The sequence below is a fragment of the Lissotriton helveticus genome, chromosome 8 (assembly GCF_964261635.1).
Source record: "Lissotriton helveticus chromosome 8, aLisHel1.1, whole genome shotgun sequence".
Taxonomy (NCBI): domain Eukaryota; kingdom Metazoa; phylum Chordata; class Amphibia; order Caudata; family Salamandridae; genus Lissotriton; species Lissotriton helveticus.
In genome coordinates, this window is record NC_136069.1 from 632,861,779 (window position 1) to 632,933,867 (window position 72,089).

The window sequence follows — 72,089 nt, forward strand, 5'->3', positions numbered from 1 at the left end:
CACTATAGCCTCCAAGCCGGCTCGGGTAGAGTCCTCTGCGTCGCCCCAAGCCGCGCCGCTAGCGCGATCCGCCGTGGAAAGGACTTCCGGTCGCGGCTAGGCCTCAATCCCCGGCCTCGTGTAGCTCACCGGCCGGGCCGGGAGGCTCCGCCACTCCGGCCTCGGGGTCCCGCCTCTGCGCAATCGGCAGTGGAGCTCACAGGTCCGGGTGCAGGCGGCGAGGCATCCCAATGTCCGGCAGCCTGGACGGCTTCCCGCAGGGCTCGCCGGGGATCACAGCTCCCACCACTCAGCAAGGGTGCCCCAAGGACGTCCAGCAGCGTCTGCCGGTCGTGGCGCTCCGCTGTCTCCGCGCCGGCTGCGATCGTCGCCAGCAGTCTGGTTCCGCTCCAAACACCGGGCACCACCCCCAGGGAGTCCGGGGCCGGTCAGAAGCCTTTCCAGAGTCCGGGAACCGGTGCTAGACAACGCTATGAAAGGCCCGGCGCCGGAGAGACAGCAAGGCACGTCCCATTGACACATTTTTTTAACATTTTATTATTTATATCACATGCATGTAAAATTATAAAGTACCAAACTAATAATTTCTTGCACAATACACAGTCTTTATTGTGTTAGTTCTGTTTGTAGATGGAAACATTTATACATTTAAAAAAAAATAACATTTGTATTCAGTGATGTACAATATTGCAGTATTTGTCATATATACATTGTACATTTTTAAATATGTTTTATTAATTAGCATATTAAATTGTATTTTATTTTAATAAAATTTAATATGTTAATTAATTTACAAATATTTTGCATTTACAAAAGTATATACATTAAATTGTTAACATTTGTGTATTATAAGTAAATAAAGAGTTAATTTTATAAACATATTTCTAATATACATTATTATTTTTATTATATATATTTTAACATAAAACAAGTATGTATATTTTACATTATTCATATGTTTATTTAAAACATTTTAAATATAACAATTTTTAAACAAAAATGTGAATAATTTTTGATTTGTTTTTATTCATTTTTATGGGGATTAAGTCCTATTTTTGTTTTAATTATGCTGCCATTTTGTTTGCTTTAGTTCACTTTTTAGACTATCTACATCATTGTTTGGGTCATTTGTAAAGACCGAACCTCGCAGTTGGGAGCTGCTTCGTGTTTGTTAAAGTAAGTTTCATTTTAATTTCTTTTAAGGCATTTTTTTAGTTAGTAGAAGTGTATATGTGTTGCTATGTATGGTATTTAACTGTTTATGTTAAATGTACGTGTTGTTTAAGCACGTTAGTGATAGCGTACTTTCTTTACTATCTAATATGAATGTAATCTAATGTTTTGCTTTTAAGTATTACTTAATGTATTTTAATACGTTTTATATGTTGTTTATTCGCTTTGTGGGTTTATTAATTGTTTTGGGTGGGTTCTGTATGTACTTTATTTACAGGTGCCGGTTTTGGTGAACTGATGGAATTGCTGTCGTTTTTTTTTTATAAAATAAAGGAAATTGTTGATACTAGTGTTTTTTACTAGTTTCTATACATTTCCTTTTTTTTCAGGATTTTGGTGCGTTTTTTATCGTGAATTATTTTCGGGTTTTTATGGTTCCGTTATCGAGAGGATTGTTACGTTGGAATCTTTTTATACAGCTGTATTTTTTCATTTTTTGGGGTTTGTTTTCACTATGCGGATTGTTTTTTGCTTGGATTTGTTTTTAAAGCATCTATTTCGGAAAGATTCTACAGGTACAGAACCTTAAGTAATTATTTATTAATTTTTTGGGGTGGGTTATGTTTGTTGCTGAGTTTTTATTTTAATTAGTTATATTATATTATGTCTTGTGATATTAATTTCTATTTTACATTACATGACAATTTAACTAATATTTTTTAAAAAATGGTCTGTGTTATATATGTTTTTATGGTTTGCTATTTGTATTTTATTATGGATAGATTTTGCTATTAGATCTATGTATTCTAGACCTTGGATACTTAGGTACATTCTTGTTTTTTGTTGGAGGTATTCGTACATGTTTGTTGTTTGTTTGCTTAGTTTTGGTCCTATTTTTGATAGAGATTGTTCAGTTCTTAGCTGTTGGTAGCTTTGTTCTTTTTTGATGCATTGGATTTGTTTGTGAAGTGTTGGTTGTGCGCTTCCTATTGTGGCTTGGAAGGCATTATGCCATCCTTCTACCGCGTTGTTTGTTTTGGCTTTTTGTGCTATAGTGCTAGCGTAGACATTCCACCATGGAATTTGGAATTTAGGTTGTCTGCGGTCACCTGAACGATGTAATCTTCCTACCCAGGTGTCTTCAAAATAGTCTAAGAAGGGAGTTAATTTTTTTTCATTACTGCGGTAGAAAGGACTGTCAATTAATAAATTGTAGTAATTTGCCACTTCTGTTGTTGGGACGTATGCTAGTGCTATTAATTTTTTGATCTGGTAAGCAAAGTTGCTGTTTGTAGAGTATTCTATACTTAAGGTAGATTTTTGGAAGCGTCTCCATATACTTTGATTGTAGTGATAATAACACCCTTGTACTGCAGTGTGTGGGTATATTTTTAGTATAGCTTGTATCATAGCTATTTCAAAGTCTATTATGATTCTTTGTGGATAGTAATTATCTGTTAAATCTTTTATTGTTGTTAAGATTTCTATGTAGTTAGCATTTGTTTTATTTGGCAGCAATGTATAAATTAAGGGGATGTTAGTTTCCTGGTATTCACCGTGGATGGTATAAAGTTGATAAAAAAAGGTTTTGGACACACTTTAAAAGTTCCGTCCATCATCCATGTTTCACAATTTTCTAGTTTTTGCAAGTTGTTATTTGCTGCAAAAAGTAGAATTCTTTAACATGGCTTTGGTTATCATACATCAATAATTTGTCTTCTTTATGAGTAATAGTATATTCTGGATATATTTTAATTTCTTGAAAAGTTTGAGGTGGAGGTGGAGTTGGATCAGATGCTCTTTTAGTTTTAACTATTAATCTTTTCAAGTTGGGGATATAGGGTAACTGTCCTGTTACGTGTTCTGGGACTTTGGTCAATACATTTTTTTTAATTGTAGTACTTGTTTGTTGGGAGCCTGTACTTGCTTCTCTAAGTGTTTCTAATGCTTCCCTTACTTCAACTTCGGTCACATTGGGTGGGTGGTTATGCTCTCGTACATTTACAACATTGTTATCTACAGTTGTAGCTCTACCATAGCATGCAGTTGAATAGTATTTGCTACATTTCCAATTTGTTTTGTTATCTTTGACTTTTTCTTGGGTGTAGGTATAACCCATGTAGCTGAGCATTATTTTTCCTTTTTGAGATGTTATAAAAGTAGCTCCTTCTGCCATTTCTAGGGTAGATCTGTGTGTCATATATTTGTGTTTTTTGTAAATATGTAATACATGTATTTTTAATGTCTAGGTTTAATTAGTAATTTTTAAATTATACTTACAATGTTGTTTTTTTCTGTGTTTCTGTTCTAATTCCTGTAGTTGTGGTAGAGAACAGTTGTAATTAATAATATTGTTTGATACTTAGTTGTTTCTCTTTAGTTAACATTTATTTAAACTGTGAGTATACTTACTTAATTTTGTAAAAGCTTTAGTTTGCGTAGATGTAGTTTGGTAGATGAAGTTTGTTGAATCTGAAAAAATAAGTATTTGTATTAGTTGTATATTATATTTGTATTTATTTATAGGTCAGACAATGTAATTTCATTTTAAACTTTAGTTTGCTATATCTTTATTTATTTGTTACATTTCTATGTAGGCATTGATAAGGCTGGTAGTTTTGTAGGACATTTATTCATTGTGGCTGTTGGTAGGAATTTTCTGTTTAAATAAAAAAGAGAGCATTTATTTAGTTTAGGGAGTTTAGTTAAGATTCTTGAGGCTTTTATAGTATATAAAATGGCATTTTACTTACTTGTGTTGTAGTATATTCTGTTGTGGTAGTATTTCTAGGTGAGTATTCTTCTCTCTTCAGCAAAGTAACCGTTTTTCTTCGAGTTTGTTCCAAAAATGGTAAATTTAGTTAATTATGTAATTGTTTTTATAGTAGTCAGTTAAGTATTTCTGCATTTTGATTGGTTTGACGAGATTTATTTTAAATTCATTGGTTGAGAAGTTTAGTTTGAATTTGGTATCTGTTATTTTTATTGAGGCTGTTTTATTTGTTTTTTAGTAGTAGTATATAATTAAATATGTTTTGTATGTGTTTTATATGTATGGTTTATTAATCTAAAAATGTTTATATATGTAATGTGTTTGAAAAGATATTATTAATTGAGTATATTTGAAATATAAAGTATGTTTATATTTATTAGTGTATTAATAAATAATTTATACATATTTCAAATATATATGTTTATTAAGTATTTATTTAAAAGGTAATAATAATAAAATTGTTATTTTGTTGAGAGGATTGTTTATTTAATGTTAAATAAAAAATTCAATATTTTTTGTATTCTTTAATAGGATGTATGTAAGTCGATAATAGTGGTGTCGATATTTTTGTTGTGTTTAATATAATTTTAAGAATTTTAGATAAATACGTAGTCGATATTTTTGTAGTCGATATAAGTTAAAACGATATTTATTTAGTCGATAATAAAATATCGATATTTGTGTAAATCCTTGTTTAAGTATATGGTGACAATATTTTTGTTAACGAAATTTTTGCGCCGATAATTAAGTAAGTCTGTGTTTTTGTTATCGATATTTTAACAGGGATCCCTCCCTTGAGTCATCAGGTGTTCTCCCCTGCCGCACACTCCGCCGTCTGTTATGGGGAATTGGTGGAGTGATGCTGCTCCTGCTCAACAGATCCTCACTCTCCCTTGAACTCAGGGGTCCTGTGCCACCTGTGGTGGCTGCCCGCAGCTTGTCCACGGCATGCATAACCTGCACCAGGCCCTTGGCCACATCATTGCAACAGTGAGCCATTTCCACCGGCATGCTTACACAGCGACGTGACAGCAGGGACATGGCAGTACACAGGGGGTTGACAGCCTTGCTGTACATGTCCAGCCGGCTGTGGAAACATTGTCTCTCCCTGCGCCTGGCTGCCCAGTCTCTCCTCATCTCGGCACACAGTCCTTGTAGTGCATCTGTCAAGTCCCTGAACCCATCCCTCATCTCGCTCATGTTATGGTTGTGTGAGGCAAACTGATGCTGTATTGACCGCAATGCTTTTGCTTGCAGACGCTGGACTTTCACCATGGTGCCGTCAAGCCTTTCCTTCAGGCGGTGTGAAAATTCCTTCATTTGCATAACCAGAGCTTGGAGCTGGTGAGAGGAGTTGATACTTGGGAGGTGTGAACTACCTCCCATCTGCCCAGTCTGAGCTGAGAGCTTGCGGCTAGTGAGAGGAGCGGACCCTAATAAGGTGTGCCATTGTTCCAAGGCACAACCTGAGCTGGGAACTGACATCTGGTGGAAGGAGCTGGCCCGATTATGGTGTTGCATTGCTCTCAGATGGATGCTGGGCGCTGGCAACTGGTGGGAGGAGTTGACACTAGGGAGGTGTGACACTCTGTTTGACCAGAGGCTAAATAGAAAAATAACTATACATTTAAAGCACACGTTCCACACTACAACTCAGGAATTGTGATAGAAAGAATCACAATGTAAAAAGCACAATATTGCTGAGGTAAAGTTGCCCACTGGTGCCAACTTTCATGCTTCTAGCCCATTCCATGAGTGATAGATACACAATATCGCTGAGAGTAGAGTGCCCACCTGGGCCAATTTTCATGCCTTTGGCTGATTTTTAAATGGGACAAATTAATACTTGAACTTTTAGTTTGTATGGCTTCACAGGACCAGTCCACCAATTTCCATACATTTGGCATATGGCTATGGTAGTCTGCTTTCATGCCTATGGAGAATGCACCTGTGGAGAGGTGTGGATCAATGGTTAGAGCGGCAGACCCTAATGCGGAGGTCTGGCCCGGGACCAGGGTTCAATACCCGCCTCGGCGGGTCTTGGGCTCAATTTCCTCGACCCTGATAATTCTCGCCTCGGTGCCTATTCTAATCATGGGTCCCACTCTGCAACTCTGGGCAATAGCTTGCTTAATCTCCACAACGGCCCGAACAGCGCTGGATGCCTGGCTTCACCTTGGGGGTGCCCAGGAATGGACATTTCACAGGGAAAAGCCAGGAAGGGTTCCGTAGCGGTATACGGACAGCGCCGGGACACTTCCGTTGGAGGTAGCTGTGCGCTTTACAAATGCTGGCATTTATGTCATATTTTCTGGATGTGATACAACTTTTAGCTGTTCAATGCAATATTTTTCTTTACATGTACAAGGAGTGTGTTTGCAGCTGGCTGCTTGACCTAAATGGGCCTACCTTTCCTTCCGCCCGTTGCGAACTGCCTGTCATGTTAAGTCCTGAACACCCTGGACTGAAGGATTAGGATAAGGTCTCACTTGATGCTTACATTAACATAGCCATCAGAGAGCCAGATCACATCCAATGTTCAACCTTCCTGTCAAGAATTAAATATTTTACAGACATATGGGTTTCAATATCCTTTTTATATCTCTTTCATTATTTCTGAGTTAATACATAGTGTTTCACTTTTAATAGCAATATATTGAATGTTTTGTCAAAAAAATTGCTATTCTAAATGTGCAACTTTCTTTTTTCTTCTTAGCAAAGTCAATCGCATTCCTCTCATTTGCATGAAATGTTTCAAAAACAGTGTACAGTTGCCACTTCACTTGTCAAGAGTCTCCATGAAGGGAAGGACTCCTGAACAGATTAGACCAACAGTTAAAGAAGCTAGATCATCCATGATTGACCACCTTGCAAAGGGAAGGATCTACAATTATGAGAATCTCAAGCTTCTTATTGTTATGTATTATTTAGGACCCTATTGTAAGTTTCCAGATTCATGCCCTAATATAGGTATAACTCACCATATCATTGTATAGGCATAGAAATCATAACCATATTTTGGCATAAGTAATGGAGCCCAAATATGGCAGGGCTACTTCCACTAGTTCCGAAAATCCACAACGATTTCTTGGAGAAACCCGCCTTCAGCAGTCAGTGACATCCCCTTGCTTGAGTACTGATTTATCCAAGAACTCATGGAGTTTTCAAAGAACTGAGACTCTTTGATGTTATTATGTTCAACCATACGTCAAACCCGGCACCTTCAAGGTATAAATATACTCACATTTGCCCAAGCAAACACACGGTGGTTTGGAGCAGTTCGACTATCTACTTGCCCGACGCATATCGCTACAGCAAGTGCGGAAGGAAGCCGACCCTCCAGCAGACCCACTGAGAGAGACGCTGTCTTTTCTCTTGCCGAGAAATCCAGCTCCAGTGTTTCCAGGCTACCCTTTGCTGGTTGCTGGGAAATCGAGTCCCGAGACCAGCCTTCTTCATTCTAAACTAAGGTACGGAGCTGATTAGACCCATAGAGAAATCTTGAGCAGATTCTTGGAAAAAAGAATACTACATTTATGCTACACCTCACTTCTTCCCTCATGCTAAGCTTAGGTGAGGTACATTGGGGTAGGCGTATTTTAGATGCACCAGTTGAGTACTTGTAGCCTCTGTTATTTATGTATGTATTTATCTATGGTTTAGGAACCATACATTTGTACTGTACCAATTATATCTTACAACCAGTTTTATGATTGTAGCAGTTCATTTCTTATGCTTGAGAAAGAAGATAAGGTGAAACGAAGCATGCACGATTGACTGAGTGAAATAATTATCTTTTGTTTCCACGACTCTGAAGATCAGTTTTATCTTGGGGAAACAAAGTTGTCATGTGTATGCGGTTGTCATAGACTAATCCCCTCTTGTGAATTCGAATTTCTAGTGACCTCTGAGCTAGCTGGCACACACAATTAAGTTTAGTATATTCAGTAGAGACCTAGTCGACCTTGTTATATTTTCTCTATTTCACTAACAGATGATTTTAATTCTTAGGAGGGTCTCTATTCTATTCATGCATATTGTTGCAACCTTGTAAGGAAACCTATGTTTTATTACCTCCTGTATTTGTTCACTCCATTTTTAAAGCTCAAATATATCGCTTCCTTTTCAGACTTCCTGTGACATCAGAACAAGAAATGGATACTGAACTTCAGAGAGAAGAGGAAGAAGAAGGAGATGATAAAGAATCTAAATTATATCAACCGTAAGTTTAAATAACCACAATCTGTATGCATCACATGGTTAACTATTTATTTTGAAACAGTTTATTTTCTAAAACAATTCACCATTCAATTCAACAGTCCAAGAGGAAAATCATGGCAGACATCCATACGAAGAAGGTTAATGACATTGGACTTTACAGGAAGCATCCTTTGGATTGTAAACTTAGTTGGTTTCCGCAACTATTTGAAAGAGGATGTCTGCAACTTCAAGCAAGAGGTAATGCAAAAAGGCTCTTACTACTATAGCTGATCTTACTGTTACTAATGGTAATCGTAATTTTCAGCAAAATATATAATAACTTATCTGTATTTGTTTTAATTGAAGCTGGAAAATGTAGCAAGATTCTTATTTTTCTACAATCCTGCAGCACCAACTATAAATTTCATTAAGGACATCACTCGGACACGCAAGTTTTTTAATCTACTAAAGTCAACAGGCTTGGCAAAGCAGACAGTTGTAAACTATAAGAAAAATCTAAAGCGTTTCATCCATTATCTTATTGTTGCTATAGATTTGAGAGAGCGTGACAATAACCTACATACAGCCACTCAACATTTTCTCTGCGTAATGAAGGATATGCCGAAAAAAAAGTAAAGGCATTTCTAAAGTAGTGACAAACAGAAGGTAACAGTTTATGATTTGTGAAGTACAATAGCCATCAGATAAAAATAGACAACAACATTTCCTTTAATTGCAGATCCGCAATTCCTCTCTGACACTTGCCATGTCTTTTCAAATATTTCTTAGTTACAAGGAGTTGACTGCAGAAAAAACTACCCCTGGAAACTGCTTACATATCTTGGTTAAAGCAAAGGAATACTTCCTTCAAGTCATAGAAAAACTATCCAACAAGCAGGAATTTTCTTTACCAGATACACTGCTGGTATTATACTATTTATTTTCAATGTGAATTCATATTAGTTTCCCTCTTAACCTTCAGTGGTTTGAGAAACATGTCACCATGATCAGGCTGACATGTTAAGAAAAAGGAAGACTGCTACAACAAACAATCCATTTTTTTTATCATCCACTGGGGGAGCAATATAAAATCCGTCGAATGATCTCCACTGATTTCATGAAAGGTATTATTGCAGTGATGGCTGCACACTTTTGAGTTCACATATTGATAATGGCTGTTTGTCTACAAGTTTTATATGGATAGGGGGTTTATTTGGCATCCTAATAGAGGACTTTAGTATTACTTCTGTTGAGAATGTTATCAGCTCATGAGCCATATCAAACCTGTAAATAAATATTGATAGTATGTCGAACAGGTGTCGCATGTAAATAATTCTTACAGATACAATGTCCCTGCGATCACAAGGAAGACGTGTATATGAGACAGCAACATAAAAGACTGCTCTGAAGTGGAAAATATCCTTGTTGCTGATTATATGGCACATTCCACACCAACTGCTGAAAAGCATTACCGAATGAAGAGAATGGACAATATCTGGGCTGCAGCAAAACTGCTGAATAAGCTTACACAGGAAATACCATGATGAGAAAACAATCACTTTTTTTCTCTCTCTGACTGTTAGAAAACCTAGTAGCAATACCCATAATCATTATACTTTAATGACAAATAATTGTTACATTCGTGCTTTATTTCAAACAATCACTAGCCATTAATATTGTTTGTTTTCATTTACGGAGACTTGAAACAAATGTCTACTGTTCGATTTGCAGACCTGCCTAACGAGCAACATCAAAAGGTATGCAATGTAATATGTTCTCTTGTTTTTCATATATGCTTCTCTGTCAAAAATGTATGACAACTTTGTAGATTATGTTTTACTTTTTTCTATTCTTTAATCTACACATACATTCTGGAAGATGGTGGCTCAGAATTCAGCTACTAAAATTTAAAGAGTTTCCTGCATTTTACAAATCTAAAATAACCAAACCTGTGAATGATCTCTATCAAATGGATTCCCTTTTTATCACACAGCACTACTGTGTTCTGTTAGTGCCATCATTTCAATATTTTGTTTTATATTTAAATGGCACATCAGAGCGAGAAGTCTATATCCAAAGGTTCTGCAGAAAATGGGAATTATATTCTTTCGAATGAATGGGAATCCATCAAAACAAAAAAGACCGAACTGCACTCACTGGAATTCATAAACGGCAAGTGTATGAGAAGTGGCGTATTAGAGAGCAACTTATGAGAAAGGAGGACACCAGGAGTAAGTGAACATTCAGATTCACTGAAATGTATTGACAAATATACATTTTAGATAGCATTATTCAATTTGTTTTGTTTGTTAAATCACAGAACATTTTCCACAAAGGCGACATACAGAAAAGCTGGTGCTGAAGTTTTTCTAAAAAATGACATGGATGAAGAATGCCCCAGATGTACAAGATGTCATTCACAGCTAGAAGCCACATCACCAATAGTTGATAAACACATTCAGTCGTGTGTGCATCGCCAACAATGGAGTGGAGTCTCTGTCATTGATGAAGAATGACCAATGACGGTCATAACGAATTGCATTTTTCATAAAGGATAGGTGGTGTGTGATTTTCATGGCCATATATTTTCTGTGGATGAGGGACTAAACGAGATAAAAGAACTCCATAAGAATGAGATGAACCACTTATTATTTTTTACAAATAATAAGGATCCATACTGTATGGATGCCACCATTTGTCCATGTTTATGCCACCCTACAATCAAAACTCCGGGTATATTGCTACACACTTCAAAAAAGAAATGCAATGTTAAGCCAGTGCTAGAGACAATTCTCGCAGGTGACACATGTAGATATGCGAATTGTTTGTGGCATTGGAAACTATTAGGAACAAATACGAACTTAAGTATGACTACTCTGTCAACCAGAGCCAACAGAGGACAGGTGCCACCCTGAACTGCTTAAACAAATTTTCACACAAGATTTGGGCCTTTCTCAGAGTTTGGAGGCATGCTCACTTCATCACAAATGTGACGGATGTTCTATCCCATTTATAACACAGTCCTTATGACCTGGGGGACTTTGGATACAAATGATGGTTAGGCAACAGTGTTTTGATGTAGTGTTTTTTCCGCCAAATTCTAAATAGGACCTTTATCCATGGAACTCTCTGCACCTTGGTTATTGGACAGCAGTTCCCATTGTGAAAATGTACAAAACATGCTTTGTAAAAAATTAATTTGCTTTTTCCATATTAATATTAATTAGGGCTCCCGGGTTTATGGCATTTCTTTTTTTGACATTTCAGTCTGTATTTAGCCATATTTTTTTTTTTTAATAAGAAGCTTTGTGAATGTAGCTGAAACTGGTATATTTCCACATTTAGTTAACCAATAAATAAGCAGTCATGCTTGAATGCCTGCCAGGTTTCAATGATATGAACACCCACAGAAGATAAATCAATACACCAATATAAAAATATGCACATTTCAGTATCAGCCTTGTGCATATCTAATGCTGTTTCAGCCTCTTTACACAAATTTAGTTATAACCCCCTTACCCATCAGTCCACACAGTAATTGGATAGGCAGTCATGGCAAAGTGTATTTAGAATCACTCAAAAAGCGCCACATTCCGTTTTTATCCACATTTTTAAAAAATTGCTTTTAGTAAGTACCAATATTAACACAGTACATCTTTAGCATTACCTTTACATTGGGACAGTTATTAAGCACATTCGAACAGTCAAGAAATATTGTGGTTCCTAGTTTTGGATTGCTAACTTACTGAAAGATCTATACCTGTGTCTCATTTCCTTGCACGTTAGAGCACCCCGCTCACATAGGGCCTGTGAGAGTCCTCTCTTTTGCAACAACAGGATAACCCAATGTATACACTACAGAGGCCGCCGCAGACCAAGCAGGAAGTCAAGTTAGTGGTCTAGTGGCCCAAACTGACTTCACAGGTGGCACACCAATCACGGGCTGGCAGGAGGAAGACGAGGAGGATAAGGAGGCGGGACCGGTAAAGCTGCGGCGTCCGGAAGACGAGGAGGCGAGCAAGGAGACGGAGGCGACAATAAAGGAAGAAAAGAAGAGCACAGCGGGGGAGACGGTGTTCAGCGGCACGCAGCAATCCAAAGAAGAGGATCAGTGTTGAAGCAGCCGCTCTTGGAGCACCACGTTTGAGTCCAGCACTCCACCGGTTGGAGGTGAGACAGACTCCTACTCCCACTCCCACTCCCCCGGAGGGCCGTGGGCTAAGCAAGTGTCCAGGGCTGGGTTAGTTGCGCTAAGGGGTTGGTGGGCAGGAACCACAAGTCACCACCCCTTTACTCATTAAATTGTCCCCGAGCACAGTAGGCACTGCACACGAGCAATAGCGGTGACGGGAGCACTTATACCCTTATATTCCCCGGAAAGCAAGAGCAAAGTTCTGATTGGTTTTCTTTTCTTTTTTTAATGTTCTATTGCTGTGGGATCCATCGCTCATCTCTGCCACCGAAAATTGCCCAGAGGGAGGCCACTGAAAGACTGTTGAACAAGGAGTTATCCCATGAACTCAGACTGACTGTCTTTGTTTTTCCTGGACTTTTGTTTTCTTCCCTTACTGGATCCCATTCCCTAGACATGAGGAAGTGTCCAACCAGACTCTTACTCCTATTACTGTCATTATATTTTGTTATCTTTACCTTCAATAAAACCCTTTTGACTTGCATCTAAAAGACCCTCTTTGCCCTTCTCTTACGCCAACAACGCCTTACTAGCTATCCTGATTCCCAAAGGTCACACATTTTTTTGTCAGAAGTGGGATACTGGTGTCTGGGGAAATGACACCACCCCTCACGATGGAAGAAATGATGACCTAATTAGCTGAGGGTCAACGCCATTTGCAGTTAGTAGTTGAGGAACAGGCAAAGATGGCCCGTCAGGAGCGTGAGGCTTTCCAGACCGCCTTAAAGGACCAAGCAGCTAACCAGCAAGTCCAAGACACAGCCATTTTGCACCTAACTGACGCCATCACGAGCGCCCGAGTACACCCCAATGTTCCCAGTACGGTTTTACAAAAATACAAGGAAGGGGATAACCCTGATTTCTTTTTTGTGAATTTCGAAAGGGTGGCATCCACAGCTGGCTGGCCCCCAGGGAGGTGGAGGCAATACATCGCTACCCTATTATCCGGCGAACTACAAGTCGCCTTTCAAGCTGCTAACCCCGCAGGAACAAATCCCTATACCGAGGTCGAGCAGGCCATTTTAGAAAGGTTAGGGTACGATCAGGAGTATTACCGAGTCTGGTTCCGAAAAGAAAAATGGACAACCGGAGACAACCCGAGGGCCCTATATTACAGAATAAGAGACCTAGGGAATCGTTGGCTCCAACCCTCCACTGCTTCCATGGATGATGTATTAGAGAAAATCTATCTGGAGAAGTATCTAGAGGCTCTCCCTCCACAAACTAGGTCATGGGTCAAACATCCACATCTTACAGTAACTGTTGCTGTCGACTTAGCCTGCGCTTACCACAGATCCCCTGACTTTAAAGCCCAACCTCAACGACCATCCCCAACCTCCTATGGCCCCAGGCTAAGACAACCACAGAGAACCGCCCCCTTCCTATTCCACTGTGCAGAGCGGGGGCACATTGCCTGAAACTGCCAGTCTCGAACCCCAACCCAGGAGCCTATGGATGTAGGGTACGCCATAGGCCGCATATACTTAGGAGGGGAACCCCCGCAAAGATATATAAAAAAAAGATACTAGTAAACGGAAAACCAGTTATGGCTTTTTTAGATACAGGGTGTCGCCAGACTGTAATCAGTCAACAACTATTGTCAAACACCCAAACCCCAGAACAAGAGTATATACAGGTTAAATGTGTACACGGGGAAAAGAAGTTATACCCATTGAGGCCCTGTTAACCATAGACCGGGAACCCCTTTTGAGAAAAGTAGGAGTCGTACCCTCCCTTCCAGAAACCGTGCTCCTAGGGAGTGACCTTCCCCGTGTTCATGAATACCTCTCATCCCTTTCCCCGCCTTCAGTTGGTTCGGATTGGTTGAAAAGTGCTCCATTTGCACAAACTACAATAGAGGAAGGCCCTTACAAAAGAATAAAATCACCTAGAGAAAAAAGGGCAGAAAAACAGAATTATCGTCAATCCTGTGACGTATTGTCTGCTCCTATTTGTATCTCCCCAGAAGAACTCCAAATACCAAGCCAAAACTTCCGCACTGCACAGAGAGATGACGCCACACTACAACATGCCTGGAGCCAAGTACAAGAGGACGACCCAGGAAAGGTAGGCCCTTTTTTTGCGTAAAGAAAGGCTTATTATACCGAGTAACCAGAGAAAAAGGAAGTACGAAAGAGCAGATATTAGTACCCAAAGCTTTCCGTTAATATGTCCTAAATCTTGCACACAATCAGGCAGGGGGTGGTCACTATGGGAAAGAACACACCTTAAAGTATCTACTCCATAGGTTCTATTGGCCTGGAATATACCAAGAAGTGGCAAAATATTGTACATCCTGTGTCCGATATCATTTAACCAATAACCATGTCATTCCTCGAGCTCCCCTCCAACCGCTCCCAATTATTGATGTCCCATTTCACCAAGTGTGAATGGACCTTGTAGGGCCATTACCTCCCTCCGCACTGGGCCACCAATATATTTTAGTTCTAGTGGATTACGCCACTAGATACCCCGGAGGCTATACCTCTCACCAGCACAACCACCACAGTAGTTGCCCAAGCCATGATTTCCTTTTCCCGTGTGGGGTTTCCTCAGGAACTCCTAACCGACAAAGGTACACCATTCCTGTCCCGTCTCATGAAACAGATGTGTGCATTGCTAGGTATCAAACAGATCCGAACAGCCGTATATCATCCACAAACTGATGGCTTGGTTGAGAGGTATAACAGGACCATCAAGACCATGTTAAGGAAAACCATTAGAGATGACAGGGAGGGACTGGGACCGACAATTGCCACTGGTATTATTCGCTATCAGAATCCATGAACAAAAATCTACGTGATTCTCCCCTTACGAATTACTGTTTGGACGACCACCCCGTAAACTCTTAGACATGGCAGTGGAACAATGGGTCGAAGAGGAAGATGAGAGCAAACCATTACTACAACATAGTACAACTTTAAGAGATACCCTAGTATCCCTATGGGAAACGGTTGATGCAAATATGGAGAAAGCCCACTCACACAAAAACACTTGTATGATGAGAATAGAAAAATAAGGGAATTTAAAACAGGAGACCTTGTATTGATAATGTTACCATCCAATGAAAAAAAACTGTTAGCCACATGGCAAGGACCATATAAATTTCTAAACAAGGTCACTCCTGTCTCCTACCGAGTGGCAGATCCCCACAAGACACACACAGGGCAAACGTATCATGTTAACCTTCTATAAGCCTGGGAGGGACCCCCAACAACAGAAGCACACAACGACACCCCTATAAACCACATCTCCGTGAACAACCACCTTGACATCCCTTCCGTTAACTCAAATCCTGAACAGGCAGAAACAGTAAACATAGGCCCCCAACTCAAAGAGGAACAGAAATAACAACTACTATCTTTATGTTCCTCTTTTTCTTATGTTATGTCGGGTATACCTGGGCGTACAAACTTAGTCACACATCACATTGATACAGCAGATGCCAAACCTATCAGGTTACGGCCATACCGCATACCTGCTGCCAGAAGAAAAGCGGTAGAAAAAAGAGATACAAGCAATGCTACCAGCAGATATAATCGAACCCTCCCACAGCGCTTGGTCCTCCCCGATCATTTTAGTTCCCAAACCTGATGGGAGCATCAGATTCTGCATAGACTTTAGACAACTGAACTCCATATCAAAATTTGACGCTTACCCTATGCCCAGAGTGGATGAGCTAATAGATCGCCTCGGGGATGCCAAGGTCATGTCAACAATTGACCTCACTAAGGGTTATTGGCAGATTTCCAATGTCCCAAGAGTCGCAGGAAAAGACAGCTTTCTCTACCCTTTTGGTCTATTTCACTTCAAAGTTCTTTCCTTTGGGCTTCACGGAGCCCCGGCAACATTTCAGAGACTTATGGACGTCCTACTACGGGCACACCATGCGTATGCGTTAGCATACCTAGATGACATAGTTGTCCACAGTCCCGATTGGGAAACACACCTCATACACCTACAAAACGTACTATACACACTAAAAAACGCCGGACTCAGCATCAACCCTAAAAAGACCACTCTTGGTACAGACCACATCCACTATCTAGGATTTGACATCCAGGCTGGACAAATCAGGCCCCAAGTACATAAATTAGAAGCCATAAATAGTATACCCCGTCCCACCACAAAAAAAGAAGTCCGCTCTTTCCTTGGCCTTAAAGGGTATTACCGCCGTTTAACCCTCACTTTTCAACCATGGCAAGCCTGCTCACTGATCTTCTTACCACTACTTCGGGAAAACCTCTCCACTGGTCATCCGCACAAGAGAATAGTTTTATCCAGTTAAAAAAGGCTATAAGCAATGCGCCAGTCCTGGTATGCCCCAATTATCAGAAAACCTGTGTGCTTCAAATAGACGCCTCAGGTAGAGGTCTAGGTGCAGTACTCTCCCAACCCGATACGGATGGATGTCTCAGTCCTATCCTGTTTCTAAGTCACAAGTTATTCCCTAGGGAGACACGTTATGCCACAATAGAGCAGGAATGTTTAGCTATCAAGTGGGCTATCGAAACCCTTCAATACTATTTACTAGGACAACATTTGATTTTGTTAACTGACCATGCCCCGTTGACCTGGTTATCTCAGAATAAAGATTCCAACCCTAAAATTCTGCGTTGGTTCCTTGCATTACAGCCTTTTTCCTTCCGCACCATGCACGCCCCAGGAAGACTGCAAACGAACGTTGATTTCCTCTCACGACATCCTGTTTCTGAATGGCCCGCACATCCATTCCAAGAGGGGAGGCAATGTGAGAGTCCTCTCTTTTGCAACGACAGGACACCGGATGTATACACTACAGAGGCTGCCGCTGACCAAGCAGGAAGTCGGGTTAGCGGTCTAGTGGACCAAACTGACATCACAGGTAGGTCACCAATCAAGGGCTGGCAGGAGGAAGCTGAGGAGGATAAGGAGGCGGGACCGGAAAAGCTGCGGTGTCCGAAAGATGAGGAGGCGAGCAAGGAGACTGAGGCGACAATAAAGGAAGAAAAGAAGAGCACAGCGGGGGAGAAGGTGTTCAGAGGCATGCAGCAACCCAAAGAAGAGGAGCAGTGTTCAAGCAGTCACTCTTGGAGACCGCGTTTGAGTCCAGCACTCCACCGGTTGGAGGTGAGACTGAGACTCCTACTCCCGCGACCCAGGAGGGCCGTGGGCTAAGGCAAGTGTCCAGGGCTGGGTTGGTTGCGCTAAGGGGTTGGTGGGCAGGGATCACAAGTCACCACCCCTTTACTCAATAAATTGTACCCGAGCACAGTAGGCACTGCACATGAGGAATAGCGGTGACGGGAGCACTTATACCCTTATCTTCCCCGGAAAGCAAGAGCGAAGTTCTGATTGGTTTTCTTTTTTTTTTTTATGTTCTATCGCTGTGGGATCTATCGCTCATCTCTGCCACTGAAAATTGCCCCGAGGGAGGCCACTGAAAGACTGTTGAACAAGGAGCAATCCCATGAACTCAGACCGACTGTCTTTGTTTTTCTTGGACTATTGTTTTTTTCCCTTACTGGATCCCATTTCCTAGACACGAGGAAGTGTCCAACCAGATTCTTACGCCTATTACTGTCATTATATTTTGTTATCTTTACCTTCAATGTAGGAGAGTAGGGTCTGCTTTCCTATGGTCACCCCAATTTTTGCTTTATTTGCTTCACTGGTTTTAGACTTAATGTGGCTGTGGACCTGCTAATCAGACCCATAGCCTGCTGTTCTCTCTCTAAATTCACATACATGTACTATAGGTACATCACCAATTTGGTATTGGATACCTTATCAGCCCCTGTACAGTGTACTATAGGTACCCTGGGCATAGGTGCATCCAAGGCCTACCAGGGGCTGCAGCATATCTTTTGCCACCCCTGGCTGGCCATCCAAACAGACACATATAAACACAGAATACCTGAGCACACCAGTATCATTATTTTCACAATCAATAATGTTGATATTGCTCCAAACAGTCTGTACTGTCTCAGTGTCCTATATATTTCAGATCAAAAGAATGTCACAAGGAATGAATGAATGGTCCAAACAAAACTTCATAGGTCGAGGTCTGTTTTTAATTTCACAGTAAGAAGACAGCAACCGACGCGCGTTTCGCCCACAGGGCTTTTTCAAGGCTCGTTAATATTTTCTCCAAGCGTCTATCATTAAACGTATTCCCTTGGAGGTATAGCTCATGCGCAGATTGAAGGTATTCCAAATAGTAGCAAGGGACTTTCTTTCCCACAAATTAATGTCGCATGTGTGGGCTCCTATTTTTCACTCAGCAATATGAAAGTTATCGCCCCAGTGTATAAAAAAACTTGTCTTCTATCGAGTTATACGTTCCATCCTAGAGTCCAGTTCCATCCATTAAAGAAATTCAAGGTTCCATTGGGTCTTGATAAGTCCAGTGGTATACTATTAGCATGAATTCAACCATGTGACCTTCTCTTGGTATCTGTGTGTTTATTCTCGGTACGAATATTAATTTCTTATGTCACAAATTAAGCGGTGCATTGGGGTTTGAGAAGCCCCAGCCCCGAGCAGCTTGTGCACCGAAGATCACCCCTCCACACTCACCGAGTGCTGCGTGGGCCCCTTTGCATTTTCCTGCTTGATGAGTCTGTCTGGTCACTTGCCCATGGCTAGTGGTCACTACGACAACAAAACTTTGAAACTACTCTGCTAGTCTGGTTGCTCCTGACTGGCCCTCGCTTCCCTGAAAAGGAGCAACCTCTCTGACCTTGCTGGTCCGAGTAAGAAGCGATCTTCAAATCCTGCATGGGTTGCAGCCGCCAGCGAGAGCCTTTGTTGAACAGCTAGTGATCCACTCCTGGACATCCTCGGTGCCCCAGAGTCCACGTGGCAGCAGAGACAAGCTTCTCAACAACCACCTGATTGCGCCTGACATCGCCTGGTTCCTTCCTGGTCACTGGCTAGTGACCCAGACTCTGTCCCCTCTGCTTTCAGGTACTCTACATCTTCGATCCACCCTTGGATCCAACCGGACTCTTCTCTCCTGGCCGCCTGCAGCATCTTCATCTCCAGGCTCCATAGATCTCCACGACGAAACCCGACACACTTTGGCACCTATGCACCCGCTTCCTGTGGGTGATGTAACGATTGAACGCCGGTGCTCCTGTAGTGGTTTACACCTCTAGTGTCCTAGTTTTAAGTGGCTAAGTTCTAGTCCAGTCGGAAGACTTCTAAAACAGTAACATTGTAACTTTTACGCACCATTGACTTTGCATTGGTGCATGCGTGTTTTTTTAGCGCTGCACCCGAATCCCGCAGGCTACTCCCGTCCTAAATACTGTTAGTCCAGTGTAGTCCCAGCGATTCCCAAGGCCCTAGGCCTTACCACTGTTCGTAAAGCGGTTCTTATACCACTTATTTAATATATTGTTTGAGTGGCCACCGGGCCTATCCATAATTGTGCAACTTTTGTATGTTTAACTGTGCTTTTGTTTAAACGCTTGTGCCTCTGCACTCATAAAGAATACAGAGGATTATTTTAGTAATAAATACATATATTTTTATAATATATAACTTGTGTGGTGTCCTTTCATTTGATATGACAGGACTGCATATGGTAAAACAGCTGGCTTCACATGCCCTCTTGAGTTAAGCCTAAGACTGCTTAGGTCTATGCTACCCCTAGGATAGCTTGTCTATCAGGTTGACTTACAACCACCACCATAAGGGTTGTTTGGACTGATACAAGGTGCTCACTAGAATAGTGAACATCATACATCAGGCCAACTTCTCACATTGGTGTGCAGCGGTTGGGATTTGAGCTTGCTGTTGTTTTACCATTGCAATCTTTATATCATTTGAAAGATCACATTAAGTTCCATAGGTACATATAAACAAAGCTTACATACTTACATTCTACTGAACTTAGTAGTTGTAGATTAAAGGGCTTAGCACACCCTGACTACAACTCACTAGCAAGGTTTCAGTAGGAAAACACATAGTGTAGGTAAGTGCACCACTTACACCTCACTAGAGTCATGTCTGGCACAGGTGAGCAACCCAGTTCTCTACCTGTGGCAGTTGACTTGAGTGCCTTGTGCACTACAAGGGGGCTGAAAAAGGGTCACAACCCTACCATTCCCATCCTGATAGGAATCCTAAAAAAGGATGATCTTGAGAAGGCTAGTGCAGGTCCTTCAGGTAATCCAGGAGAAGGAGTGAACCCCCCAGTTGATGAGAACACCACCCCAGAGGTGGATGATGAGGAGGATGTAGATTCAGATGATCAGGGGGATATCCAGGTCCAAGTTAGGAGGCTTAGCCAAGCTAACTTGAACCTACATGGGAATGGAGAGGGTAACCACCTCCCCAGACCCAATAGCAGAATACTCCCTGGCAATAGAAGAGAGAGATCCCTTTCCAGGGAATCTAACCTTTCTAATGCCTCAAGGGGTTCTCAAAGGGGAATGACTTCCCCCCAGAGAAAAGAGCATAAGGCCAGGATGAGAGCTGTCAGACTCCAGATAGAGAGGGAAGAGATAGCCCTGGCCCAAGCTAAACTTGCTTTAGCAAGGGGACAGAAATTGAGTGGAGTAGACTCCACTGGTGGCAGCAATATCCTTAAAGACAAAGACAGGTCCTATGACAATAGAAACCTGACAAAGATTATGCCCCCCCTATAAGGAAGGGGATGACATCCACAAATGGATGACTGCTCTGGAGAGGGCCTGCATGGTACAGCAGGTTCCCCAAGATCAGTGGGCAGCAATCTTATGGTCCTTTTTTTCTGAGAAAGGGAGAGATAAGCTCCTCACAGTTAGTCCTGGGGATGCTAAAAACTACACTGTCCTGAAGAGTGCTCTTATTGATGGGTTTGGCCTAACCACTGAGCAATACAGGTTGTTGTTCAGAGATACCCAAAAAGCTCAGACTCAGGACTGGACTGATTTTGTTGATTGTGCCACTAAAGCTCTGGAGGGTTGGTTGCTGGGAAGTAAAGTCTCAGACTATACAGGATTGTTCAATCTAATAATGAGAGAACAGATCCTTAATAATTGTCAGAACCAGCAGTTGCATCAACACCTGATTGACTCAGATCTGACCTCTCCCCAAGAATTGGGAAAGAAGGCAGACAAATGGGTCAGAAGCAGGGTTAAGCAGAAACCCCAGAACCATTGAGGTGGTCAGAAAAAGGCAGATCAGAAGGGTGGAGAACAGAAACAAAAAGACCAGAAGTCTTCTTCAGGCCCCCAAAATACTTCTAATGAGGGGGGTCCCAAACTAGAAAGAAAAAGAAGAAGAATGATGGGCCAAAGAAACCTTGGTGCAATACCTGTAAATCAGTTTCACACTGGGGTAGTGAATGCACTAAGAAAGGAACAGTCCCTACCACTGCAGCCCCTAAGGAACCTGTACCCCCTAGTACAGTCAGCAGTGTTAGTGCACAACCCAAGGCTTTAGTGGGGTTGACCCTGGGTACTGAGATGGAGTCTGGCCTAGTCAGAGTCCCTACTCAGGCAGTTCTGCTCTATGATGTGGACATGCCTATGTCCACTACTGTGAGTCCCAATACTTTGGGCAAGTATAGGCAGACGCCTTTGATCAATGAGAAAATGGCTCAGGCCTACAGGGACACATGTGCCAGTGTCACTATGGTGACACCTAACTTTGTGGACCCTGGACAAGTTGTACTAGGTGAAAATTACCTAGTGACCAATGCTAGCAATGCCACTACTACACATAGTGTGGCTGTTAACTTCTCCTGGGGAGGGGTAACTGGCCTCAAAAGAGTTGTTGTGAGTGCAGACCTCCCAGTAGACTGTCTATTGGGCAATGATCTAGAGGATTCCTTATGGTCAGAAGTGGAATATAGGACTTATGCAGAGACGCTAGGTTTTTCAGCACATGTCCTTGCTGTAACCAGGTCCCAGGCCAAGAAGTGCCTACCTGAACCGGTGGTGGATCCTGAAACTATAGACCAACCACAATCCAAGAGAAAGAGCAAGAGGGTTAAGGCAGTGCCTTCCACCTTGCCCCAGGTTGAGGATCAGCCCGCTCAGGAGGATGATTCTGTGATCCAAGAGGAGACTGTCCTGGAAGAGCTTGAACCTGATCTGGTTGAGTTTCTGGGTACAGGGGGACCCTCAAGGGCAGATCTGGGGCAGGCTATTGGTCACTCAGCACAGCCCCGAAGAGCTCGAGAAGACGGAGCCTGACAGAATAATCAGCCCACAATTACTTTTGTTCTTCTTGACTGTGCCGAAAACATAGATTATGGCTACCTTGGATGACGTAATAGCGGCACTGGCGCTGGTTCAAACTGAACTAGCTGCTTCCAATAGGGACGTAGCAGCATCTAGAGCAGAAACTGCGCAGTTAAGGGCTAGGACGGATAGGATACAGGCTAACGCTGGGGGGGGGGGGCTTGGAACTCCATCCACCTCAGTAATGTAAATTGTAAATTGATACTTGTATAGCGCACTACTCACCCGCAAGGGTCTCAAGGCGCTTGTACGAATACCGCTGTGGAACCCATCCTGGCTTTCCCTGTGAGGTGTCCACTCCTGGGCACCCCCAAGGTGGAGGCCAGGCATCCTTAGCGTTGTGGGGGCCGTTGTGGAGATTAAGCAAGCTATTGCCCAGAGTTGCCGAGCGGGACTCCATGATTGGAATAGGCACCGAGGCGAGAATTATCAGGTCCGTGGAATTTTGAGCCCAAGACCCGCCGAGGCGGGGAATTGAACTCTGGTCCCGGGCTAGACCTCTGCATCAGGGTCTGCCCCTCTAACCATTGAGCCACACTTCTTCAGTAGTAGTAGAAATGCCTGTCCAAATTCCCCTAGCGCCCCCCAAGAGATTCTATGGTGACAATAAAAAAGTACAGGTCTTTATGACTCAGGTGTTGTTACACTTTATGTGTAAGCCAAAGATGTTTGCCACCAATCAAGCCAGAGTAGCCTTTTTGATTTCGTATCAGGGGGGTGAAGCAGAGCAGTGGTCTGTTCCTGTGATGAGACGTGATGACCCTTTGCTCTACGATTGGGATGAGTTCCGAGCAGAGTTCGAGAAGACATTTGACCGCTGGGCTGAGACATTTACTGCCGATAGGGAACTATTGGAACTCAAGCAAGGGAATGCGGATCTGGTAACATATCTAAACATCTTCCATCGTCTAGTGGCCGAGACTGATTGGCCTGAAGCAAAACAATCGGCTGTATTTTACCAAGGGCTAAACGACGAACTGAAGGATGTGCTAGCCCAGATCGATCCCCCAACCGCGCACATGTTCAGCTCTTATAGAACTCGCTCTACGCCTGGATCGGATGAAGGAACGGAAAGGCGTTCACACGAAAAAAGAAAGGGGAGTCACACCGTTCGAACGAGGCAGCCAGGGTGAAAAACCCGCCACCACGCCAGAACCCATGGCCATCGGAGCAGTAAGAGCATCGCTGACTTTAAGTGAAAAGGACCATCACCGGAAACAAGGCCTCTGTCTCTATTGCGGCAAGAAAGGACACTACTTTGTGAAACCCAAACCGGGAAGGTTTAGGTCTGGCCAAACTGCTGCGGGTGTCGCAGATCAGGGGCAGGAAAACTCCAATGTTTGATGGTGGGTGAAGGAAAACCATCAAGCAGCCTTATAATCCCTTCCATACTGCTGGACTGCAAGCAAGAAAGAAACCACTTGTTTCTTACCATGTCTTTGGTTATTGATCTTGAAGAAAAACCCACACGTGATATGTTAGACTCCGGCGCTACGGATGCTTTATGGACTACGCAGAAGGCAAACGCCTGGGAGTACAACTCTTAACTAAGGAATTCCCCGAAACGGTGTATGCTGTGGACGGAAAAGAACTCAAAGCCTGCCTATAAAGTATCACACTCCTGAATATGAACTAACTCATGGCGATACACACAGCGAGACTCTGTCCTTCAACATCATCCAGGCTCCTCATTACGGGGGTCATCCTAGGGCTCCCCTGGCTACAAAAACATGAGCCGTTTGTTCACTGGACGAACAAATCGGTGTGTTTTACTTCGGAATATTGCAAGGAGTATTGCAACACCAGGGCGTGTGGTCCCTCGAGGGCACTGGCTTTGGTGCAGAATATCGCCACTGCCGCTGAAAAAGAAGTGACGCTCCCTTCTTGTTACGCGAAGTTTGGGGATGTTTTTTGCGACACTCAGGCTGAGTCGCTTCCACCCCATAGACCATACAACTGCCGAATTGAACTTGTTCCGGGAGCGGTGGTTCCCAACGGAAGGATCTACACCCTCACCGTCCCTGAAAACGAATTTCTAAGGGAGTATCTTGACAAATACCTCGCTCTTGGGTACATCAGACCATCACGGTCCCCGGCAGCCTCTCCTTTGTTTTTCATCCCTAAAGCCAACGGAGAAAAGAGATGTTGCATTGACTATAGAGCACTGAACTCGATAACGGTGAAGAACCAATACCCGCTACCGTTGATCCCAGTTCTGCTGGAAAAAGTAAGGGCCGCCAAGATATACACCAAGCTGGACCTCAGAGGCGCCTATCACCTCGTAAGAATACGACGCGGCGACGAATGGAAGACGGCCTTTTAGACGTGGTATGGGCTCTTTGAATACCTTGTGATGCCGTTCGGGCTCTGTAACGCCCCAGCCGCCTTTCAGTTCTTTTTGAACGAAGTCTTGTGGGAATATCTTGATCATTTCGTCATGGTGTACATCGATGACATTTTAATCTATTCCAATTCCACTTACGAACAGATGGAACACGTGATTCGGGTGTTACAAGCCTTGGTAGCCCATCATCTGTACTGTAAGATCACTAAATGAGAGTTTCATGTCACCACGGTGGAGTTCCTGGGGGTGATGCTCACGCCATCCGGCCAGGTGATGGCCGAAAGAAAAGTACGGGCTATAAAGGAATGGCCTCGTCCCCGCTCTGTTAAAGACATCCAATGTCTGTTGGGGTTTGCCAACTTTTATAGACGATTTATACGCAATTTCTCTGCAATGGTAACACCGTTAACCCGCCTTACGAGGAAGAAGGTTCCGTTCATCTGGGATCAAGAGGCACAAGGAGCTTTTGACCACATGAAAACCGCTTTCTCAACCGCTCCAGTCCTTACACATGCTGACCCGGAGAGGCCTTTTTTGGTGGAAGCCGATGCGTCTGAGGTGATTGTATGACGTTACAACGAATTCCGTTGCAACGCATGCCTTTACCACGCATGCGTTACAACGGAATTTGTTTTCCACGCATAACCTTTACCTCGAATACATTTACAACGATTTTCGTTGTAAATGTATGCATGGTGAGGGCATACTCTTGATAAAGGTTATAACTCTCCCCTTACATGCCCCCAGCCTCCACTCCTTATATTTACCCCTGCCCTTAACCCTTAATATATATATATTTATTTTACTAAAAGGCCCCTTACCTTTTAACTCGCCTTCTCTCCATCTTCTTTGTTTACGCCGGTCGTACGTCGTTAAGAGGAAGCGGAAGTTACTTTCCGTTTCCTCTCTAACGACGTTGATTGCTTCAGCTTCGGCTCTTCAGGTTAGTTTTTATCCCAACGCTTTTTTTTTCCGTATTTCGTTGTAAAGGTATGCGTGGTAAAACCTCTAGTTGTAATCACGCATGCGTTGTAAGGCATACGTGGTAAAGGATTTCGTGGAAACGGCTTCGTTGTAGAGGCCGTTTCCCATCTGAGGTAGCACTGGGAACGATGCTATCCCATAGAGACGCAGCCACGGGAGCATTACATCCTATTGCGTTCATGTCTAGAAAATTCAACCCTGCGGAACTGAACTACACGATCGCAGAGAAGAAGTTACTCGCCATTCGTGACGCATTCCTGGAGTGGAGACATTGGCTGTTTGGGGCAAAGCATCAAGTAACGGTTTATACAGACCACTGAAATCTGCAATTCATGCGAGCCGCCCGTCACCTAACCCCAAGACAGCTTCGTTGGATGCTGTTTTTTGAGGAGTACCAGTTTATCGTCACCTTCAGGCCTGGGGTAAACAACAAGAAAGCAGACGCCTTAACGAGACAGGACACCTCAAATCTACATACCACTACTCCTGTTAGAGCTATAATGAATCCGTCTCAGGTGGTGGGGGCAACACAAACAGAGGATCTACTGAAGGGCATTAAGAGGAGTGTTCAAACCTGTGTATGGAGAACTTGGCTACATCACCATCCAGAATGGAAACTGAAACATGTTATACCCATGAGGGGTACACAAGTTCTGATCCCCACAAAACCCTTGCGTAAAACTGTGTTTTCCTGGTGTCATGATGCGCCTTGCGCTGGTCATATGGGATATGTAAAAACACTCGAAAAAGCCTTGAGACAGTTCTGGTGGCCATCGATTCGGACTGATCTTTGTAAATGGGTAAAGGAGTGTACCAAGTGTGCCCAGATGAAATCCGATCGACAGAAACCACAGGGACTCCTACAACCCATGCCCACTCCTGAGAATCCATGGGAGCAGTTTTCGATGGACTTCATTGTTGGACTCCCCAAGGATCAGGGAAAAACAGCTATCATCGTCGTGGTGGATTACCTTACCAAAATGGGCCATTTCATTGCATGTTACCAGGTCCCTACGGCTGGTCTTTTGGCACACCTCTTACTGGTAAACATCGTCAGGTTACATGGACTTCCGAGGGTGATGGTGTCGGACAGGGGGGCTCAGTTTACAGTGCGTTTCTGGAGAACCTGGTGTTCAGAGTTGCAGATCAATGCATCATTGTCTACCAGTTTTCATCCGCAAACCGACGATCAAACCGAGAGGTTGAACCAGACCCTGAAGCAGTTTTTGCTGTGCTACGTCCAGAGCAACACAGACTCATGGGTGGACTGGTTGTGGGTGGCAGAAATCGCATATAATAGCTCTCAACACTCCTCCACACTCCATACTCCTTTTTTGTGTTCTTATGGGCATCACCCTAGATTCACTCCCTTGCTTCTCCCGAGTTCCAGCGCCAAGCTGCCAGACGTCAAGGAGAGGTTGTTGCGCGTTCGCAAAATTCTTCTTGCCACGCGTAAGAATCTCATGAAAACCAAGGTGCGATACAGGACCCAGGCAGACAAACACCGCAGACCTGGTCCGGTGTACAAGAGGGTGGATCTGGTGTGGTTGTCTACCAAACACCTCAGGTTCAGGAGACATAGTGTGTTTCACACCAAGTTCATAGGGCCATATAAAATTCTCCAGCTGGTCGGCCCGGTAGCGGTCCGACTTTGGTTGCCGGCGCATTTCAGGATACATCCTGTCTTCCATGTATCCCTCATCAAACCCTCGCTTTGTCCGATACGTAGGGCTCCTGTGCCTATATGGGTGCAGCACGAACAGGAGTATGAGGTCCAGGGGGTGCTTGACTCCAAGTGGGTAAGGAAGCGATTGATGTATCTTATCTCCTGGCAGGGTTATGGACCGGAGGAGAACTCCTGGGAGCCCGCCACGGCCGTTCATGCCCCGGGTTTGGTTGCCCATTCCACAGGGCCAATCCTTCTAAGCCTGCTGTTGATCCGCGTCCTTTGTGAAGGGGGATGTACTGTCAGGTTTCTGTGACCGCGATCAACGATAATCGCGGCTGGCACTCCATGACTCGAAGACGGCAGCCGCGTCTCCTCAAAACTACAATTCCCGGAATGCCGGGAGCACGTTGCACGCATGACGCCGTCACAACGCGGAAGTAAATAGCGGGCAGAGAGACGCCGGAATTGCCGAATATTCGTTTGGAGAAGGAGACGGAGAGGGTTGGTATCGAGTCATACCGGTAAGCCTCTTCACATTGCATTTCCTGGAAACCTCTTGCCCCGCTCTGGATTGGGTACTTGGTTTCTGGTGTCTGAACAAGCCTCAGAGTTTCGAGCGCTGAAGACCTTTGGGGCATACTTTGTTTTGCATTCTTTCCTGCCGTTTCCCTGTTGGAGGAGACTTAGCTCATTCGTTGCAGGGAGAAACCAGAGCAGGGGAGATTTGGGGTGTCGAACTTTCCTTGACTAGAAGTCGGGGCTCTAATCACGTATTGCCTCAATTCTGTTATGAATACCTGCATGGGGGTCTAAGAGGTATTAGATACTCGTGGACCTTGGAACTTTACGGTTCATCAGAACCAGTTAACCTTATCGACTTCTGCAACTTTTCAAGAAGCGTATCACCTTGTTTTATGCCTTGTTTCATCCCTACACAGGAGAAATCGAGATAGGGGGTATTGACGCCAGAGGGAGTGTTGAGCCTACAGGAAAGAACACATAGTGTTTGGTAGGCAATAAGAATTGTGTGTATGTACTGTCTGCCCGACTAGGTATGTGAATGCTAAATCCGTTAATTGTGTCTTCCTTAGCAGTTGGTTACAACACACACTGGCAACGCCCCGAGTCTCTTCTCCTAGATTACAGGTAGGGGTAACACTGTTCTGTAATAAGAAGAAAGAAGGTGGTGGATGTGCATGTAAGAGGGAGTGGGGGGCTCATTCTAATAGACTGTCGTTCTCATTTCAGATCTCCCTCCCTGATGTCCCCTTCCTTTCCCTCCCCTGCGGGACAGTCCTAGTCGCCTGTGTTTCTACTTCAGGCTCTGGGAGAGTCGTGTAGGGGAGGTTATAGGTCACTAAGCACAGCCCCGAAGAGCTCGAGAAGACGGAGCCTGACACAGAGAATACCAAGGAGTTTTGTCGCTCCTGTGACACCTGCAAAGCCAGTGGCAAATCAGGTGGCACCACAAAGGCCCCCCTAATACCACTACCTGTGGTGGGGGTACCCTTTGAGAGAGTTGGGATAGACATTGTTGGACCAATGGATCCCCAAACAGCAAGGGCCCTACTTTGAGTTTTCTCCAGAGTGGGCTTTCCAAAGGAGGTACTTTCAGACAGAGGTACCAACTTCATGTCTGGATATTTGAAGGCAATGTGGAAAGTGTGTGGAGTGAACTATAAGTTCACCCACCCTACCATCCACAGTGCAATTGGCTTGTTGAAAGGTTCAACAAGACCCTAAAGGGAATGATAAAAGGGTTACCTGAAAAGCTTAGGCGAGGATGGGACATATTTTTACCCTGCCTGCTCTTTGCTTATAGAGAGGTCCCACAAAAGGGGGTTGGCTACAGCCCTTTTGAACTTTTGTTTGGCCACCCTGTAAGGGGTCCCCTGTGTCTTGTGAAGGAAGGATGGGAGTTACCTCTCAAAAAGTCTAAACTTGATATTGTGGACTATGTACTTGGTCTCTGCTCCAGGATGGCTGAGTACATGGAGAAGGCATCCAAAAACCTTGAGGCCAGTCAAGAATTACAGAAAGCTTGGCATGACCAAAAGGCTTTGCTGACTGAGTGCCAGCCAGGACAGAAGGTGTGGGTGTTGGAGCCAGTGGCCCCAGCAGCCCTCCAAGACAAATGGTCTGGACCCCACACCATACTTGAGAAAAAGGGAGAGGTCACCTACTTGGTGGACCTTGGCACCCCTAGGAGCCCCCACAGGGTGCTCCATGTAAACAGATTGAAAGCATATGTGGACAGGGCAGACATGGGCTTGCTCATGGCAACAGATGGGGACCAGGAGGAAGAGAGTGACCCTCTCCCAGACCTGTTATCCCAAAACCCTGATGATGGTTCAGTGGATGGAATAGCCTTGGCAGGCGGCCTCTCTGACCAGCAACAATTGGACTGCAGACAGGTACTTCAGGCTCACAGACATATGTTTTCTCTCACACCCAGTCAAAGTAACTGGTGCACCCATGAGGTGGACACTGGTGACAGTCTGCCTGTGAAGAATAAAATCTACAGGCAACCTGACCATGTCAGGGATTGTATAAAGGCTGAGGTGCAGAAAATGCTTGAACTTGGAGTAATTGGGCCATCAGAGAGCCCCTGGGCCAGCCCAGTAGTCCTTGTGCCAAAACCTTATTCCCAAGAAGGAAAGAGAGAAATGAGGTTCTGTGTGGACTATAGAGGTCTCAATGCTGTCACTAGGACAGATGATCATCCTATTCCAAGGGCAGATGAGCTCATAGATAAGTTGGCTTCTGCCAAATTTCTGAGCACATTTGATCTGACAGCTGGCTATTGGCAAATCAGGTTAGCTGAGGAGTCTAAGGCCAAAACAGCATTCTCAACCCCCAGTGAACATTATCAGTTTGTGGTAATGCCCTTTGGTTTGAAGAATGCCCCTGCCACTTTCCAAAGGTTGGTGAATCAAGTCCTAGATGACTTTTGTGCAGCATATCTAGATGATATTGCTGTCTTCAGCTCCACCTGGGAGGATCACCTGATCCACCTGTAGAAAGTCCTGGAGGCCCTGTAAAAGGCAGGCCTGACTATCAAGGCTACCAAGTGCCAGATAGGGCAGAGCAAGGTTGTGTACCTGGGCCACCTAGTAGGTGGGGGTCAGGTTCAACCATTGGAGAGCAAGATCCAGGCATTACAGGACTGGCCTCCCCAGAACTAGCCAGACACAAGTCAGAGCCTTCTTGGGCCTGACTGGGTACTACAGTAAATTTGTAAAGAACTATGGGTCCATTGTGACACCATTGAATGATCTGACATCCAAGAAGATGCCAAAAAAGGTTCAGTGGACAGTTAGCTGTCAAAAGGCATTTGATGACCTGAAGAAGGCCATGTGCTCTGCACCTATCCTGAAGAGTCCTGACTACTCCAAAGAGTTCATTGTCCAAACAGATGCTTCTTAGTTGGGGGTGGGAGCTCTGCTTTCACAACTTAATGTAGATGGTCTCAGAGGAAACTCCAGCTTGTTCAGAACTCGGCCGCTCGTCTAATCTGCAAAGTTCCTTGGAGATCCCCCATCTCCCCTTATCTTAAAGATCTACATTGGCTCCGCTTTGAAAGCAGAATCAAATTTAAGGCCCTCTGCTTTATGTACAAGATCAAGCAGGGGTTAGCCCCAGCCTACCTCCAGTCTCTCGTCCAACCTTACTCTCCCTCCCGCCTTGTCAGATCCTCGTCCCAAGGGAATTTTCTGATTCCACGTTTCAAACTGTGGAATTCTCTTCCAGCTCCACTAAAACTTGAGCCTTCCCTGACGAAATTTCATAAAAAGCTCAAAACCTTGCTTTTCCCTCAGTGATGACTGCCTGGCCCTTCCACTTCTACCTCTAGCTGGCGCCGGGAGACCCCATGCGGGTAGCTGCGCGCATTATAAGTTTAATTACAATACAATACAATAGTCAAGACCAGCCCATTGCTTTTATTAGCAGAAGGCTGACCCCTAGAGAGAAACGTTGGTCAGCCATTGAGAGGGAGGCCTTTGCTGTAGTTTGGGCCCTGAAGAATTTGAGACCATACTTGTTTGGCACTCACTTCAAGATTCAGACAGACCATAAGCCCCTCTTGTGGCTTAATCAGATGAAGGGTGAAAATCCCAAACTGCTCAGGTGGTCCATTTCCCTACAGGGGATGGACTTTACAGTGGAGCACAGACCAGGGACTGACCATGGCAATGCAGATGGTCTCTCCAGGTATTTCCACTTAGAACATGAATACTTATCTGGTCAAGATTAAGTTTAATGTCCCTGCATTGGGGGGGGGGTTATGTAGGAGAGTAGGGTCTGCTTTCCTATGGTCACCCCAATTTTTGCTTTTTTGCTTCACTGGTTTTCGACTTAATGTGGCTGTGGGCCTGCTAATCAGACCCACAGCCTGCTGTTCTCTCTCTAAATTCACATACATGTACTATAGGTACATCACCAATTTGGTATTGGACACCTTATCAGCCCCTGTACAGTGTACTATAGGTACCCAGGGCATAGGTGCATCCAAGGCCTACCAGGGGCTGCAGCATATCTTTTGCCACCCCTGGCTGGCCATCCAAACAGACACAACTGGATGATCACTCAGCTGGGGCAAGGTCGTGTAATCACCCCTTGCTTAGATATAGTATACCTATGTCTAAACCTATATCTGGACACATATACACCTATAAGTCACTCCTATGGCAGGCCTTAACACTCCTGGAGGCAGAGTGCTTGTTTTTATGTGAGATGGTGCTCTAGCATGAGCTGAGCCTGTCTGCAGCTTTCGGAACCATTTCCTTATAGGTGTTCCAGGGTATTGCCATACCATATACTCTTAAGTGCATTATAATCCTCGCGGTTATTGCTAACTTTGGTTTGGCTCTATCAAAACATGTTGTGTAAGATGTCATACACTTTGGAATACTACCCCCTTGCCAGTTCTGGTGACGGGGGTAGCATTCCATTCTTCTAGAGGGAGAACACAAGTAACTTTACTTAAAATTGGTTAAATCTAACCTTGAGCCCCAGCATCACAAAATGGATGCTGCTGCCACCGACACAAGTCTGGCCTCCTGCTGCTGATCGAAACTTGGCAGGGGAGGCTTGGACAAAAGGTATCCTGTCACAGGGAGGTGTCACACCACCCCAGACAGGAGATAGTGGATTGAGGCAGGCAGGGCGAGAGAAACTAGACACTGCCTGGGGTGCACAAGGCTCCCCATGCATAGCCCAGTTCATACCCGTCCTGGGGCACTCCAGCCCCAGCTCTGGCGCGAAACTGGACAAAGGGAAAGGGGTGTAACCACCCCCTTCCTGGGTACCACCCATAGGAGGTACCTAGCAGAATATCCATCCCCTTAATTTGGAATAAAGGTAGGAGCTGTGCCCATTGAAGGCAGATAATCCTGACTGAAACTTTGATACAGAACTCTGGACCCTTCGACATCCCACTCGATGTGGAAGACTGAAGAATCTCCCTTGTGGTCAAGGAGTGACCACCCTGTGCAAACAGGCACCACCCAGCGCCCAATGGTTTGCTTTGTTGCAGCTCCATCCGGAGCTCGAGCGACAGAGATCAACAAGAACCGGATTCCCAGACATCCAACAGCCCGATCCACAGCCACAGCAAAGCTGAGACCCGTGGAGGCGATGTGAGACGTGGGACCAGTCATCTTGAAAAGACTGCGAAGTGCTGACCGTGCAGCTCCCGAGGCACCCTCGAAGCTATGCATTGGGGTTTGAGAAGCCCCAGCCCCGAGCAGCTCATGCAGCGAAGATCACCCCTCCACACTCACCGATTGCTGCGTGGGGCCCTTTCGCATTTTCCTGCTCGATGCATCTGTCTGGTCACTTGCCCGTTGGCTAGTGGTCACTACAATGTTGAAACTTTAAAACTACTCTGCTAGTCTGGTTGCTCCAGACTGGCCCTCGCTCCCCTGAAAAGGAGCAACCTTTCTGACCTTGCTGGTCCCAGTAAGAAGCAATCTTCAAATCCTGCGTGGGTTGCATTTGCCAAGGCCTGTTGACTCGGATCCGGAAGCCGACACGGCCGACAGCGAGAGCATTTGTGGTAGAGCTCGTAATCCACTCCTGGACATCCTTGGTGCCCCAGAGTTCACGTGGCAGCAGAGACAAGCTTCTCAACAACCACCTGATTGCGCCCGACATCGCCTGGTTCCATCCTGGTCACTGGCTAGTGACCCAGACTCTGTCCCTTCTGCTTTCAGGTACTCTACATCTTCAATCCACCCTTGGATCCAACCAGACTCTTCTCTTCTGGCCGCCTGCAGCATCTTCATCTCCAGGCTCCATAGATCTCCACGACGAAACCCGACACACTTTGGCACCTATGCACCCACTTCCTGTGGGTAAGGTAACGATTGAACGCCGGTGCTTCTGTAGTGGTTTACACCTTTAGTGCCCTAGTTTTAAGTGGCTAAGTTCTATTCCAGTTGGAAGACTTCTAAAACAGTAACTTTGTAACTTTTACGCACCTTTGACTTTGCATTGGTGCATGCGTGTGCTTTTAGCGCTGCACCCGAATCCCGCAGGCTACTCCCATGCTAACTACTGTTAGTCCAGTGTAGTCCCAGCGATTCCCAAGGCCCTAGGCCTTACCACTGTTCGTAAAGCAGTTCTTATACCACTTATTTAATATATGGTTTGAGTGGCCACCGGGCCTATCCATAATTGTGAAACTTTTGTATGTTTAACTGTGCTTTTGTTTCAACGCTTGTGCCTCTGCACTCATAAAGAGTACAGAGGATTATTCTAGTAATAAATACATATATTTTTATATTATATAACTTGTGTGGTGTCCTTTCATTTGATATTACAGGACTGCATATGGTAAAACAGCTGGCTTCACATGCCCTCTTGAGTTAAGCCTAAGACTGCTTAAGTCTATGCTACCCCTAGGATAGCTTGTCTATAAGGTTGACTTACAACCACCACCATAAGGTTTGTTTGGACTGATAAAAGGTGCTCACTAGAATAGTGAACATCATATATCAGGCCAACTTCTCACATTCAATAAAACCCTTTTGACTTGCATCTAAAAGACCTTCCTTGCCTTCTCTTACGCCAACAACGCCTTACAACCTATCCTGATTACCAAAGGTCACAGGGCCATATCTATCAAGCTGTTTTGCGCTTGCAAGCACTGCGAATCACAAAAAAACAGTGTTTTCTATCGCAAAACAGAGTGTTCCTATGTATAAAAGGGACCCGAAGTGCAAAATCGTTATTTGCAAATTTTGCGATTACCAATTTTGAGAGTCACACAATCTGCAAAAATAATTGCAAATTAGATATCTGCGACACGTTATTTGCGATAATCGCTAATAACCTGATTGGAAATAGCGAAAATGCAAAGAAATGTATGTAAAAATCGCAAATTGCGATTATGCGAGTTTCACAGTTTAGCACATTGCAATTACCACCAACTCTGAGCAGCTTGTAGCCAGGTGCAAACTATTTAAATAGGACCACAATCCTACAGGTGGTTTCACTATGGCTGAGCTGTCTGTGATAGCCAGGAGGCTGCGAATCAGAGCTGCTGCACAGAGAAGGAGATGCCAGGAAAGGATCTTCAGAGTGCGCAGGAAAGGATCTTCAGAGTGCGCATCACCCTGTTCCAGCAGACCGAGGAGGAGAGCCATGTGAAGTATAGGTTGGACACAGCCAGCATCATGGACTTAATAGAGGGGCTCAAACCCGTACTAGAACACCCCACACGCAGGACACACACCATTCCCACCCATGTACAGGTCCTGTGCTCACTGCACTTACTGGCATCAGGGAGTTTTCAGGAGGTGATAGCTGCAGCAGGAGTGGTCTCCCAGGGTAACCTGTTGCGCTGCTTTCACGCTTTCCTGGATGCAATGGTCCAGAGGCTGCATCACCACATTCAAATCCACAGCACACATAGGCACTAGATCAGGCTAAGCAGGATTTCTACCTGATAGCCCAATGCCCCCGCGTAATTGGCTGCATAGATAAGACTCATGGCAAACTCTCACCCCCATCACAGAATGAGTTTGTTTTCAGGAACCGCAAGTCATATTATTCCTTGAACATACAGGTAGTGTGCAATACCCAACATGTCATCACTGAAATTGTTGTAAAATACCCGGGCAGCACACACGACTCATTCATGTTTCCCCACAGTGGAATATACAGGTCACTCGCAGATGCAGAGTTTAGTGAGGGCTACCTGCTAGGTAAATACATGGCTTTCATTCACACAATCAGTAAAGGTCTGAAGTGGTAGTACATTGTTTAACTTAATTCTTGTCACCATGCACGTGACAGTGCGTATGCTGTATGGGACTTCATTCTGACTCCATACCTGATTCCAGCGACTGCAGGGGAGCGGAGGTATAACAGTGCTCACTGAGCCACACACTGTGCCATCGAGAACAAATTTGGAATCCTGAAGAGCCGTTTCCGCTACCTACATATGAGTGGTGGAGCGCTACAGTACAGCCCAGAGACATACTGCAAAATCGTAGCCACATGTGCCGTGCTACACAACATCGCCACCAAGAAAGGCACCCCAGTGGAGCTCACAAATTCAAAGTCATCAGATGAGGGCCCAGCTCCACGGTGCAGACCAGCAGGTGGTGTTGGGCGGCTCCTGGGCGCCAGAGACGAGAGGAGATCACACAGAACTATTTCTAGGTGAGTAATGACGACTCAATGCTACAGATTGGTGCACAACTGTGTTTATTTCTTTAGGTGCAAGAACATATCTGTCACACAGCCTGACGTACACCTAATGTGCGTCACAATTACTTTCACATGTTAGACCCACAGTGCAAGGATGTTGCACAAACATAAGTCAACATGTAATGTGTTGCCTCACTCATTGCCATGTTCCACTGATGACATTTCATCTTCTACGGGCATGGCATGTTCCCCTCGCTCAGCCTGCTCACTGCTCTTCCTTGAGTAATCAGGTGTTCTCCGTGCCACACACTCCGCCGTCTGTTCTGGGGAATTGGTGGAGTGATGCTGCTCCTGCTCAACAGATCCTAACTCTCCCTTGAACTCAGGGGTGCGCCACCTGATGCGGCTGCCCGCAGCTTGTCCAGGGCATGCGTAACCTGCACCAGGCCCTTGGCCACATCATTGCAGCAGTGAGCCATTTCCACCTGCATGCTTACACAGCGACGTGACAGCAGGGACATGGCAGTACACAGGCGGTTGACAGCCTTGCTCTGCATGTCCAGCCGGCTGTGGAGACATTGTCTCTCCCTGCGCCTGGCTGCCCAGTCTCTCCTCATCTCGGCACACAGTCCTTGTAGTGCATCTGTCATGTCCCTGAACCCATCCCTCATCTCGCTCATGTTATGGTTGTGTCAAGCAAACTGATGCTGTATTGACTGCAATATTTTTGCTTGCAGACGCTGGACTTTCACCATGGTGCCGTCAAGCCTTTCCTTCAGGCGGTGTGCAATTTCCTTCATTTGCATAACAAGAGCTTGCAGCTGGTGAGAGAAGTTGATTCTGGGGAGGTGTGAACTACCTCCCATCTGCCCAGCCTGAGCTGAGAGCTTGCTGCTAGTGAGAGGAGCGGTACCTAATAAGGTGTGCCATTGTTCCAAGGCACAACCTGAGCTGGGAGCTGGCATCTGGTGGGAGGAGCTGACCCTATTATGGTGTTGCATTGCTCTCAGATGGACAACATGAGCTGGGAGCTGGCAACTGGTGGGAGGAGTTGACACTGGGGAGGTGTTACTTTGCTCCCAGGTGCACAACAAGAGCTGGGAGCTTGCAGCTGGTGGGAGGAGTTGATACTAGGGAGGTGTGAAATATCTCCCATTTGCCCAGCCTGAGATGGGAGCTGCCAGCTAGTGGGAGGAGCGACCCTAATGAGGATTGACATTGCTCCCATATGGGCAACCTTAGCAGGTAGCTCGCAGCTGGTGGGAGGAGCTGACACTCTGTTTGACCAGAGGCTAAATAGCAAAATAACTACACATTTAAAGCACAAGTTTCACACTACAACTCAGGAATATTGCTGAGGTAAAGTTGCCCACTGGTGCCAACTTTCATGCTTCTAGCCCATTCCATGAGTGATAGATACACAATATCGCTGAGAGTAGAGTGCCCACCTGAGACAATTTTCATGCCTTTGGCTGATTTTTAAATGGGACAAATTAATACTTGAACTTTTAGTGTGTATGGCTTCACAGGACTAGTCCACCAATTTCCATACATTTGGCATATGGCTAAGGTAGTCTGCTTCCATGCCTATGTCATATTTTCTGGACGTGATACAACTTTTAGCTGTTCAATGCAATATTTTTCTTTAGATGTACAAGGAGTGTGTTTGCAGCTGGCTGCTTGGCCTAAATGGGCCTACCTTTCCTTCAGGCTGGTGCGAACATGTTAAGTCCTGAACATCCTGAGCTGAAGGATTAGGATAAGGTCTCACTTGATGCTTACATTAACATAGCCATCAGAGAGCCAGATCACATCCAAAGTTCAACCTGCCTGTCAAGAATTAAATACTTTACAGATATATGGGTTTCAATATCCTTTTTATATCTCTTTCATTATTTCTGAGTTAATACATAGTCTTTGACTTTTAATAGCAATATATTGAATGTTGTTTTGTCAAAAATTTGCTATTCTAAATGTGCAACTTTCTTTTTTCTTCTTAGCAAAGTCAATCGCATTCCTCTTGTTTGCGTGAAATGTTTAAAAAACCGTGTACAGTTGCCACTTCACTTGTCAAGAGTCTCCATGAAGGGAAGCACTCCTGAACAGATTAGAACAACAGTTAAAGAAGCTAGATCATCCATGATTGACCACCTTGCGAAGGGAAGGATCTACAATTATGAGAATCTCAAGCTTCTTATTGTTATGTATTATTTAGGACCCTATTGTAAGTTTCCCGATTCATGCCCTAACATAGGTATAACTCACCATATCCTTATTTAGGTATAGAAATCCTAACCATATTTATGCATAACTAATGCAGCCCAAATACGGCAGGGCTACTTCCACTAGTTCTGAAAATCCACAACGATTTCTTGGAAAAACCCGCCTTCAGCAGTCAGGGACTTCCCCTTGCTTGAGTACTGGTTTATCCAAGAACTCATGGAGTTTTCAAAGAACTGAGACTCTTTGATGATGTTATTATGTTCAACCATACGTCAAACCCGGCCCCTTCAAGGTATAAATATGCCCACATTTGCCCAAGCAAACACACGGTGGTTTGGAGCAGTTCGACTATCTACTTGCCCGACACATCTCGCTACAGCAAGTGCTGAAGGAAGCCTACCCTCCAGCAGACGCACTGAGAGAGACGCTGTCTTTTCTCTTGCCGAGAAATCCAGCTCCAGTGTTTCCAGCCTACCCTTGCGGGTTGCTGGGAAATAGAGTCCCGAGACCAGCCTGCTTCATTCTAAACTAAGGTACGGAGCTGATTAGACCCTTAGAGAAATCTTGAGCAAATTCTTGGCAAAAAGAATACTACATTTATGGTACACCTCACTTCTTCCCTCGTACTAAGCTTAGATTAGGTACACTGGGGTAGGCGTATTTTAGATGCACCAGTTGAGTACTTTTAGCCTCTGTTATTTATGTATGTGTTTATCGATGGTTTAGGAACCATACAATGCTCTTACAGTATTATTTTATTCTACTATTTGTACTGTACGCATTATATCTTACAACCAGTTTTATGATTGTAGCAGTTCATTTCTTATGCTTGAGAAAGAAGACTGTTCAATAAAACCTTTCTATTGAAAACGCCCATCTATTTCTCTGCACCTCTGGTGAAACGAAGCATGCACGATTGACTGAGTGAAATAATTATCTTTCGTTTCCACGACTCTGAAGATCAGTTTTATCTTGGGGAAAGAAAGGTGTCATGTGTATGCGGCTGTCATGGACTATTCCCTTCTTGTGAATTCGATAAAGTTTCTAGTGACCTCTGAGCTAGCTGGCACACACAATTAAGTTTAGTATATTAGGTAGAGACCTAGTTGACCTCAGTCCTACGTCTAATCTACATGATATAGTATTCCAATGCGCAGAGCTTATTGGGAATATAGGAACTACACTACATTATCATTGAATGGGCCATGAAAATGTATCAAAATGTTGGAAACAAACGGTAGTTTCATTATTGGAAAGCCTGTTGATCCAGTTGTTGTGTAAGTAAACAATTTTTTGGTCATTATTGTTAGTTTGCTATAATTGTTAACTCTTTAAACATTATCAAGTGTTATATTTTCTCTATTTCACTAACAGATGATTTTAATTCTTAGGAGGGTCTCTATTCTATTCATGCATATTGTTGCAGCCTGGTAAGGAAACCTATGTTTTATTACCTCCTGTATTTGTCCACTCCATTTTTAAAGCTCAAATATAACGCTTCCTTTTCAGACTTCCTGTGACAGCAGAACAAGAAATGGATACTGAACTTCAGAGAGAAGAGGAAGAAGAAGGAGATGATAAAGAATCTAAATTATATCAACCGTAAGTTTAAATAACCACAATCTGTTTGCATCACATGGTTAACTATTTATTTTGAAACAGTTTGTTTTCTAAAACAATTCACCATTCAATTCAACTGTCCAAGAGGAAAATCATGGCAGACATCCATACGAAGAAGGTTAATGACATTGGACTTTACAGTAAGCATTCTTTGGATTGTAAACTTAGTTGGTTTCCGCAACTATTTGAAAGAGGATGTCTCCGTTTGCAACTTCAAGCAAGAGGTAATGCAAAAAGGCTCTTACTACTTAGCTGATCTTTCTGTTACTACTGGTAATCATAATTTTCAGCAAAATATATAATAACGTATCTGTATGTGTTTTAATTGGAGCTGGAAAATGTAGCAAGATTCCTATTTTTCTACAATCCTGCAGCACCAACTATGAATTTCATTAAGGACATCACTCGGACACGCACGTTTTTCAATCTCCTAAAGTCAACAGGCTTGGCAAAGCAGACAGTTGTAAACTATAAGAAAAATCTAAAGCGTTTCATCCATTATCTTATTGTTGGTATAGATTTGAGAGAGCGTGAAAATGACCTATATACAGCCGCTCAACATTTTCTCTGCGTAATGAAGGATATGCAGAAAAAAAAGTAGAGGCATTTCTAAAGAAGTGACAAACAGAAGGTAACAGTTTATGATTTGTGAAGTACAATAGCCATCAGATAAAAATAAACATCAACATTTCCTTTAATTGCAGATCCGCAATTCCTCTCTGACACTTGCCATGTCTTTTCAAATATTTCTTGGGTACAAGGATTTTACTGCAGAAAAAACTACCCCTGGAAACTGCTTACATATATTGGTTAAAGCAAAGGAAGACTTCCTTCAAGTCATAGAAAAACTATCCAACAAGCAGGAATTTTCTTTACCAGATACACTGCTGGTATTATACTATTTATTTTCAATGTGAATTCATATTAGTTTCCCTCTTTACCTTCAGTGGTTTGAGCAACATGTCACCATGATCAGGCTGACATGTTAAGAAAAAGGAAGACTGCTACAACAAGCAATCAATTTTTTTTATCATCCACTGGGGGAGCAATATAAAATCTGTCGAATGATCTCCACTGATTTCATGAAAGGTATTATTGCAGTGATGGCTGCACACTTTTAGTTCACATATTGATAATGGCTGTTTTTCTACAAGTTTTATATGGATAGGCGGTTCATTTGGCATCCTAATAGAGGACTTTAGTATTACTTCTGTTGAGAATGGTATCAGCTCATGAGCCATATAAAACCTGTAAATAAATATTAATAGTATGTCGAACAGGTGTTGCATGTAAATAATTCTTACAGATACAATGTCCCTTCCATCACAAGCAAGACGTGTATATGAGACAGCAACATAAAAGACTGCTCTGAAGTGGAAAATATCCTTGTTGCTGATTATATGGCACATTCCACACCAACTGCTGAAAAGCATTACCGAATGAAGAGAATGGACAATATCTGGGCTGCAGCAAAACTGCTGAATAAGCTTACACAGGAAATACAATGATGAGAAAACAATCACTTTTTTGCTCTCACTGACTTTTAGAAAACCTAGTAGCAATACCCATAATCATTATACTTTAATGACATATAATTGTTACATTCGTGCTTTATTTCAAACAATCACTAGCCATTAATATTGTTTGTTTTCATTTACAGAGACTTGAAACAAATGTCTACTGTTCACTTTGCAGACCTGCCTAACGAGCAACCTCAAAGGTATGCAATGTAATATGTTCTCTTGTTTTTCATATATGCTTCTCTGTCAAAAATGTATGACAACTTTGTAGATCATGTTTTACTTTTTTCTATTCTTTAATTTACACATATATTCTGGAAGATGGTGTTTCCGAATTCAGCTCCTATAATTTAAAGAGTTTCCTGCATTTTAAAAATCTAAAATAACCAAACCTGTGAATGATCTCTATCAAATGGATTCCCTTTTTATCACACAGCACTACTGTGTTCTGTTAGTGCCATAATTTCAATATTTTGTTTTATATTTAAATGGCACATCAGAGCGAGAAGTCTATATCCAAAGGTTTTGCAGAAAATGGGAATGATATTCTTTTGCACATTGAAAACAAATTCCCAGTAACACTGAATGGGAATCCACCAAACAAAAAAGATCGAACTGCACTCGCTGGAATTCAAAAACGGCAAGTGTATGAGAAGTGGCGTATTAGAGAGCAACTTATGAGAAAGGAGGAAACCATGAGTAAGTGAACATTCAGATTCACTGAAATGTATTGACAAATATACATTTTAGATAGCATTATTCAATTTGTTTTGTTTGTTTAAATCACAGAACATTTTCCACAAAGGCTACCTACAGAAAAGCTGGTGGTGAAGTTTTTCTAAAAAATGACATGGATGAAGATTGCCCCAGATGTACAAGATGTCATTCACAGCTACAAGCCACATCACCAATGGTTGATAAACACATTCAGTCGTGTGTGCATCGCCAACGATGGAGTGGAGTCTCAGTCATTGATGAAGAATGTACAATGACGGTCATAACGAATTGCATTTTTCATAAAGGATAGGTGGTGTGTGATTTTCAAGGCCATACATTTTCTGTGGATGAAGGACTAAACAAAATAAAAGAACTCCATAAGAATAAGATGAACCACTTATTTTTTTTACAAATAATAAGGATCCATACTGTATGGATGCCACAATTTGTCCATGTTTATGCCACCCTACAATCACAACTCCAGGTATATTGCTACACATTTCAAAAAAGAAATGCAATGTTAAGCCAGTGCTAGAGACAATTCTTGCAGGTGACACGTGTAGATATGCGAATTGTTTGTGGCATTGGAAACTATTAGGAACAAATGTGAACTTAAGTATGACTACTCTGTCAACCAGAGCCCACAGAGGACAGGTGCCACCCTGGACTGCTTAAACAAATGTTCACAAAAGATTTGGGCCTTTCTCAGAGTTTGGAGGAATGTTCACTTCATCACGAATGTGACGGACGTTCTATCCCATTTATAGCAAGGTCCTGATGACCTGGGGGACTTAGGATACAGATGAAGGTTAGGCAACAGTGTTTTGATGTAGTGTTTTTTCCGCGAAATTCTAAATAAGACCCTTATCCATAGAACTCTCTACACCTTGGTTATTGGACAGCAGTTCTCATTGTGAAAATGTACAAAACATGCTTTGTAAATAATGAATTTGCTTTTTCCATATTAATCTTAATTAGGCTCCCGGTTTTATGGCATTTCTTTTTTTGACATTTCAGTCTGTATTTAGCCATATTTATTTTTGGTCAACTTTATCTGTAGTTATCCATATTTATTTTTGTAAGAAAAAGCTTTGTGAATGTAGCTGAAACTGGTATATTTCCACCTTTAGTTAACCAATAAATAAGCAGTCATGCTTGAATGCCTACCAGGTTTTAATGATATGAACACCCACAGAAGATAAATCAATACACCAATATAAAAATATGCACATTACAGTATCAGCCTTGTGCATATCTACTGCTGTTTAAGCCTCTTTACACAAATTTTGTTTTAACCCCCTTACCCATCAATCCACACAGTGATTGGATAGGCAGTCATGGCAAAGTGTATTTAGAATCACTCAAAAAGCACTCACATTCCGTTTTTATCCACTTTTTTTTAAAATTGCTTTTAGTAAGTACCAATATTAACACAGTACATCTTTAGCATTACCTTCACATTGGGACAGTGATTAAGCACAGTCAAACAGTCAGGAAATATTGTGGTTCTTAGTTTTGGAGTGCTACCTAACTGAAAGATCTATACCTGTGTCTCGTTTCCTTGCACGTTAGAGCACCCCGCTCTTTTGCAACGACAGGACACCCAATGTATACACTACAGAGGCCGCCGCCGACCAAGCAGGAAGTCAGGTTAGCAGTCTAGTGGCCCAAACTGACATCACAGATGGCGCACCAATCACGGGCCGGCAGGAGGAAGCTGAGGAGGATAAGGAGGCGGGACCGGAAAAGCTGCGGCGTCCGGAAGACGAGGAGGCGAGCAAGGAGACGGGGGCGACAATAAAGGAAGAAAAGAAGAGCACAGCGGGGGTGACGGTGTTCAGAGGCACGCAGCAACCCAAAGAAGAGGAGCAGTGTTCAAGCAGCCGCTCTTGGAGCACCGCGTTGGAGTCCAGCACTCCACGGGTTGGAGGTGAGACAGACTCCTACTCCCACAACCCAGGAGGGCCGATGGGCTAAGGCAAGTGTCCAGGGCTGGGTTGGTTGCGCTAAGGGGTTGGTGGGCAGGGATCACAAGTCACCACCCCTTTACTCACTAAATTGTCCCCGAGCACAGTAGGCACTGCACACGAGGAATAGCGGTGACGGGAGCACTTATACCCTTATCTTCCCCGGAAAGCAAGAGTGAAGTTCTGATTGGTTTTCTTTTCTTTTTTTTATGTTCTATCGCTGTGGGATCCATTGCTCATCTCTGCCACCGAAAATTGCCCAAAGGAGGCCACTGAAAAACTGTTGAACAAGGAGCAATCCCATGAACTCAGACTGACTGTCTTTGTTTCTCCTGGACTATTGTTTTCTTCCCTTACTGGATCCCATTCCCTAGACATGAGGAAGTGTCCAACCAGACTCTTACGCCTATTACTGTCATTATATTTTGGTATCTTTACCTTCAATAAAACCCTTTTGACTTGCATCTAAAAGACCTTCTTTGCCCTTCTCTTACGCCAACAACGCCTTACAATCTATCCTGATTACCAAAGGTCACAGGGCCATAACTATCAAGCTTTTTTGCGATTGCAAACACTGCGAATCACAAAAAAACAGTGTTTGCTATCGCAAAACAGAGTGTTCCTATGTATAAAAGGGACCTGAAGTGCAAAATCGTTATTTGCAAATTTTGCGATTACCAATTTTGAGAGTCACACAATCTGCAAAAATAATTGCGAATTAGATATCTGCGACACGTTATTTGCGATAACCGCCAATAACCTGATCGGAAATAGCGAAAATGCAAAGAGATGTATGTAAAAATCACAAATTGCGATTATGCGAATTCCGCAGTTTAGCCCATTGCAATTACCACCAACTCTGAGCAGCTTGTAGCCAGGTGCAAACTATTTAAATAGGACCACATTCCTACAGGGGGTTTCACTATGGCTGCGCTGTCTGTGATAGCCAGGAGGCTGCGAATCAGAGCTGCTGCACAGAGAAGGAGATGCCAGGAAAGGATCTTCAGAGTGCTCAGGAAAGGATCTTCAGAGTGCGCATCACCCTGTTCCAGCAGACCGAGGAGGAGATCCATGTGAAGTATAGGCTGGACACAGCCAGCATCATGAACTTAATAGCTCAAACCCATACTAGAACACCCCACACGCAGGACATGCACCATTCCCACCCATGTACAGGTCCTGTGCTCACTGCACTTACTGGCATCAGGGATTTTTAAGGGGGGTGATAGCTGCAGCAGGAGTGGTCTCCCAGAGTAACCTGTTGCGCTGCTTTCAAGCTTTCCTGGATGCAACGGTCCAGAGGCTGCATCACCACATTCAATTCCACAGCACACATAGGCACTAGATCAGGCTAAGCAGGATTTCTACCAGATAGCCCAATGCCCCCGCGTAATTGGCTGCATAGATGAGACTCATGGCGAACTCTCACCCCCATCACAGAAGGAGTTTGTTTTCTGGAACCGCAAGTCCTATCATTCCTTGAATATACAGGTAGTGTGCAATACCAAACATGTCATCACTGATATTGTTGTAAAATACCCGGGCAGCACACACGACTCATTCATGTTTTCCCACAGTGGAATATACCGGCCACTCGCAGATGCAGAGTTTAGTGAGGGCTACCTGCTAGGTAAATACATGGCTTTCATTCACACAATCAGTAAAGGTCTGAAGTGTTAGGACAGTGTTTAACTTAATTCTTGTCACCATGCACTTGACAGTGCGTATGCTGTATGGGACTTCATTCTGACTCCGTACCTGAATCCAGCGACTGCAGGGGAGCAGAGGTATAACAGCGCTCACAGAGCCACACACTGTGCCATCGAGAACACATTTGGAATCCTGAAGAGCCGTTTCCGCTGCCTACATATGAGTGGAGGAGCGCTACTGTACAGCCCAGAGGCATGCTGCAAAATCGTAGCCACATGTGCCATGCTACACAACATTGCCACCAAGAAAGGCACCCCAAAGGAGCTCACAGATTCAGAGTCATCAGATGAGGGGCCAGCTCCACGGTGCAGACCAGCAGGTGGTGTTGGGCGGCTCCTGGGCGCCAGGGACGAGAGGAGATCACACAGAACTATTTCTAGGTGAGTAATGACGACTCAATGCTACAGATTGGTGCACAACTGTGTTTATTTCTTTAGGTGCAAGAACATATCTGTCACACAGCCTGACGTACACCTAATGTGTGTCACATTTACTTTCACATGTTAGACCCACAGTGCAAGGATGTTGCACAAACATAAGTCAACATGTAATGTGTTGCCTCACTCATTGCCATGTTCCACTGATGCAATTTCATCTTCAACGGGCACGGCCTGTTGCCCCTCGATCAGCCTGCTCACTGCTCTTCCTTGAGTCATCAGGTGTTCTCCGTGCCGCACACTCCGCCGTCTGTTCCGGGGAATTGGTGGAGTGATGCTGCTCTTGCTCAACAGATCCTCACTCTCCATTGAACTCAGGGGTGTGCCACCTGTGGCGGCTGCCCACAGCTTGTCCAGGGCATGCGTAACCTGCACCAGGCCCTTGGCCACATCATTGCAGCAGTGAGCCATTTCCACCTGCATGCTTACACAGCGACGTGACAGCAGGGACATGGCAGTACACAGGCCGGTGAGGAGCGACCCTAATGAGGATTGACATTGCTCCCATATGGGCAACGTTAGCTGGTAGCTCGCAGCTGGTGGGAGGAGCTGACACTCTGTTTGACCAGAGGATAAATAGCAAAATAACTATACATTTAAAGCACAAGTTTCACACTACAACTCAGGAATATTGCTGAGGTAAAGTTGCCCACTGGTGCCAACTTTCATGCTTCTAGCCCATTCCATGAGTGATAGATACACAATATCGCTGAGAGTAGAGTGCCCACCTGAGCCAATTTTCATGCCTTTGGTTGATTTCTAAATGGGACAAATTAATACTTGAACTTTTAGTTTGTATGGCTTCACAGGACCACGCCACCAATTTCCATACATTTGGCATATGGCTAAGGTAGTCTGCTTCCATGCCTATGTCATATTTTCTGGACGTGATACAACTTTTAGCTGTTCAATGCAATATTTTTCTTTAGATGTACAAGGAGTGTGTTTGCAGCTGGCTGCTTGACCTAAAAGGGCCTACCTTTCCTTCAGGCTGGTGCGAACATGTTAAGTCCTGAACACCCTGAGCTGAAGGATTAGGATAAGGTCTCACGTGATGCTTACATTAACATAGCCATCAGAGAGCCAGATCACATCCAAAGTTCAACCTGCCTGTCAAGAATTAAATATTTTACAGACATACGGGTTTAATTTTTTTTTTGTTATTGAATTTTTTTCCCCATTGTGTCCCGTGGTGGTAGGAGAGAGATTACATTAGACAACATTAATCATACATGATACAGACATAAAAAATTATACAATAATGATTTTTAAAATAACATTATTAATTTGCCAACCATTTTTCAAATGGTGCCCAATTCTTGGAAGCAGTTAGACGTCTTTTCTTTCCTCGTAAAGCCTGAACGGCAGTCTCTAATTTGAACCAGGCCAACATCCTGGTCTTCTAATGACAGAAGGTGGGGGGTTCAGGATTTATCCAAAGTGTTGTAACACAAAGTCTGACCATAGCCATGGCAATGAAAAGAAACGCTTGTAAATGTCTTGTTTTTTCATGGGCCGTAGAGTATTCATAGCCAGTAATTACCATTTCCGCTGAGATTTTAACTGAGGTTTGAGTAATCTGAGTAAGAAAATATTCAATTTGGTTAAGGAAAGAAGATAACTCTGGACAGCTATGAAAAATATGAACAGAATCGGCAGACGGAAATTTACATCTTTCACAAAACGACCCTTTGCCCCCACTAACAACCCCCCATCTAACAAGTTTTGCGGGTGTATAATAAAGATTAAACATAGCCATGTAACTTTGAGAGCGAAGAGAGCCTGGGACCAAAACAGACCTGGCTAACAGAGGAAGTTTTAAATCAATAGAAGGTACTCCAAATTTGGTCGCCCACTTATTATTCTGGTCATCTAAATCATCAGGAAGTTGCAATAGAAAAGACTGATATAGACTGCCAATTTTTACTTTCTTTCTAAGAGATTCGACAATAGTAATTTTTTTGGAACATTGTTGGATTTAGAGGAAGCTTTTTATCAAGAAAACTTCTCAATTGTAAATATTTGAAAAAATGATTGGACTGCAAATGGAATTTCTCCTTCAAAAAACCAAAGGATGCCATTTGCCCGAGATCGGCTAAGTCGCCGATCTCCTTCAGACCATGAGCTGTCCAAGTAATTGCAACCCCCTCTTGAAATATCGTTGGGAGTAATCGAAAGGCATTTAATGGGGTATAATAATTGAGTTTAGGAATATGAAAATGGCAACGAGCTTTTTGCCAAACCGAAAATAATGCCCACAGAACCTTAAATTTAGTTTTTTTAAAATAACTCGGTTCTAGGATACGGGTTAATATACCTTTTGTAGAATCTCCCAACGATATTGAGTATATAGATGGTGAGAGATGTACCGGAAGCTCAGCAGCATCACCTAGTAATGGAACGGCAAAATGTTGTACCATAGCTGCCCAATAATAATACATTAGGTTCGGGACTGTCCACCCCCCACGATCTTGCGGAAGACAGGTCCACTTAGCTGCCCTCCTAGATTTACGGTATGACCATAAAAATCGTGGACATATCCTTTCTGCCTTTGTTAAAATTAAAGTGGGAATTAAAAGTGGAATAGATCTGAAAAGATATAAAAATTTAGGGAGGACAAACATTTTGAGAATATTAGATCGGCCAAATAATGAAGGATGTAAATGATCCAGCCGCTCTAATTTATTATGGAGTGAATCAATAATGGGAGAATAATTCAGATCCAAGATCTGATCTATATCAGGAGAGATTTGAATACCGAGGTATGTTGCCTCCATAGTTGTAGGAACATGAGAGATTGGCATAGCCGAAGATTGTAAAATTTGCGTCTTTGCGATTTTTAATTTGTATCCAGAAATTGAACCGAATTGAGCTGCAAGGATCTCCAATGCAGAGAAAGATTGGGCCACATTATCAGTTAGAACGATAATATCGTCAGCATATGCCAATGACTTATATTCAATTCCATGAACTGTAACAGGAGTAATGATCTGAGATTTCTCTATTAACCATAAAAAAGGATCAATAAACAAAGCAAAAAGGAGGGGAGAACAGGGGCATCCTTGTCTGGTGGCCCTGCTGATAGAAAAATACTGTGATTCACTTCCAGAGATACGGATTTTGGCAGTTGGGGATATGTACAATGCTTGTAGAGCCTGAATAAACTCTGGTGCATAGCCCTTCCAACGTAAAACAGCCCATAAATACCCCCAGGAGACCCTGTCGAACGCCTTTTCGGCGTCCAACAGGATCACCCCGAGCGCACAATTTGTGACTTTTGCCCAGTCTAATAAGGCTACTACACGCTTGATATGGTCCGTAGTATCCCGGCCGGGAATGAACCCATGCTGACGAATGGAGACCAAAGGAACAATTGTTTGGGTTAGCCGAGAAGCCAGTATCCTTGAATAGATTTTGCTATCTGTGTTGATTAGCGCTATGGGTCGATATGATGCTGGGTTTAGTTCATCCTTGCCTTTCTTTCTGAAAAGAACAATAGTGGATTGTCGCCATGAATCAGGAACTACCCCAGTCTGGGCGAGACAAAAGACTTCTAACATTTGGTGCTTGAATAAATGTGCAAAAGTTTTGTAGAATTCCAGATGAATAAGCTCTGGCCCTGCGGCTTTACCATTAGAGAGGGATTTCATAGCAATAACAACTTCCTCCCAACTAATAGGTTCCGCCAGAGTTTGGTTCTGTTCATCTGTGATCTTTTGAGTATCCATAGGCTGGAAAAATGAGGAGCAAGATGGCGGCCGTGCTCTCGGTCGAGTGAGCCGGTAGGAGCAAGATGGCGGCCGTGCTCTCAGTCGAGTCAGTCAGCGTTCTGCTCTCCTGAGCTGCAGCGGACCCCATGAACCGACTGCTCCACCCTTCTTATCTGATATGCCCTAACACCTCTCAGCGGTGAAAAAGCGATCAATTTGCTCGCAGCACTAACCTGCTATTCGAACTACAATCTGCTGGTATCCCTCGGAAGCTGTTGGGCAGCTTGTGCGCTTCGTTCCGCAGCACACCTGGTTTGGTGACCCGAGAGTAAACTCTCCGTTCTGATCTGGCAGCGGTCTTCCCGGCTATCGACCAACGCTATTGCCCAAAAAAAAAAAAAAGGATGCCGCCGCCGCCGAAAGTACTCTCGAAAGTGGCGGCTGCCGCTCTCAAATCCCGTAGCTCTACCCGCGGTCAGCAGGAGGCGGATCTGAAGGGTGCTGCGTCCGGGGCTCAGAAGACTCGCCCTCCAAGTACGGACAAGCCCTCGCCTGCTATCCCAACTCCAGCCGCAGTCAAGGGACAGAAGCTACCGGCAATGTTCGACCGGCTGGGAGGTAAGGGTAAATCTTTGGTCAGAAACAATGGCTCTCCTGACTTTGCCCAGGGAAAAGACTTAAGATCATCCGGAGCTTCTGTTGGAAAGGGGGAGGTGAATACCTCTTTAACAGTACCTCTTACTGTGATTTCTGGTGCTGCAACTCTCCCCCCTCCTAACGACTCTCTTGAAATCCCTGTGCTAACAAATCATAATAGTACATTAAAGGAGGCAATTCCTACACCAGGTTTAGCTCCAGACCTCTCCACCCTTCAGTCCTCCTCAGCCCAATGCATGCTGGATGATGTACTTCAGGCTACCAATGGTCATATATCTACTACTCTGAAACTACCTACAGAGTCCTCCTATGATACTAGGGGGTCTGTGCTCAGTGTACTGAGTGAGTCTACGGAGAACTTTTATTCCATTTCTGATCAATCTTTGTCTGGGGACGATGATGTTGATCGCCCAGACCTTCAGTGGTCTGGTTATGATAGCGACTCTACGGATTGGCCCCCCCCAGCCAGGCACCAAAAGATTTGAACATTGATACAGTTCGTAAAGCTCCGGGTATCAAGGCTCCATCTCAGTCTAACCAGCGAAATCTGCAGAAGGAATTGTCTATTGTACAGTCTCAATTAAATTTGAGGGATGTATGCGGAGGCACTAGTGAGACTGTGTCAGGAATCCCTGAAGAGGTTTCATTGGTAACGATTACCAAACTATAATGATGCACAGAGAAACCACCAGGCAAGAAAATATGCGTACACAGGGCGCCTGCCGCAAAATGCAGAAAGAACAACGTAAGGACATACTATGGAAGCTTTCAGATCTTGAAAATCGGGCGAGAAGGAATAATCTTCGCGTTTTGGGAATAGAGGAAAACAAAGAGGGTGAAGATGCTCGGCAGTTTATAGTGGAGCTCTTTTTCCGAGGCTTTCCCAGAAGTCACCCAGTGGGATTGGAATCTCGAGATACAAAGAGCGCACCGTTTTCCATTAAATAAGAAAAAACAATCCTCTGCTGCTGCGAATAATCCCTATCCCCGTGCTATTTTGGTATGCTTCAACAACTTCCTTGCTCGTGAACGTATATTTGACCTCGCCAGACCTAACAGGAAGCGGTCAGCTAAGGAGTGCCAATTCTTTGTCTGTCTGGACTTCTGCTCAGAGACGGTTACTCGCCGCTGGCATCTGCGACAACAGATTCCTCTGTTTCAGGCGAAGGGTGCTCAGGCATTTTTACTTTTTCCAGCAAAACTAAAAATCATCTTCAAGGGTCAGACAAAGTTTTTTCTGTCAGAGATACCTGCTGAGGAATTTTTGGTCTCAATATAGTTTTTTGAAGTTAGGCAATGTATTATCCTGATGGTAAAGCATAGGGTGGAGTGTATTTCTATGTCTTCTATCTTTCTCTCTCCTTTTCTTTTCTTTTTTTTTTTTCTGATGACTTGAGGGATATATATAAAAATTCTGTATTTTCTTTTTAACTGATGTTTCAGGATTATCTGATATTTCTTAGGAAAGGGGGAGAAGTTGTAGCTCAGAGGAGTGCGATGAAACGCTTACTCAACCATCATAAGGACCAAGGTCCTGTTGCTCAATGTGGGGGGTGAGGGGTGTGGGGGCTCCTTGGGTGGGTGGGTGGGTTTAGCTGTGGTGGGCGGGTAACTCTGGGTGGGTTTTGGGGTGGTGTTGTGGTGGTGGACGGAGATGACCAGATTTCTTATTAACAGCTGGGTGTATCTCTTAAATGTATTTGAACTGACACAAAACTTTGCAGCTAGTTTGGTTGTAATCTTGTATGTTATAAAATGCACAACAGGTTTCTTTAGGGCTCTCTTTTCTTTAATCGCATTTTATGGCTATTTCTAGATTGACATGTGCAACCTGGAACATTTGTGGATTGAATGACCCTAAAAAACGCAGGATTCTTAATAAGTTGTTACAAATGATGCAGGTGGATATAATCTGCCTGCAGGAAACTCATATTCCTTGGGGTAATCGGGCTTATCTTAGATTTCTGGGCTATGAATTAGTGGCTTGTACCCGACAAACCTCCACAATCAGGGGTGTCGCCATCATTTTGAAAACCGGGGTAGGGCGTGTTAAAAGAGTAATGAAAGACAATTTTGGAAGATGGTTAATAGTAGAGTTATTGGTCAATGGCCGTTTGTTTTCTATCTGCTCGATATATGCTTCTAACCTCGACGACCCACAGGTCCTGAGGAATTTAAACTTAGAGTTAGCCACGTGGCCCCATCCAATGTTTTTCTGTGGGGATTTTAATATTAATATCCCTAATCATTTAGATATAGCAAAACATAGGACATATGTAGGACAAAAGCCCCAAGTCTATAAGGCGCTTCGGACTCTTCTAATTGAACATGGCCTGACTGATCTATGGCATCACCATTATTCAAATCAAGCGGGCTATACCTTTTACTCAATACCTCATAATAAAATTGTACGCATCGACTATGTTTTTACTTCTATTCAAATTGTGGGGTCTGTCAAGATTGAAATTAACCCAAGGACTATATCTGACCATAATCCTATTATCTTTAGTTGTCCCTGGGACCGTCCCGTTAATCAAATTAGACCATGGACTTTTGATAGGAAACTCCTATTAGATAAACTATATCAGGAACAACTCACTCGTTGGATCTATGAGTTTTTTGCAATTAATGTCGGTACAGCCTCGGTTGGTATTGTTTGGGACACATTCAAAGCCGCATTGTGCGGCGAAACTAAAAGATTTGCTTCCTATCGTTGGCAGTCAGAACAGCAATTGGTTAAAACTAGACTAGCAGCTCTTCAACAAGCTGAACTGGATTTAACTCTTAATATTTCTATGGGGGAAGATTCAGCAGCTAGTCTGAAATCAGTTGATATAGCAAAACCTAACCTATTAGATCCTTTTTATAAAGATATAGCGATCACATATTTTCCAATATCGAACCAAAATGTATGAGTTGGGGGAAAATTCCGGCAAGGGTTTAGCAAAACGCTTACAACAAAAGGCTGAAGCCAGTCAGATCATTAGGGTCAAAGATCAGTCTGGTATAATTCAGGACACAACTAGTGGCGTTGTAAATACTTTTGCTAATTTTTATTCAAACTTATATACAGAAGACCCGAATATAACCCTACAACAACAAACTAGCTGACATATGGGTTTCAATATCCTTTTTATATCTCTTTCATTATTTCTGAGTTAATACATAGTGTTTGACTTTTATTAGCAATATATTGAATGTTGTTTTGTCAAAAATGTGCTATTCTAAATGTGCAACTTTCTTTTTTCTTCTTAGCATAGTCAATCTCATTCCTCTTGTTTGCATGAAATGTTTCAAAAACAGTGTACAGTTGCCACTTCACTTGTCAAGAGTCTCCATGAAGGGAAGCACTCCTGAACAGATTAGAACAGTTAAAGAAGCTAGATCACCCATGACTGACCACCTTGCAAAGGGAAGGATCTACAATTATGAGAATCTCAAGCTTCTTATAGTTATGTATTACTTAGGACCCTATTGTAAGTTTCCCGATTCATGCCCAAATATAGGTATAACTCACCATATCCTTATTTAGGTATAGAAATCATAACCATATTTAGGCATAACTAATGCAGCCCAAATACGGCAGGGCTACTTCCACTAGTTCCGAAAATCCACAACGATTTCTTGGAAAAACCCGCCTTCAGCAGTCAGGGACTTCCCCTTGCTTGAGTACTGGTTTATCCAAGAACTCATGGAGTTTTCAAAGAACTGAGACTCTTTGATGATGTTATTATGTTCACCCATACATCAAACCCGGCCCCCTCAAGGTATAAATATGCCCACATTTGCCCAAGCAAACACACGGTGGTTTGGAGCAGTTCGACTATCTACTTGCCCGACGCATCTCGCTGCAGCAAGTGCCGAAGGAAGCTGACCCTCCAGCAGACGCACTGAGAGAGACGCTGTCTTTTCTCTTGCCGAGAAATCCAGCTCCAGTGTTTCCAGCCTACCCTTGCGGGTTGCTGGGAAATAGAGTCCCAAGACCAGCCTTCTTCATTCTAAACTGAGGTACGGAGCTGATTAGACCCTTAGAGAAATCTTGAGCAAATTCTTGGCAAAAAGAATACTACATTTATGCTACACCTCACTTCTTCCCTCGCACTAAGCTTAGATTAGGTACATTGGGGTAGGCGTATTTTAGATGCACCAGTTGAGTACTTTTAGCCTCTGTTATTTATGTATGTATTTATCTATGGTTTAGGAACCATACAATGCTCTTACAGTATTATTTTATTCTACTATTTGTACTGTACGCATTATATCTTACAACCAGTTTTATGATTGTAGCAGTTCATTTCTTATGCTTGAGAAAGAAGACTGTTCAATAAAACCTTTTTATTGAAAACGCCCATCTATTTCTCTGCACCTCTGGTGAAACAAAGCATGCACGATTGACTGAGTGAAATAATTATCTTTCGTTTCCACGACTCTGAAGATCAGTTTTATCTTGGGGAAACAAAGTTGTCATGTGTATGCGGTTGTCATAGACTATTCCCTTCTTGTGAATTCGATAAAGTTTCTAGTGACCTCTGAGCTAGCTGGCACACACAATTAAGTTTAGTATATTCGGTAGAGACCTAGTTGACCTCAGTCCTACGTCTAATCTACATGATATAGTATTCCAATGCGCAGAGCTTATTGGGAATATAGGAACTACACTACATTATCATTGAATGGGTCATAAAAACTTATCAAAATGTTGGAAACAAACGGTAGTTTCATTATTGGAAAGCCTGTTGATCCAGTTGTTGTGTAAATAAACAATTTTTTGGTCATTATTGTTAGTTTGCTATAATTGTTAACTCTTTAAACATTATCAATTGTTATATTTTCTCTATTTCACTAACAGATGATTTTAATTCTTAGGAGGGTCTCTATTCTATTCATGCATATTGTTGCAGCCTTGTAAGGAAACCTATGTTTTATTACCTCCTGTATTTGTCCACTCCATTTTTAAAGCTCGAATATAACGCTTCCTTTTCAGACTTCCTTGGACAGCAGAACAAGAAATGGATACTGAACTTCAGAAAGAAGAGGAAGAAGAAGGAGATGATAAAGAATCTAAATTATATCAACCGTAAGTATAAATAACCACAATCTGTTTGCATCACATGGTTAACTATTTATTTTGAAACAGTTTGTTTTCTAAAACAATTCACCATTCAATTCAACAGTCCAAGAGGAAAATCATGGCAGACATCCATACGAAGAAGGTTAATGACATTGGACTTTACAGTAAGCATTCTTTGGATTGTAAACTTAGTTGGTTTCCGCAACTATTTGAAAGAGGATGTCTCCGTCTGCAACTTCAAGCAAGAGGTAATGCAAAAAGGCTCTTACTACTATAGCTGCTCTTTCTGTTACTACTGGTAATCATAATTTTCAGCAAAATATATAATAACTTATCTGTATGTGTTTTAATTGAAGCTGGAAAATGTAGCAAGATTCCTATTTTTCTACAATCCTGCAGCACCAACTATGAATTTCATTAAGGACATCACTCGAACACGCACGTTTTTCAATCTCCTAAAGTCAACAGGCTTGGCAAAGCAGACAGTTGTAAACTATAAGAAAAATCTAAAGCGTTTCATCCATTATCTCATTGTTGGTATAGATTTGAGAGAGCGTGAAAACGACCTATATACAGTCGCTCAACATTGTCTCTGCGTAATGAAGGATATGCAGGAAAAAAAAGTAGAGGCATTTCTAAAGAAGTGACAAACAGAAGGTAACAGTTTATGATTTGTGAAGTACAATAGCCATCAGATAAAAATAAACAACAACATTTCCTTTAATTGCAGATCCGCAATTCCTCTCTGACACTTGCCATTTCTTTTCAAATATTTCTTGGGTACAAGGAGTTTACTGCAGAAAAAACGACCCCTGGAAACTGCTTACATATATTGGTTAAAGCAAAGGAAGACTTCCTTCAAGTCAAAGAAAAACTATCCAACTAGCAGGAATTTTATTTACCAGATACACTGCTGGTATTATACTATTTATTTTCAATGTGAATTCATATTAGTTTCCCTCTTTACCTTCAGTGGTTTGAGCAACATGTCACCATGATCAGGCTGACATGTTAAGAAAAAGGAAGACTGCTACAACAAGCAATCCATTTTTTTTATCATCCACTGGGGGAGCAATATAAAATCCGTCGAATGATCTCCACTGATTTCATGAAAGGTATTATTGCAGTGATGGCTGCACACTTTTAGTTCACATATTGACAATGGCTGTTTGTCTACAAATTTTATATGGATAGGCGGTTCATTTGGCAGCCTAATAGAGGACTTTAGTATTACTTCAGTTGAGAATGGTATCAGCTCATGAGCCATATAAAACCTGTAAATAAATATTAATAGTATGTCGGACAGGTGTTGCATGTAAATAATTCTTACTGATACAATGTCCCTTCGATCACAAGCAAGACGTGTATATGAGACAGCAACATAAAAGACTGCTCTGAAGTGGAAAATATCCTTGTTGCTGATTATATGGCACATTCCACACCAACTGCTGAAAAGCATTACCGAATGAAGAGAATGGACAATATCTGGGCTGCAGCAAAACTGCTGAATAAGCTTACACAGGAAATACCATGATGAGAAAACAATCACTTTTTTGCTCTCACTGACTGCTGGAAAACCTAGTAGCAATACCCATAATCATTATACTTTAATGACATATAATTGTTACATTCGTGCTTTATTTCAAACAATCACTAGCCATTAATATTGTTTGTTTTCATTTACAGAGACTTGAAACAAATGTCTACTGTTCATTTTGCAGACCTGCCTAACGAGCAACCTCAAAGGTATGCAATGTAATATGTTCTCTTGTTTTTCATATATGCTTCTCTGTCAAAAATGTATGACAACTTTGTAGATCATGTTTTACTTTATTCTATTCTTTAATTTACACATATTCTGACTCATTGTCAGTGAAATTGCTCTCCCACCCTCGCAGCTCCACCATTAAGTGAGGTGCCCCTGCCCCTGCACTCTTGAGTGTTGGTGATCGAGGCCCTCCTCCACCCGCAGGTTTCCCTGCGCCTCATCCCTGGTGGTCCAGTGGACCTCTGTCTCCTTTCTTTCTTTCTGCTCCTTCACTCCTTTTTCTCCCCTTTCTATCTTTCACCTTTCTGCACCTCTGCTCTTTTGCGCCTTATTTCTGCCCATTTCCCTTTCTCTCCCTCTGCTCCTTCACTCGTTTTTTTTCCCTTTCTATCTTTCACCTTTCTGCACCTCTGCTCTTTTGTGCCTTATTTTTGCCCATTTTCCTTTCTCTCCCTCTGCTCCTTCACCCGTTTTCACTCGTTTTTTTACCCTTCTATCTTTCTCCTTTCTGCTCTTTTCTGCATCTCTGCTCTTTTGTGCCTTATTTCTGCTTATTCTCCCGTTTTTCTTTATCCCTTCTTTCCTCCCTTTACCTTTCCCCGCCGCTGCTGCCCCCGCGGCCCCTTCCCCCCAGCACGACCGGCCCAATCCAGCTCCCCTCCCCGCTCCCGCCTCCCAGCTGTCCAGCCCTCCCCGACCCCTACTTAATGGCGGCCACTGCGGGGACAGGCGAGCAAGACCACTGACTCATTGTCAGTGAAATTGCTCTCCCACCCTCGCAGCTCCACCATTAAGTGAGGTGCCCCTGTCCCTGCACTCTTGAGTGTTGGTGATCGAGGCCCTCCTCCACCCGCAGGTTTCCCTGCGCCTCATCCCTGGTGGTCCAGTGGACCTCTGTCTCCTTTCTTTCTTTCTGCTCCTTCACTCCTTTTTCTCCCCTTTCTATCTTTCACCTTTCTGCACCTCTGCTCTTTTGCGCCTTATTTCTGCCCATTTCCCTTTCTCTCCCTCTGCTCCTTCACTCGTTTTTGTTCCCTTTCTATCTTTCACCTTTCTGCACCTCTGCTCTTTTGTGCCTTATTTTTGCCCATTTTCCCTTTCTCTCCCTCTGCTCCTTCACCCGTTTTCACTCGTTTTTTTACCCTTTCTATCTTTCTCCTTTCTGCTCTTTTCTGCATCTCTGCTCTTTTGTGCCTTATTTCTGCTTATTCTCCCTTTTTTCTTTATCCCTTCTTTCCTCCCTTTACCTTTCCCCGCCGCTGCTGCCCCCGCGGCCCCTCCCCCCCCAGCACGACCGGCCCAATCCAGCTCCCCTCCCCGCTCCCGCCTCCCAGCTGTCCAGCCCTCCCCGACCCCTACTTAATGGCGGCCACTGCGGGGACAGGCGAGCAAGACCACTGACTCATTGTCAGTGAAATTGCTCTCCCACACTCGCAGCTCCACCATTAAGTGAGGTGCCCCTGCCCCTGCACTCTTGAGTGTTGGTGATCGAGGCCCTCCTCCACCCGCAGGTTTCCCTGCGCCTCATCCTTGGTGGTCCAGTGGACCTCTGTCTCCTTTCTTTCTTTCTGCTCCTTCACTCCTTTTTCTCCCCTTTCTATCTTTCACCTTTCTGCACCTCTGCTCTTTTGCGCCTTGTTTCTGCCCATTTCCCTTTCTCTCCCTCTGCTCCTTCACTCGTTTTTGTTCCCTTTCTATCTTTCACCTTTCTGCACCTCTGCTCTTTTGTGCCTTATTTTTGCCCATTTTCCCTTTCTCTCCCTCTGCTCCTTCACCCGTTTTCACTCGTTTTTTTACCCTTCTATCTTTCTCCTTTCTGCTCTTTTCTGCATCTCTGCTCTTTTGTGCCTTATTTCTGCTTATTCTCCCGTTTTTCTTTATCCCTTCTTTCCTCCCTTTACCTTTCCCCGCCGCTGCTGCCCCCGCGGCCCCTCCCCCCCAGCACGACCGGCCCAATCCAGCTCCCCTCCCCGCTCCCGCCTCCCAGCTGTCCAGCCCTCCCTGACCCCTACTTAATGGCGGCCACTGCGGGGACAGGCGAGCAAGACCACTGACTCATTGTCAGTGAAATTGCTCTCCCACCCTCGCAGCTCCACCATTAAGTGAGGTGCCCCTGCCCCTGCACTCTTGAGTGTTGGTGATCGAGGCCCTCCTCCACCCGCAGGTTTCCCTGCGCCTCATCCCTGGTGGTCCAGTGGACCTCTGTCTCCTTTCTTTCTTTCTGCTCCTTCACTCCTTTTTCTCCCCTTTCTATCTTTCACCTTTCTGCACCTCTGCTCTTTTGCGCCTTGTTTCTGCCCATTTCCCTTTCTCTCCCTCTGCTCCTTCACTCGTTTTTGTTCCCTTTCTATCTTTCACCTTTCTGCACCTCTGCTCTTTTGTGCCTTATTTTTGCCCATTTTCCCTTTCTCTCCCTCTGCTCCTTCACCCGTTTTCACTCGTTTTTTTACCCTTCTATCTTTCTCCTTTCTGCTCTTTTCTGCATCTCTGCTCTTTTGTGCCTTATTTCTGCTTATTCTCCCGTTTTTCTTTATCCCTTCTTTCCTCCCTTTACCTTTCCCCGCCGCTGCTGCCCCCGCGGCCCCTCCCCCCCCAGCACGACCGGCCCAATCCAGCTCCCCTCCCCGCTCCCGCCTCCCAGCTGTCCAGCCCTCCCTGACCCCTACTTAATGGCGGCCACTGCGGGGACAGGCGAGCAAGACCACTGACTCATTGTCAGTGAAATTGCTCTCCCACCCTCGCAGCTCCACCATTAAGTGAGGTGCCCCTGCCCCTGCACTCTTGAGTGTTGGTGATCGAGGCCCTCCTCCACCCGCAGGTTTCCCTGCGCCTCATCCCTGGTGGTCCAGTGGACCTCTGTCTCCTTTCTTTCTTTCTGCTCGTTCACTCCTTTTTCTCCCCTTTCTATCTTTCACCTTTCTGCACCTCTGCTCTTTTGCGCCTTATTTCTGCCCATTTCCCTTTCTCTCCCTCTGCTCCTTCACTCGTTTTTGTTCCCTTTCTATCTTTCACCTTTCTGCACCTCTGCTCTTTTGTGCCTTATTTTTGCCCATTTTCCCTTTCTCTCCCTCTGCTCCTTCACCCGTTTTCACTCGTTTTTTTACCCTTTCTATCTTTCTCCTTTCTGCTCTTTTCTGCATCTCTGCTCTTTTGTGCCTTATTTCTGCTTATTCTCCCTTTTTTCTTTATCCCTTCTTTCCTCCCTTTACCTTTCCCCGCCGCTGCTGCCCCCGCGGCCCCTCCCGCCCCCCCAGCACGACCGTCCCAATCCAGCTCCCCTCCCCGCTCCCGCCTCCCAGCTGTCCAGCCCTCCCCGACCCCTACTTAATGGCGGCCACTGCGGGGACAGGCGAGCAAGACCACTGACTCATTGTCAGTGAAATTGCTCTCCCACACTCGCAGCTCCACCATTAAGTGAGGTGCCCCTGCCCCTGCACTCTTGAGTGTTGGTGATCGAGGCCCTCCTCCACCCGCAGGTTTCCCTGCGCCTCATCCCTGGTGGTCCAGTGGACCTCTGTCTCCTTTCTTTCTTTCTGCTCCTTCACTCCTTTTTCTCCCCTTTCTATCTTTCACCTTTCTGCACCTCTGCTCTTTTGCGCCTTATTTCTGCCCATTTCCCTTTCTCTCCCTCTGCTCCTTCACTCGTTTTTTTTCCCTTTCTATCTTTCACCTTTCTGCACCTCTGCTCTTTTGTGCCTTATTTTTACCCATTTTCCCTTTCTCTCCCTCTGCTCCTTCACCCGTTTTCACTCGTTTTTTTACCCTTTCTATCTTTCTCCTTTCTGCTCTTTTCTGCATCTCTGCTCTTTTGTGCCTTATTTCTGCTTATTCTCCCTTTTTTCTTTATCCCTTCTTTCCTCCCTTTACCTTTCGCCGCCGCTGCTGCCCCCGCGGCCCCTCCCCCCCCAGCACGACCGGCCCAATCCAGCTCCCCTCCTCGCTCCCGCCTCCCAGCTGTCCAGCCCTCTCCGACCCCTACTTAATGGCGGCCACTGCGGGGACAGGCGAGCAAGACCACTGACTCATTGTCAGTGAAATTGCTCTCCCACCCTCGCAGCTCCACCATTAAGTGAGGTGCCCCTGCCCCTGCACTCTTGAGTGTTGGTGATCGAGGCCCTCCTCCACCCGCAGGTTTCCCTGCGCCTCATCCCTGGTGGTCCAGTGGACCTCTGTCTCCTTTCTTTCTTTCTGCTCCTTCACTCCTTTTTCTCCCCTTTCTATCTTTCACCTTTCTGCACCTCTGCTCTTTTGCGCCTTATTTCTGCCCATTTCCCTTTCTCTCCCTCTGCTCCTTCACTCGTTTTTTTTCCCTTTCTATCTTTCACCTTTCTGCACCTCTGCTCTTTTGTGCCTTATTTTTACCCATTTTCCCTTTCTCTCCCTCTGCTCCTTCACCCGTTTTCACTCGTTTTTTTACCCTTTCTATCTTTCTCCTTTCTGCTCTTTTCTGCATCTCTGCTCTTTTGTGCCTTATTTCTGCTTATTCTCCCTTTTTTCTTTATCCCTTCTTTCCTCCCTTTACCTTTCCCCGCCGCTGCTGCCCCCGCGGCCCCTCCCCCCCCCCAGCACGACCGGCCCAATCCAGCTCCCCTCCTCGCTCCCGCCTCCCAGCTGTCCAGCCCTCCCCGACCCCTACTTAATGGCGGCGGGCGCGGGCTGCGGGCGCGCCGCTGGTGCACCGAAGGTGCGTCAAAGGCAAGCACGTCTGCGCTCGTCTGCGACCCGTCCGCGACCAGCACCAGGAACCCTGGACCTCCGCCCCGCCAACGCTACGACCCAGCAGCACTCCACGCACTCAACCCAGGCTGCAACAACAACTGCAAGCTAGCATCACCAGCCAACACCCATGGACCCTTCAGCTGTCACCGCTGCCGGCACACCTGCAGCACCGCCAAGAACAGGGATCCAGCACAACCCGCCCACAAGAACACAACCGAACCGAAGACCCTGCAATGCATCCTCCTCAACGTCCGATCCCTCCACAAACACGCCACAGAAATCTGGGACCTCCTCGACAGCACAACCCCAGACGTAGCATTCTTCACCGAAACCTGGACCAACACCACCTCGGGACCGGACATCGCCATCGCCATCCCCCAAGGATACAAGATCTCCAGGAAGGACCGCCCCATCCACCCAGGAGGAGGAATCGCCATCATCCACAAATCCAGCCTCCGCCTGAGCACACTCTCTGACGAGTCCACAGAACTGATGGAACACCTTCACTTCAAGATACTGGCCAGCCCCACCACCGCCCTCCGAGGAACCCTCATCTACCGACCTCCTGGACCCCGCCGACCCTTCGCCAACTCCATTACGGACATTATCTACCTTCAGGCCATCGCATCCACCAACTACACCCTGCTGGGAGACCTCAACTTCCACCTCGACAATCAACTGGACCCCAACACCACATCCCTCCTGGACAACCTCCACAACATTGGACTCCGCCAGATCGTGACCGAGCCCACGCACTCAGCAGGACACACCCTCGACCCCCTCTTCACTACAGGAAACTCCATCACCTTCAGCCACACCACCGAACTCCCATGGACCGACCATCGTTGCGTCCACTTCACCTTCAGAACACCCACCATCCACAGACACCAGCACCTGCTTCCACAAAGAAACTGGACCAAAATCACCGATGACCAGCTCACCTCCTCACTCAACAACTCCACCCCAACCATCGCGGAAAAAGACGACCCCAACACCGCATCCCGAACCCTGCATAGATGGATCTCGGACAGCACCAACACCATAGCCCCCCTCAAGAAAAACAACAATACCCGTGCCAAGAAAGCCAGATGGTTTACCACCGAACTTCGAGAGTCCAGGCGCACATGCCGCCGCCTCAAAAAGGCCTGGAGAAACACCAAATCCACAGAAGCCCACAACAACTTCAGAGCCGCCACCAACGCCCACCATCAACTCATCAGAGAAACGAGGAAAAAAGCCAGAAGACAGAATCTCCACCCACGCACACAACAGCAAAGAACTCTTCAGCATCATCAAGGAGTTCGCCCAACCCACCAGCGAGTCTACCGACATCCCTCCCTCACAAGACCTCTGCGACAAACTCAGCATCTTTTTCCACCACAAAATCAAGAGCATCTACGACAACTTCGACGAAGACAACCAACACACTGAACCCTCACCAACCACCCCCGACACCCGGAAACCAGCGATTGATGACTGGACAGCACTCACCACCGAAGACACACTGAAGACAATGAAGTCAATCCACTCAGGGGCCCCCACGGACCCCTGCCCCCACCACATCTTCAACAGAGCCGCCAACACCATCGCACCCATGCTCCGCCAGACCATCAACCGCTCCCTGGCGACCGCCTCATTCCCCGACGACTGGAAACACGCCGAGGTCAACCCCCTCCTAAAGAAACCCTCAGCGGACCCCACCGACCTCAAAAACTACAGACCCATCTCCCTGCTCCCGTTCCCAGCGAAAGTCATCGAGAAAGCCATCAACAGCCAACTCGCCACATTCATTGAAGAACACAACATCCTCGACTCCTCCCAATCCGGCTTCAGAAAAAACCACAGTACGGAAACCGCCCTCCTCGCCGCAACAGACAACATCCGCACCTTACTGGACAAAGGAGAAACAGTAGCCCTCATCCTCCTCGACCTATCAGCGGCGTTCGACACAGTCTCCCACCGCACCCTAATACGCAGACTCTACGATGCAGGAATCCAGGACAAGGCCCTCGACTGGATCTGCTCCTTCCTCTCCAGCAGGACGCAGCGGGTCAGACTCCCCCCTTTCCTCTCGGACCCCACACCTATCACCTGCGGAGTCCCCCAGGGCTCCTCCCTCAGCCCGACGCTCTTCAACGTCTACATGGCTCCACTTGCCCCCATCGTCAGAACCTACGGACTCAACATCGTGTCATATGCAGACGACACCCAGCTCATCCTCTCCCTATCCAACGAGCCCAACACCGCCAGACGCAACTTTCGAGAAGGCATGGAAGCCGTCGCCAAATGGATGAAAAACAGCTGCCTACAACTAAACACCAACAAAACAGAAGTACTCATCATGGGCCCAAACCCCGACGCCTGGAGTGACACCTGGTGGCCCAGCGCCCTCGGAAACCCGCCAACCCCCACAGACCACGCACGCAACCTGGGAATCATCCTGGACTCCGAGCTCAAAATGGACTGCCAGATCAACTCTGTCTCATCTTCCTGCTTCCACACCCTCCGCCTCCTTCGTAAGACCTTCAAATGGATCCCCCTCGAACACCGAAAGACAGTCACTCACGCCCTGGTCACCAGCAGACTCGACTACGGCAACGCACTCTACGCCGGAATAAACAAAAACCTCATCCGCAAGCTACAGAACATCCAGAACGCCGCCGCAAGACTGGTCCTCAACCTGCCAAAACACTGCCACATCTCCCAGCACCTGCGCACACTCCACTGGCTCCCCGTCGAGGCGAGAATCACCTTTAAGATGCTCACCCACGCACACAAGGCCCTCCACGGCACCGGACCAGCATACCTGAACAGCCGACTCAAATTCCACGCACCCCAAAGGACCCTACGATCAGCCCAGCTTTCCTACGCTGTGGTCCCCCGCACCAGAAAGACCAGATCGGGAGGCCGCTCCTTCTCCTTCCTCGTGGCCAAAGCATGGAACGCCCTTCCGCTCCACCTCAGACAGTCAACATCGCTCCCCATCTTCGCAAGAAACCTCAAAACCTGGCTCTTCGACAGACCCCCTCCTTGATGGAATGGAACCTGCACCCCTCCAACCCCCCCCCCACCCCTAGCGCCTTGAGACCCTTACGGGTGAGTAGTCGCGCTTTAACAAACTCCTGATTGATTGATTGAAGATGGTGTTTCAGAATTCAGCTACTATAATTTAAAGAGTTTCCTGCATTTTGAAAATCTAAAATAACCAAACCTGTGAATGATCTCTATCAAATTGATTCCCTTTTTATCACACAGCACTACTGTGTTCTGTTAGTGCCATAATTTCAATATTTTGTTTTATATTTAAATGGCACATCAGAGCGAGAAGTCTATATCCAAAGGTTCTGCAGAAAATGGGAATGATAATCTTTTGCACATTGAAAACAAATTCCCAGTAACACTGAATGGGAATCCACCAAACAAAAAAGATCGAACTGCACTCGCTGGAATTCAAAAACAGCAAGTGTATGAGAAGTGGCGTATTAGAGAGCAACTTATGAGAAAGGAGGAAACCATGAGTAAGTGAACATTCAGATTCACTGAAATTTATTGACAAATATACATTTTAGATAGCATTATTCAATTTGTTTTGTTTGTTTAAATCACAGAACATTTTCCACAAAGGTGACCTACAGAAAAGCTGGTGCTGAAGTTTTTCTAAAAAATGACATGGATGAAGATTGCCCCAGATGTACAAGATGTCAATCACAGCTACAAGCCACATCATCAATGGTTGATAAACACATTCAGTCGTGTGTGCATCGCCAACGATGGAGTGGAGTCTCTGTCATTGATGAAGAATGTACAATGACGGTCATAACGAATTGCATTTTTCATAAAGGATAGGTGGTGTGTGATTTTCAAGGCAATACATTTTCTGTGGATGAAGGACTAAACAAGATAAAAGAACTCCATAAGAATAAGATGAACCACTTATTATTTTTTTACAAATAAGGATCCATACTGTATGGATGCCACCATTTGTACATGTTTATGCCACCCTACAATCAAGACTCCTGGTATATTGCTACACATTTCAAAAAAGAAATGCAATGTTAAGCCAGTGCTAGAGACAATTCTCGCAGGTGACACGTGTAGATATGCAAATTGTTTGTGGCATTGGAAACTATTAGGGAACAAATGTGAACTTAAGTATGACTACTCTGTCAACCTGTCTACCTCTGTCAAACTTTGACCACCTCCTGAGGCACAGCCGGGAGCAGCCTGTTAGATTGTACTCTTCTGTGTTTTTAAAACTTGTAAAACTTGAAATTTTAAATTGATCTCTTACCCACTTTGTCTCACAACTGCTGGTGCAGGCACCCCTTATTGAGCAAAAACGAGCGCTGGCAAGGGCGAAATCGCCGAGCTTTCCACCGCCATTCCCCACGACCTGACCGGGACACGCCCACTCAGAGGCCACGCCCCCTTCCATCGTCCTTCCACTATAAAAATGTGCATGGACCGGAAGCGCAGCGGACGAGCGCAGCGGGCGCGACGATTGCGCGCCGAAGGCGTGCATAAGGCAAGCTCGGCTGCGCTCGTCCGCAATCAGGACGCGACCGGGGCCGGTCCCCCTGCCCGATCCCCCAGCCATAACACCGCGTCTTATACTCTGACTGATCTGTTGTCCATAAAACCCCCCCTCTGCGCGACCCACTCTTGCTCTCTTTCGGACGTCCAGAGCCGGAATTATGTCTGCACAGTGAGGTTCCGTGACGATTTTACTCGTGTTTGTAATCATTGTCGTAAATACATAATTTTGGTATCAGTGAACCGCAAATGATCCATTTAGTATATCCTGGTGTTTTCGCGATGTTACGAGCAAGAGCACTCCTGTTACCAACACATTTGTGATTTACCCATGGCATCCATCTTAGAACACGGAAGCCATTTTGTATTCCTTGCCCTCACATAGTCAATGGACACGCAATGACTTCTTTTTATTTAAGGACACGTAGGCCTTAACCGGCGATTCACCTTGCTAGTGACACGTGCACCTTAGGCCAGCAACGCTGTGGCAGCATGACTCGGCAAGAACTGCCTCCCCAGCCTGAGGCCAGTCCTGCTATACTGGTTCTTGTGTTCGTTGGCCTGATCATGATTAGGCGGCCGAAGCTGGTAACCGTGCCCATTTACGACCCACAAACATTTCTTATCCTGTCTTTCTATCTTCTGCACCTGGCTCTGCTCCTTTCCTTCTGGGCCTTTATTAGGGGGAGGTAACGAAATTTACGATGAGGCGGTCCGGGTCTTGAATGAAGAATTGACATGGGATTATGATGGACTAGTGGGAACCCCTCATTTGTAATGTTTTGACATCAGATACTGTTGACGATCCCTGTGCAACGCCAAATATTTATTGTTTAAGACACGAATGTTTAGAACTGTGGTAACATGTAAAGAATTTGCCTGAAGCCCAATATTTAGTATATAAGGAGCAACCCTCTTTGTACAAATCGAACAGGCTCCTAGATACTGCCCATGTGTAGTTTCTGTGACTTCTGTGTCCCTGCAGTAATAAACCTTTGGTCTTTGACGCCACCATCGAGAAGCCCGTGTTTCTGTTTGTTTGTGCACCAAGACAGGTGGAACTCCGGGGTCTTCGGGTGTTATCCCTGACACCTCTGGACGGAACCAAAAAGTCCAGAACTCCAATTGGCGCCCAACGTGGGGCGACGTCATTCGGTACCGGTCCAAAAGCCTGAAGAGTTCGAGGAGCTTCGTGTGAAGATTTCAGAGGGAGGCGCCCCACTTCATCGATCCCGGCATATCGCAAAAGTGGCCCCGACGTTCTCTTCCACGAGGGTTCCCGTTCAGACGGCTGCAGTGGTCCGTTGCCTTGACCGTCGCCCTGTCTTGGACCCGAGGTGCAGTCCTCAGTACGGCGAAACGTGACGGGTTTCTCCTTGGTGACGTCTTCAGTGCCTCAGTTAAGTATTCAGTGGTTGCTAGTTGGTTATTTTGTAAGGGTTGCTCCTATTTGGATAATCCTTTTAGTTCTCAGTTCAGTTCAGTTCTGTAAGATTATCACTGGTTATTCTGGTTACGATAATCATTCTGTTCAGTTCAGGTATCGATACATTTGTCAGTTCTGGTAGGCCTAAGTTCTTGGTTCGAGTGCGCATCTTTTCTGTTTGTGTCTTGTTTGTTTTGTGTTCCGGATTATAAAATGGTAAGTCGGAAAAATTGTATGTTGTCTTGTTTTAGTTGCAACAGTGATTCCCAGTTGGAGGACTCGTGTTTGGTTCCTCCGATTGGAACTCCCCTTTATGATCTTTATTGCAAGTTTGGTGTGGGCCCTATCTCTTATAACGAGATATGGATCCACTACACAGAGAAAGATGGTGTCCTTAGTTGGCCACTACATGGTAGTTTTGAACCTAAAGTTCTCGATAATCTAGAAAGAAGGTTGTTTAAGAAGAAAGCCCGGCCGGCAATGTTTGATTCTTTCCGTTATTGGCGAAAAGAATCTAAACAGAGAGAAATTAAAAAGTTGAAGAAAGAACAGAAAGAGCAAGAGTTGACTTTAGAACAGTCTGCTAGGCAGCTGCAACTCAACGAGTCTGAGAAAGCGATAGAGGTGGCCGATAGAGAGCGTAATTTAGCGATAGACAAGTGCTATCCTGCTTTGCCATCGAGTACGGCTAAGATAGTAGAGGACCCTGAAAAGGATCCCCTGTTGTCTTACTTGTTACGATCACCCCCACCGTATGCACAGGGTGCTACGGCTCCACCTATACCGAATGTTCAATTACCGGTTGCTGGACAACCTGGTGTCCCTGTTCCCGCTCCCCTGAATCAAGTTCCTGTACCTCCTGTGGTCAATATTAATGTTCCTTCGACAACCCCTCTTCTAGGGTTGCCGGCTTCTTTACCTATGCCTGTGTCGCTCACACCTGCTACTTCACAAGCTATTTTTCCTGCTACTCCTACTGTTCCTAATCTATCTGTTCCAACTACTACTCTATTCACTGCCTCTGCTAATATTATGACTCCGCTTTCTGTTCGTCGAAGAATCACTGATTCTGTCTCTAATATTCTATCTCCCTTCTATAAAACTCTGATTAAGACTCCTACCTCTGACTCTGTGCAGAGACGTAGTCAGCTTCCCAGTACTGAAGAAAGAGGAATATTAGATTCCACTGCTCTTAGATGGGTTTCGAAAGTTGGAAGATATAATGTACAAAATGTATTAGATACATTTATGCAATGGAACGAACCGACACAACGATATGTGTTCGATGAAATGTGTTTCCTTCTACGTGAGGAATTGGAAGAGGATGACCCTGAATCAAATCTAGGAGAATTAATTAATGTTCAGAAAGAGTTTGCTGCAGGTATGATAGTTGGACAAAATATAAAAGAAGCGATGGAACTGATTTTAAGTTATAGGAATGACTCATCCCTTCGTTCACCGAGAGAATTAGAGAAACGTAGTACGAAACGAAATCGTCAATATCCAATGAGAGAGGTTCCACCAATTTGGCGTGAAGCTGTGCAAGCTAATGCAAACCTTGGTATTGCAGCCGCTCCGGCCCAATTCCAGAGAGTCTGGATACATATTCCATGGAAGCGAGCTGAAGTATTAGCAGTGAAACAGGCCTTGCCAGATCCGCGTAAAAATCCTGCAGGGTACTACAAAGAGTTGGCTCAAACAGTTGACGCTTGTGTATTGAATCTTGCTGACATAGATCTGCTATTTGGTAATGTAGTACCGCAACCAATTTGGGCTAAAATTCGTAAAGAGAATCATCCAGTTGCCCTAGGTGGTGACTGGGCAGCTATAATTGCAGCGGATGGTCAACAAATAGGTGGTTCCAAACCTGAACCTTTAATTGCTAATTTGCCTGGTAGAATAATCGATTTAATGAAAACCTTGATGCCAGCATTGCGCGTTAACTGGGACAAATTGTCCGCGTGCAAACAAAAGAAAGACGAAAGCGTCTCCGACTTTTTCACAAGATTCGAAGAGACTTTCGTGGATCATAGTGGTCAGGATATGAGCACAGAAGGAGGCCAGAGATTATTTGTTGATAAATTTGTGCACAATCTGTTGCCAGAACTTAGTGGTAAATTAAAGAATTCTGAAAGTGCGTGGGCTGTCTCTACGACTGCGCAAATACTTGCGACTGCTCAGTACTATGAAAATAGGGATAAAGAAGAGAAGGAAAAATCAGATAAAAAGACGAAAGATTTGAAAACTAAAGTACTTTTACAGCAAGCTTATCCGCCTCGCATGAATCAGACGAATATGCAGCAAGGGTCATATCAAAGAACGGATTATAATTTTCAAAGGCCACAATACCAATGGAATCAATGTGCTTATTGCAAAAAGGAAGGTCATTACAAAAGTGAATGTCCAGTTCGAACGCAAAATAATGCTGCGGCAGCTCAGAGAGGTCGTGGTAGTTCTATGCAAAACTCTAGAGGTCGAGGACGAGGTGCTATGCCTCCGCAGACGAGTGATCGCCCCTCTAATTATTTCGACCAGCGAAATGGACAATCTGCCCAACAGAATAGGTCTCCACAGTATCATGTCGAAGACTATTATGAAGCTAGTGAGGAAGTTCAGCAAAGTGAATACTAGGACAGCCATGGACAAAGAGAGGGAGTAGTATCAGTTCCAGTAGATCAGAGTGGGCCTTATGTCGCAGTAGCAACATCAGGTATAGTCGAACCGTTTCTGTTGGATACTGGTGCAGCAAAAAGTTCTATCATACATGCGAAACTCCCTGGCGCACCTTTGTCTGGCTCAACAAACGTTTCAGTAGGTTTTTCGGGCGCCCCTGTTCACAACCCTGTTTCTGGTCCTTTGTCTATTTCAGTTGGACCACGTCAATTGAAAGCACCCCTGATTTTGACGACAGGTTGTAACGAAAATCTGCTTGGTTTAGACTTGTTAAAACGCCTGTACGCGACATTGTACTGTTCTCCAGCAGGAGTACAGCTTACGTTGGGTAAAAGAATAATCTCTCCGATGTACTTGTCGATGGATGCGCTCCCACCAGAGCTGCGTTCACTCCCTGATACTCTTTGGGCGACTGGTCCTAATGATGTAGGTCTATTGGAAATTCCACCCTATGTAGTAACTTTGAAAGCAAATGTTAAACTTCCACGAATTCCACAATACAGAATCTCTAATGAAGGTGAGCGTGCGCTCCTACTGATAGTACAAGACCTGATCAAGAAAGACGTTATAGAAGAGACTAGAGGTAATGTCTGTAATAGTCCTGTACTGCCTATTTTGAAACGAACTGACCCTACAAAGCCTCCAGTATATAGGTTCGTAATTGATCTTAGAGAGGTTAATAAAATTGTGATCCCACAGTTTCCTGTGGTTCCAGACATTACTGCATTGTTAACGTTGATTCCTGCTACAGCAGCATGGTTTTCGGTTGTCGACTTGAAAAATGCCTTTTTTCAGCATTCCGATAGCCGAGGAAAGCAGAGATATCTTCGGTTTCTCTCTAGGAGGACGAAGTTTTAGATTTAAACGCGCTCCACAAGGTTATTGTGAAAGCCCATCCATTTACAGTCAAGCATTAAAAAGCCAGTTAGATTCCTTCGTACTTCCTAGTGGTTCTGCTTTAGTACAGTATGTCGATGATCTTCTAGTGGCTGCCGATGACAAGGAAACTTGCAAAACAGCTACGATTTCTTTATTGCATCACTTGTCAGATTTGAATCACAAGGTGTCACCTTCAAAAATGCAATACTGCTGCAAAGAAGTGACCTACCTAGGTCATCTCTTGTCAAA